General features: G+C 45.4%; 1 protein-coding gene across 1 annotated transcript; it reads right to left on the bottom strand.

The window, feature by feature from the left end:
* Positions 1-25,534: 25,534 nt before the first annotated feature.
* LOC144821654 (uncharacterized) lies at positions 25,535-48,971 on the bottom strand. Its single transcript, XM_078678886.1, has 3 exons — positions 48,117-48,971; positions 47,549-47,842; positions 25,535-25,815 (listed from the first exon to the last, which is right to left on the bottom strand). Exons 1-3 carry the CDS (start codon positions 48,535-48,537, stop codon positions 25,535-25,537), a joined length of 996 nt encoding a protein of 331 aa, XP_078535012.1. The 5' UTR covers positions 48,538-48,971.
* Between the last annotated feature and the right edge of the window lie 23,118 nt (positions 48,972-72,089).

Below are 72,089 nucleotides of genomic sequence, written 5' to 3' on the forward strand. Positions count from 1 at the left end.
GACCCACATTATTCGCACACTGATCTAAGGTGGATCTCCGGAACAATAAACCGTCAACCTGGCAGCCAATGACAGGATCTGGAAAAAACCTGCATCCACCAAGATCTGCAAAGGGCCCCTTCCCTCATGTTTATGGAACGTTAATGGCCTCACCAGCAACATTCCAGGCAGGGACTTTCTCCATTACATAAAAGCCTTCAACATCATTCTAAAGCAGGAACCCTGCCTGGCAGAACCACATTATCTGCAGGGATACATTTGTTTCTTTAGGACAGCAGTTAAGGGGGCTTAACATGGCCATTTACACAGCAGCCTGGCAATTTATGTTTCAATAGCTTGCACAGCTTCAGCATGAGTACCACACTCTGCCTTGCCAGCTATCAATGCAGTCAAGATCATCACCTCTTTCCAGTACACAGCAACTGAGATAATAGTCATAAATGTCTACATCCACCTGGAATGCAAAGCTAAAGTAGCGCGACAGCTGATAAACCAGCTTGTGGTATACATAAATGAGGAAGAGACTGAAAATATTGTCCTCACAGGGAATCCGAACCTACATTTGCTGGCCTCATCTGATGACACTGTGACAGCTCAGTCTTCACTCTGGAACATACCGGCACAAGGGAAAAATTCTTATGGCCACTTGAGCAGCATGGGCATATGACTATTGGACAATCTAGAGCACCTCAATCTAAGGGCTATCAATGGCAGGTTCCTGGAAGATACCGGCAAGCTCCTCCTATTTCTCTTCCACAGCACAACAATAGACTGTACCTTTGTTTCCCTTTAACTGTTTCAATGAGACATCTCTTTTCGCCTCGGAGACAAAGGCAGCAGCGACCACAGTCCTCAAGAGATATCTCTACTAACAACTGTGCCCACATTCAGCCATTTGATGGAGACACCCAACTTCATCTTTACGGTCAATTATAAGAGGATCAAATTTGCCCAGTGTACCATAGGGCATTTGTCACAGTCTGCAATGGCGCTGCTACAAGCACAAGGAGGCACCACAAAAAGTGCAATTAGAAGGTGGGAGTCCTTCAGCAGCAGTCTGGCAGAAATATGATGGGGTGTATCCTAAAGGTGCTATAAATAGCACCCTAAAGTACCTTCAAACAACCCTGAGGACAACACTGAAGAAGCTTAATTGGGCCATCAACAGATCACGAGAAGACGAGGTTTGGGTAAAGCTGTTCGCAGATATTAAGCACAATGACATTGCACGAATCTGGGGGATGATCAATAAGCTAACATGTCCATCACATAAGGGAGTAACCTCTCACATATACGAAGACACCTTGGCAAAGTATCTAGGAACCACTTCTACCATCATTATACTGCACAAGCTACAGCCCTGGAAACCAGTAAGCTACCAACAAACACTCTATTTGAAATCTCTTTTAAGAAAGGCAACCCTCCAGCACCTTCCCTTCAACCATCAGTTGGACTATGGCACTGCCCTCGGTCACCGCAAACAAACGCAATTAGAAGGCAAATCAGGAAAGGCAGGAGAGAAGGGGTCCTGGGCCCCAATGGCATCCCCCTGGCAATCTTCAAACACAATGCAGAAATCTGGGCAGAAGCGCTAGGGCCATTCTTGTTCAAAATCAGACTTTGTGGCACAATCCCGGTCTCTTGGAGAAACTTGTTAATATCCCCAGTATACAAAAGCTGGGACAAGACTTTTGCAAAAAACTAGTTTAGTTGCCCTTATTGACAACGAGGCAAAATATTTTGCCGGGACACTGCTAGAGGAACATTTGGCAACTGAGGGCAGTAATACCACTCAATCAAACTGGGTTTTCAAAAACCTTTGGCACGACAACCAACATCTTGGCCATGTCACTTCTTATTGACATGGCGAAAGCCTCAAAACAGTCTCTTCACCTCAATTTTATTAACTTCAGGGCACCTTTCGACCATGTGGAGTGGGGCAGGCGCTGGAATAAGCTGGTACACTGGGGGATTCACCAGACCCTGCTGCTACTGGTTATAATCCTCCACACAGAAACATGGGTGCATGTGAAACTGAGTGAAGGAACACCTCTGAAGATGAATACCAACAAACAAAGGGCTGAAGCAGGGGTGCGTCCTGGCTCCCACTTTATTCAACCATTTTTTGACTGATCTGAGTCAGGCACTCATGCCCCGAGGGTAGGGGTTTGGTGCTGTCGCGTTTCCTCCATGTGGATGATATTGTTTTGGTCAGTCACATTCAGGTGGGGTTACAGCAACACAGGAATACTCTCATTAAAATGGATTAAACATCAACTTTGACAAGACGCACTATGATGATCAGCAACAACAGGAAAATCCCACTGACCTATTTCTGGGGCAAGACACAAATTCAGACAGCAACAGTACAAATATCTAGGGGTGATTGTTGATAAAGAGGGTCAATTTTTGCGCCAGAAGGAGACAATCAAAAGGAAAGCTCTGGCATTGACAGTGTCGCTAAAGAATTTAAAATCGAACTGAAGGGGCCTACCCTGTCCCCCTCCTCCAGGTAGTGCAAGCCAAACCTTTACCAACCGTAACATACAGCAGCGAACTCCAGCGAGGCAGGACGCCAAAATACTGAACAGCACCCTAGTGAAAGCATGCAGAATTATCTTCAGCCTGCCAAAATACACCTCACCAGCACAGATCAGGCTGGAGTTCGAACTGTAAATGCAATTACTGACCAGGAAATTAGCTTTCATAATCTGCTGGGGAAAAATCAGGAAGGCTGTTCCTGGCACGAATTGCTCATAATGGCGGGAGCTGCAACAGAGAAACTTGTCGTCCACCAGAATTTATCTTCAAGAATCCCTGAGTGAGCCCAAGCTGACCCAGCTATGGGAAGCATCTACCAGCCACTCCCCATTTAGAAAATTAGTATGTACTTGGCGTCACAGCTGCTTAATCGTCACCACCATTGCTAATAGCCCGTACTCAACCCAAAGGCGCGCTTTTCATGAGCATCTGTTAAAGACACATTTTCCTTTCTGTAGGGCGAGGGAGATTAAGGGCCCTATGTATGAACGCATTTTCCCATAGACACAGAATGTGCAAAACCCTTTGATACATCTGGCCATAAGTGATTTGCCCAGAATCCTGACAAGAGCCCCGGCACGTATCTTTCTCAAAATAACCACTGGCTTTAGTAGATATGGCCCTGCAATGCTCTCTCCCCTTAGCGCAACACAGCATGGTAACTATGCTTGCTGCGCTGAGTTACGCTGCTTTTTTTTATAAATCTGCCCTGGGAGTCTATGTAGGCTGCTGTTTAACATCTCGAAGTATTTTCATGCCTCCAAAACTGGCTGTAAACCTCCAGCTCGTACTTGCAGCTCATGAGGCACCCACATCACCCCCCACCTGAGAGACCTGCACTGGCTCCCCGTCAACAAGAGGATCACCTTCAAACTCCTCATCCACGCACACAAGGCCCTCCACAATGCCGGACCAGCATACCTCAACGACCGACTCAGCTTCTACTCCCCCACCCGCAGCCTCCGCTCGGCCAGCCTCGCCCTCGCCACAGTTCCTCGCATCTGGAAAACCACCGCCGGCGGCAGATCCTTCTCCTACCTCGCCGCCAAGACCTGGAACACTCTCCCTACCAACCTACGACTGACCCAGGACCCGCTGGCCTTCAGAAGACATCTCAAGACCTGGCTCTTCGATAAGTAGCAGACCCCCCCTAGCGCCTTGAGACACTCACGGGTATGTAGCGCGCTATACAAATGCTGGTGTATTGTATTGTATATTGAGAAACTCGACATCTGCACATATTTGGCTCCCGGTGGAATACTCAACGGCTACATGCGTGTTTAAAGCCCCATTTCGAACATGGATCTTAAATGACAAGCATCTAATCGCAGTGTCAGCAGCGTCCTCCAGAATCCCTCACGGATGACTGCTACTGTGAAATCTGGTCAAGGCAGAGATGCCGATTCCCCCATCCTATTCCTCAAGCCTCTGACGCAACCAATAGATATTTCACTCTGTAACTTACTGTGTTTACAGGCTATGTTGACCAATAGCAGCAAGTGTATGCGTGCAATCAGCAGCAGTTAAAGGCGGTAATTAGTGAGCAGCAGAGCTGGAATGAACTCTTGATATGGGGACAGGACGGCTCATTGAGGTATGCAGATTGGAATCTAGGTCGATGGACTGCGACAGATTACGATGACTAATATTCACACGTAACTTTTACAGCAATTACAAATGGCAGCACTGTAATATTGCTAATGATAAGATCAATAATAAAACAACAACAGCAATAATAACAAAAACAACAACAAAAATAATAATTAAAACCATGTGGTAGAGTTTTGCAAAAAAAAAAAGCTGTGTGTAACGTAATATTACCGCTGTTCTGTTACCCAAGGTGTACCTAAGACTAACACAGCATACAAAAACTCTTTGTAGATGAGAAGCCGGGTGTATTTCAAATGCTGTAGATAAATTGGCACTTCCTGAGCTATTTCCTTGAGATGATTATTCTCATTCATAACCTCATGCAGGATGATATGGACATAAACATTCTTTCCTGAGACACTTTTTTATTTATATTTTTATTAATACCTGAATAGTGGCTTGACTAAACCATACAAACTTTATAAACGCAAGGTTATCAATAAACACATTACTTAAAATTAATCTATACATTTGAAAGACACACAAGAGCTTTGTTAAACATAATCCATACTTTACAGATCTCTTTAATTACAGTTTTGTTTTTCGAATTCAATCAGAATTTAAAGAGTGCTATTCAAATGATACACTTCTAGTGGAGCCATAAACCCAGGTATTGAAGACATAGAGATGCTCATAACAAAGTACAACGTCATGAATGTGCACCATTGACTTGACTGAGCTTCACTAGTGAAATCTACAAGTTCGTCTTTCACGGTCGGTACCCACCCATGGCACTGTACGTTTTAATATCAGTGGTCCTGGTGAACATGTAGGTATCACCAATAACGATTCAGATTAACTGGAATACTGGGAAGTCGACTGAAAAGCAGCATTACTCCGTCTCCTAGTCTTCCTCGTCACAATCCTTAAATGTTGAGGTTTGCCTTGACTGACAGACATGTGCTACTTTGCCTAACCTTTAAAAAAAAAATCTGAATATTGCATCCAACCTCCAGTTAACACTACTCCTCTGATGACTGAGATAAAATGGTGCCACAACTCCAATACTTCTTGAAATACCAACCTGAAAAAAGTTCTGTGTTCCTTAAATCTCCAAGAATGGGGCGAAGGGGCTGAATCTAAGGACTGAGACTGGAAGTAGGACTTGGAGTAGGGAGAATTACTGGTAAGTAACTGTGTTGTTACCTGCTCGTCTATCTTCCTCGTCCCAGTCCTTACAAGATGAGGAAGTAGCCAAGCCAAGAGGGACACAAAGGTAACATTAAAATGAACTACATCAAATTGAAGATAATGATGTAATAGCAAGGGTTTATAAAAATAAACTCTTGAATCCAAAGAACAATAAGGACTTTACACCTCTTATAACTTTATTTCCGAAATCATAAGAACACCCTTCCACAAACTTGTAGTTGATCATGATAAATAAATATATGTGGAGAGGATAAATTAGCCGCTTTATAAGCATCTCTAAGAGAGGCACCTTTAAAAATTGTCCATGAGGCCAAAACTTCTTGTGTTCATTTTACTAAGAAGTTATGCAATGCAGCACAGCAGCCAAAGGGGAAAGGCAAAGAACAAGACTGCTCGCTATCTGCTAGCATATATTGCTCTCTCCCCTAGCGTTGATGCACTTTAGGTTATCTCTCGCTATCGCACACACCCGTGCACCATAGTGCAAGGGAATCTGCATGATGTTTAGCATACACTTTGTACTGGAAGGATACCCTACCAATACAAAAAAATAGAAAAACAAGCACTGGCAATGCCAAAAGGTCTGGCTTTAAAGGAATGCTGCACGGTAATGTGAAGCATTATAAGTAACTAGCATGGGAATGGATATGTATTTGTGTGGAAGGAAAAAACTGTAGAATAATATTGGTTAAAGTTAAAAGGTCAGGAGACAGTTGTTCTTTAAAGTTAGACCTAAACATCCCTCTAGATCAGTGATACTCAAAGTACGGCCCCGGGGGTCGCTTGCAGCCCTTTTGACCTTTACATACGGCCCCCTGGTGAACAGCAGCACAAGCTGCTGTTTAGTTGCTGAGCACTAATGTCCAGAAGAAAAATGTTAAATAAATGGGCAAACGTTTATTAACCTGAAAAGAAATACTTGCCTGTTTATTTAAAAAATCTTTACACCGCCTTACAAAATCTCTGACCCACACAGACCCCCCTACCGCCACCTTGCTGGCATCAGTGCGGCCCTTGGTCACACCACAAATCATAATTTGTGGCCCCTGGGCAAATGTCTGAGAATACCCATGCTATAGGTTAATGACTGTCCTACTCCCATATGTGCTGCTGCCAGAGAAAAACATAATACATTATTTAGTTATCTAAGACACTTTAATAGCATTACCATGTCATATGTGCACCCCTGAAAGTTAAAGCTCAGTCAACTTGATAAATAAACAAAATTATCACAATTGTGTGGAAGACAAGCACATTTTTATGGCGCACGCAAAGTCTGCTTAATAAAAACATGTGCCCCTAGCTCCCAAGATGTGGGCGGAGCCAAAACTCTTCTCTAGTGATCCTCACATAATTATATGTTGACAGCTGTGCTGTCAAGGCAGACCATAACTATGCTTTGACACACTGACAACGTTTCCTATTTTGTGTGTGTGCTGTTAAATGCAACACACATCCACAGTGTGATAGGTGTGGAAGAATTTAAACATTGGTCCAACGTATGTTTTAGGCACAAATCCCTATCTACCAATATTAGTGGATAGGGTTACACCACTTAGGTACTTCTAAAAATCCTTATTGATGCTCATTGCCTTCTTATTGTAGAGACTGCTTACCCTAGCAGGAAGCCATATCTAAGAAAATAAAAAATCTCTGACGGATCACATGAGGCCACCTGAAGACCCCTGTAGGAACACCAAGAAACACAATGTATGTAATGATGGTTATACACTTTAAGAGTATGGGGGTATCTGGATTTTTGTCTACATAAGGCTACCTATTAGAACATCACTGAGCCTGAAGTCTCACAATCTCAAGCTATAAACTGTCAATGTTGAAGGGAGCAACCTGGAATAATAAGAGTTTTCAGGCTGAAGGGTTTGATTGGAAAAGAACAGGCAGGGAGGGAGGGAGGAAGGGAGAGAGACTTGACAATCTCTGTAGCTTGGGAAACCAGCATCTTCGGGTGCCTCCGGGAAACAACTAAGAGAACACGTGTGTCCTTCCCCATTACCTTACAAAAGGCCCTGATCAGGAAAAAGAGAGCACCTGGGCCAGAACAGAGAGAATGCATCTATCTGGAGAAGTGTGGCTCACTGGTTAGAGGCGGCAGACCCTGATGCAGAGGTCTGGCCCGGGACCAGGGTTCAATTCCCGACGCGGCAGGGTCTCGGACTCAATGTCCGCGGACTCAATAATTCTCGCATTGGTGCCTACTCTAATCATGGGTCCCACTCTGGGCAATAGCTTGCTTAATCTCCACAACGGCCCCAGTAGCGCTGGGATGCCTGGGTTCACCTTGGGGGTGCCCAGTAGGGGGCATCTCACAGGGAAAGCCATGAAGGGTTCCACAGCTGTATATAGTGCCAGGATGCCCTGAGATAGGGCGGCAGTGCGCTGTACAAGTATACCCACATTTACATTCTCAAGCCCGGGGAGAGGGAGGAAGAGAGTAAAGAAGAGGGAGAAAAGCATTCCACTCAGAGGTGAACAGATCCACAAGAGGGAGCCCATATCTTCTTGTAATTTTCTGTAACACATGAGGACAAGGGGTAAGAGAGATGGAGAATGGAAATGTGCATCTCAAATTATCTGTGTCTATATTCTCTGTTCCTAGAATGTATGCTGCTGACTGAGAGAGAAGGTGACCTTTTGCCCAAATTCCAATCGGCAGGTGTTGCTGGACATGCAACCCTGGCTCCTCCCCTTTGACTTGCATAAGCATGGACCACTTGGTTGTCAATTCTGCTCTATGACTGCCAGATCATGGAGAAATGGAAATAAAGTCAAGAGGGTATGATAATCTCTATTAATTGCTTCCAGTTGGTGGACTGAGAAGATTCTGATCAAGTTAATCGGCCCTGAGGTGTCATGTCAAAGCACGTCAAAGCAAATCTGGCAACAAGAAGGCCTCATGGTTCAACGATGATCTTAAGAAGTCCAAGAAACTCTGCCGCTCCCTTGAAAAGGCCTGGAAAAAAGACCCAACCACTAGCACCAAGGACGCCTTCAAAAACGCCACCCGCATACACCACCAACTAATCCGAAAGGCCAAGAAGACAGCATTCAAGGATCGACTAGACAACAACGCCCACAACAGCAAGGAACTTTTCAACATCGTCAAGGAATTCACCAATCCCTCGGCCAACTCCAACGACATCACCCCCTCCCAAGCCCTCTGCGACTCCCTGGCTTTATTCTTCCACAACAAAATTGCAGACATCCACAACAGCTTCAACAACCAACCCGAAGACCAACCCACCCAACCATATGCTGAACATTCACCCCCCTTGAACACCCTTAACGACTGGAACCCAATCTCCACGGAGGACACCATCCGCCTGATGAACTCCATCCACTCAGGATCCCCCACAGACCCATGTCCTCACCACATCTTCAACAAAGCAGACTCCATCATAGCACCACACCTCCGAGACGTCATCAACTGCTCCTTCAACTCCGCCACCTTCCCGGAAAGCTGGAAACACGCTGAACTCACCGCCCTTCTGAAAAAACCCACAGCGGACCCCACCGAACTCAAAAATTACCGCCCCATCTCGCTCCTTCCTTTCCCGGCCAAAGTCATCGAGAAAGCTGTCAACAACCAGCTCGCCGCTTTCCTCGAAGCCAACAAATCCCTCGACTCCTCACAGTCTGGCTTCTGAGCTAAACACAGCACTGAGACCGCCCTCATCGCAGCAACAGACGACATTCGAACTCTACTGGACAATGGAGACACAATCGCCCTCATCCTTCTCGACCTCTCTGCAGCCTTCGACACAGTCTGCCACAACACCCTTTTACAACGCCTCAAAAACATCGGAATCCAAGGAAAAGCACTAGAATGGATCACCTCCTTCCTCACCGGAAGAACCCAGAGAGTCCGCCTTCCACCATTCAAGTCCGAGGCCACTGAAGTCATCTGTGGCGTACCACAAGGATCCTCACTCAGTCCCACCCTCTTCAACGTATACATGAGCCCCCTCGCGGCCATCGCCGGCCAACACAACCACAAAATCATCTCCTACGCGGATGACACTCAACTGATCCTTTCACTCACCAATGACCCTAGCACCGCCAAAACTAACCTACACGAAGGAATGAAAGAAGTTGCCGAATGGATGAAACACAGCCGTCTGAAACTGAACTCAGATAAAACAGAAGTCCTCATATTAGGTACATCCCCCTCTGCATGGGACGACTCCTGGTGGCCGGAAGCCCTTGGAAAAGCACCCATCCCGACGGACCACGCACGGAACCTGGGCGTCATCCTGGACTCCTCACTCTCAATGACCAGACAAGTCAACGCCGTCTCATCATCCTGCTTCAACATCCTTCGCATGCTCAAAAAAACATTTCGCTGGATCCCCACCGAAACCAGAAAAACAGTCACCCACGCTCTGGTCACGAGCCGTCTGGACTACGGAAACACCCTCTACGCAGGTACTACCGCTAAACTCCAGAAAAAACTCCAACGAATCCAAAACGCCTCAGCCAGGATCATATTAGACATCCCGCGTAACGAACACATCTCTGGTCACCTGAAAAACCTCCACTGGCTACCCGTCAATAAGAGGATCACTTTCCGACTTCTGACCCACGCACACAAGGCACTCTACGAAATCGGACCAGAATGCCTCAACTCACGACTGTCCTTCTACACCCCGCCCCGCCAACTACGATCCTCCAACCAAGCCCTCGCCACTGTACCTCGCATCAACAAGACCACCATGGGAGGTAGATCCTTCTCATACCTGGCGGCTAAAACATGGAACTCACTTCCCACTTACCTTCGCCTTACCCAGAACCACCTAGCATTCAGAAAGCAACTTAAAACGTGGATATTTGACAAGTAATCCTCCTCCCCTCCCTAAGCGCCTTGAGACCCTCTGGGTATGTAGTGCGCTATATAAATTTTATGACTTATGACTTATGACTTATGTCTCCTCATGTTGCTCCCCACTCCACTCTGCTGGCATCTCATGTTAATATCTTTAGAGTTGGTGGGGAGAAAAAAACTTCACTGTCTAAATGATGTGTAGTCAGCCACCACTGAAGAGCTTACTAAAATCTGGAGTTACTGGAAGCATGATCTCAGAGTCCATTGACCACTGGTCTCGGTGACATAACACATTATGAAGGAATGTCTGTATATGAAGATCAGTCCAATCTGCTGGGGGAAAACTAGCTGCCATGTTTCCCTGAACTCTCAGCAAATCCCAGGTTGTTACGTCTAACTGTTCCAGCAGGGATAAATACCTGCCCTAAGTCGTTGTGGAACAGAGCAGATATGATTTGAAGGGTTTGGCATGGTATTATCTCAGGGTAAGTGAGGTTCATTAGAAATCTGTGAGAATTTAGGACTTGGAACATCACCTGGACATTCAGTACTTCCGCAAAGAAAGAAGAACAAATAAACCAGTTCTCCAGGTATGGGAACTCTTGAAACTCACTGCAATATCTCCCAAAGGCACCAATACCTTTGCTCTTGGTACTGACAATATTTCAAAGGAAACACTTAAAATTGAAAGTGTTGATCTAGGACACAAAATCCCAGATGCATTTGGAAATCTCTGTGAATTGGAATGTGAAGGTATGTGTCCATATGAGATAGAGACATTAGGAAATCTCTGTGAGAGATGAGTGAGAGAATTTAATGAAACTGTTACTGTTTTGAAAAGAATGGGCTAAATAAATTGGGTCACTTCTCTGAGGTCTACAATGAGAAGATACGTTCCTGAAAGCTTTTTAACAATTTAGAGGCTGGAATTGAATCACAATCCCTTTTCTGCTTTCAGGACATAAATTACATCTATTTTGTCCAGTAACTCTAGAATTCCCAAAAGCTAGAATTCCCAAAAGCGCAACCCCACCAAGACAGGTTATTTGCCAAGAAACAACAAGCAAGAAATGGTACAAACATGGTTCATTGACATTACTCTTGACAGATTTGAACCTCAAATTTCACTGAATGCCAAGTCACTTTGATTCCCCCTGGACACCAACTTCACCCTCAAGGAATACATTGTCTGAAAATTAAAGATGGCCTTGTAGGAGCTCTTTCTTCTAAAGAAAATGATACTGTTTCTCCTAGAAGGGGACTTCAGAACAGCTGTTCACGCCATCGTTCTCTCACATCTGAGTGGTGGAACGCTGTCCTCCAAGGCTTTCCAGACTTCACACTGGCCCCTTTAAGGGCGTCCTACAAGCCACAATATTACTTATTCATGCCCTGAAGAAATATGATTTTCTCATGCAGTAAGAGTACTGTTCTGTTTCCCAAACACAGCTAACTTTTGAATCATTTGTTGACTGTATTCTGGCCTCTGACACTGTCCAGCGCTTCCCTGTCCTTTGGCTAGGTTCATGTTATACAACTACTACAAACATAATGCTCACATACCTGAAAAATGGCCAGACCTCAATAAAAGACATCAAGGAATTGAAGAGGAAAAAATATACTGGATCTTTCAGTAATTGGATTAGATAACCTTTTTTGATTACGCTTCCGACCCACTAATCAGATACTGACTCCTTCTATAAATTGAAGATTTTCAAATGTCAACTTCCCGCTCACTGGTCTCAAGCCATACCATAAAAGAGCTGATTTTTAGAAATTGTAGGAGGACAATTAGGTCAACCAAACCCTCTACATTCTCCAATAGTCCTTATCGGTGTCATCAAGTTATGACCCTCAGTAGAGCATTTGATTGTTTCTTCTAGGTGAGGGCCAAAAAAGCTAGAATGTTTTACTCTCTAAAATCTTATCCATATTTAGTGCATAAGCAATCAAAGGATATATCTGATAAGAAAAGCACCTGCTGTTTAACCATTAAAAGTCGAGCCTTTACATCTCCCTCCTGTCAAATTCTTTGGAAAGTGCCTGAAAGTCCCTGAGTAACGATAACACTGTGTAGTTGGCATGCATGTTTTCTTGCTTAGCATAATTGGAAGCTGGTTAAGCTCTCTTTACTGTTGTATCCACCTTTTTATTTACAGAGTGAGAAGAGGAAGCACCCTCGAGCAAGATATCTCACTTAGATAAAAGACCTGCTATTAAAGAATCCACTAATCCACAGGGATTATGTGTGAAAGAAATCTACGGAATAAAGAACACTCATCGTCTTTTCACTCTTCACATATTACTTTGCGGACTGCTAGACCTCCAGGCAGTTGCCTCTGGTACTACAGAAATTATATTCATCTTTAGGGAGACTACAGACAGCAAAAGATTATTTTATAGTTGCTGTAGAAACTTATCAAATTCTGCCTCCTAAATATAGTGCCTTCCATGTTCGTCACTTTCTTCAGTCTCAGGATGACAACTTTAGCCATCATAATAGGAGGAGGTCCCTCTCTGGCTTCTAAAGCAGGAACAACTGATTGTTCTATGAGTTGTAAAGAATCAACTTAAGGGCATACTGGAAATTGGCATGAGGACTTGCTGCAGAATCAAAAGCCTCAGGACAGTGCCTATTTTTCTAGTATGCCTCCCCTCTGTAACAGATGGCATACACCCAAAAATTAAATTGATCTGGAAGATGCTTCCATCCATTACAGATATCTATAATAATAAGGTAGCATAATCTCTCAAGTCTTGTGTGACCTCTTACCATATTTAAGCCAGGCCTAAGTTTGAGGTTCTTTGATTTCCAACTTCGTCCCGTATTCGGCCGCCATTTTGTGGCCTGCCGCCATTTTGTGTTGCCTTCACTCCCTGCCCTTGCTTACGAAACCGATGTTAGGGTCTGGCCGAGTCCACTAATCCATGTCTGGACTGATTGATCCCTGTCTCGACTGATTGTTTGGCTTTCTCTATTCTTTCCTTATTCTATCTTATCCGACTAGCCTTCGCTATTCTCTCCTTGTATTCTCTTGTTACACAACTATCCTTTGAGGCACACAAATACGTCCTACCACCTGCAAATTAGATTATGGCACTAGCATTGATTAACTTGTGGGGAGGGGTAACACACAGAGTCTGAAAGAAGGGCTTATTTGGGACATTCGATAGCTTGTTTTCCAACTTCTCCTATTGGTTAGCTTTGTATGTGTTGAGAATACATGTCGTAAATATGTGTATTATAAAAGATTGTGCGCCACGGAATTGAAGTGGTAGTCTCCGGAGAACCTACTCTGTACTTCTGGGTCAACTGTGCTTAGCTGCAGCTAATAAACCTGATTTTCTATGCCCAACAGAGTGTCTCGTGTCTCTGTCCGACAAGGCAGGTGAACTCGAAGATTAAGGCGTGCCCTGCGCTGCCGGCCCATAAGGCCCGGTTCTTCAAGTTGTCAATCGCGTCAGGGGTTATCACAGCCGGAATAACCAGAAAATGCCTCTTCTCCATCACACAGTGAAGTGAAGGTGTTGCCTTATAGAGTGCACTAGCACACTGCCAAGATCTGCCTGAGTCCTTCAATAATATAGGGGCTTATTAGGATGGCCTGCCCGCCATCCCCGCAGTGTTGGGACCGGTCGCCAGACATGCGGCGGTTCCACACGGTGAATCAGGATGCGACTGCCAAGTGCACCCCACCACCCCCCAACACAAGGGGGGCCCGCAACTGGCCCCCGTAGCAAAACTCTGCATGCATTTCCATGGCAGCATCGCCGCCATGGAAAGGCCGGTTTCTGCATGTATCCTAATCGGGTGGATGGTGCCTGCTACAAGGGGATGTTAAGTTGGATGCCTTGGAAAATAAAGTGAGATACTTACCAACTGCAGAGTGCAGTCTCAAATCGGGGCAATCCTGTTGTGTGAATATAATCGCGGCGCCTCCAGGCCGCGAAAGATGACGCACCACCGATAATAAAAGGACCCGAGGAGTGAAAATTTCACCTGGACACTTTCACAGAAGGTATATGGAACACAGGCATCCAAAGTGCCAGCTAGAATCCCAATGGAGGGCTATAAATACTTTCCCATAGTGCGTGCCTGCAAACATACCCACTGGAGGGTTGTGAAATAAAATATAAAGAACTACATCTCCCAGAGCACTCAGTGTAAAAATGACGTTTATCCATCAAGGAGGCGCACCAGAAGCCAAGCCAATTAAATAAAAGCTCGAGCGGGAGAATGTAGGTGTTTGAATCGTAGCTGCTGACACGGACTTCCGAAGAGAATCACAAAAGATTCGAAATGTATCAGGCCGGGGTTGTTACATGGGGATTTTAATTTGGAAGCCTTTGAAAATATAGTGAGATACTTCCCAACTACGGAGTGCGGTCTCAAATCAGGGCATTCCTGTGAATATATATAGGTGCAAAAAGGACACGGACGTCTTGGGGCACTGCAGGGGCGCCCCATGAACACTCCTTCATCAACTAAGAAGCAGGGCAGGCAGACGGCGGTGATGAGCCTTCACACCCACTGAGGTTTTATTTTGCAATATTTTTGCTGACAGCGCCCCACCCAAATCAAGGACTTCAGATCCCAGAAACGCCGCTGAACATCACACGCCCAGTAGGCGGGGACTATAACATATGGGATCAGCTTCAGCAGCGAATAACTTTTTGGCCACTGACGAAGAGAGCACTGACTCTTGAAATGCATTTGGCAGCTTACCTGTTGGAGAACACCACTGCTGAAAGCCTGCTGGCAAGTTGTTTGAAACAAACGAGTTCTTAATTGAGTCCGTGTGTGGCTGCTCCCTTTAAGGGTACCTGCGCTTATTTTTGGATTTGTCACGGCTGCCCGGCCGTGGGGATGCAGCCCGCTGCTACTGCAGAGCCAACCATCCACTGAGGTGCAAAAAGGACACGGACGTCTTGGGGCACTGCAGGGGCGCCCCATGAACACTCCTTCATCAACTAAGAAGCAGGGCAGGCAGACGGCGGTGATGAGCCTTCACACCCACTGAGGTTTTATTTTGCAATATTTTGCTGGCAGCGCCCCACCCAAATCAAGGACTTCAGATCCCAGAAACGCCGCTGAACATCACACGCCCAGTAGGCGGGGACTATAACATATGGGATTAGCTTCAGCAGCGAATAACTTTTTGGCCACTGACGAAGAGAGCACTGACTCTTGAAATGCATTTGGCAGCTTACCTGTTGGAGAACACCACTGCTGAAAGCCTGCTGGCAAGTTGTTTGAAATAAACGAGTTCTTAATTGAGTCCGTGTGTGGCTGCTCCCTTTAAGGGTACCTGCGCTTATTTTTGGATTTGTCACGGCTGCCCGGCCGTGGGGATGCAGCCCGCTGCTACTGCAGAGCCAACCATCCACTGAGGTGCAAAAAGGACACGGACGTCTTGGGGCACTGCAGGGGCGCCCCATGAACACTCCTTCATCAACTAAGAAGCAGGGCAGGCAGACGGCGGTGATGAGCCTTCACACCCACTGAGGTTTTATTTTGCAATATTTTTGCTGACAGCGCCCCACCCAAATCAAGGACTTCAGATCCCAGAAACGCCGCTGAACATCACACGCCCAGTAGGCGGGGACTATAACATATGGGATCAGCTTCAGCAGCGAATAACTTTTTGGCCACTGACGAAGAGAGCACTGACTCTTGAAATGCATTTGGCAGCTTACCTGTTGGAGAACACCACTGCTGAAAGCCTGCTGGCAAGTTGTTTGAAATAAACGAGTTCTTAATTGAGTCCGTGTGTGGCTGCTCCCTTTAAGGGTACCTGCACTTATTTTTGGATTTGTCACGGCTGCCCAGCCGTGGGGATGCAGCCCGCTGCTACTGCAGAGCCAACCATCCACTGAGGTGCAAAAAGGACACGGACGTCTTGGGGCACTACAGGGGCGCCCCATGAACACTCCTTCATCAACTAAGAAGCAGGGCAGGCAGACGGCGGTGATGAGCCTTCAAACCCACTGAGGTTTTATTTTGCAATATTTTTGCTGACAGCGCCCCACCCAAATCAAGGACTTCAGATCCCAGAAACGCCGCTGAACATCACACGCCCAGTAGGCGGGGACTATAACATATGGGATCAGCTTCAGCAGCGAATAACTTTTTGGCCACTGACGAAGAGAGCACTGACTCTTGAAATGCATTTGGCAGCTTACCTGTTGGAGAACACCACTGCTGAAAGCCTGCTGGCAAGTTGTTTGAAATAAACGAGTTATTAATTGAGTCCGTGTGTGGCTGCTCCCTTTAAGGGTACCTGCGCTTATTTTTGGATATATATATATATATATTCACTGAAAAAACCATAGGTTATAGACCATATATAGTTAGGAATTTGCATTTACAAAACCTTGAAAATTCACTGAAAAAACCATAGGTTAGAGACCATATATAGTTAGCTGGACATTTTATTGACATAAAACCAATGAAATTCCATATATAGTTAGTTGCACTAACTATATATCGCGCACCCGCAATCCACTGCTGATGATGTCACATATTACATCATTCATGACATGGTCAGTGACATCACTGATGACATCACTGATGACATCTCAAATGACATCACTGATGACATCACTGATGACATCTCAAATGACATCACTGATGACATCTTCTAGTGTCTGTGTGTTTTTGTAAAGAATGAGTGGATGTATGGAAGACTGAGTGTGTGTGTGGCTGGCTGGGAGGTGTGTGACTCTGTGCATATCAATGTGTACTTGTATCAGTGATTGTATAAGAGAGTAAGTATGTGTTAGTATATGTGTGAAAAGTATGGTGTTCTGTGTTTAACTGTATAGATGAGGAAATCGAAGTGTGATTGATTCTTCACAGGACTGACTAGGTGTATGAGTGCATATGATAGTGTTGTAATAATGAGTGACTGTATGTATGAGTGATTGTATGGGTGAATGAGTGAATGTGTGTGTAGACGTAGGAATCAGTGAGTGCGTATGTGGTAACTGGTATTGGTGTGTCATGATGTCATCAGTGATGTCATTTGAGATGTCATCAGTGATGTCATTTGAGATGTCATCAGTGATGTCATCAGTGATGTCACTGAAGTATGGTGTTCTGTGTTTAACTGTATAGATGAGGAAATGGAAGTGTGATTGATTCTTTACAGGACTGACTAGGTGTGTGAGTAACTCCATGGATGAGTGGCAGTGTGTGAGTGTCTGCATAGGTGTATGAGTGCATATGATAGTGTTGTAATAATGAGTGACTGTATGTATGAGTGATTGTATGGGTGAATGAGTGAATGTGTGTGTAGACGTAGGAATCAGTGAGTGCGTATGTAGTAACTGGTATTGGTGTGTCATGATGTCATCAGTGATGTCATTTGAGATGTCATCAGTGATGTCATCAGTGATGTCATTTGAGATGTCATCAGTGATGTCATCAGTGATGTCACTGACCATGTCATGAATGATGTAATATGTGACATCATCAGCAGTGGATTGCGGTGCGCGATATATAGTTAGTGCAACTAACTATATATGGAATTTCATTGGTTTTATGTCAATAAAATGTCCAGCTAACTATATATGGTCTCTAACCTATGTTTTTTTCAGTGAATTTTCAAGGTTTTGTAAATGCAAATTCCTAACTATATATGGTCTATAACCTATGGTTTTTTCAGTGAATTTCATTGGTTTTTTAAAAGCTAATATCTATAGCTGTAAAATATATTCTTTATTACGTGACGTATCACGTAGCCATGTGAGACGCCTCATGACGCGTCGCATAACCGTGACGTATCGGCTCTGCAGCGCAAACAAAACCCGTAACGTAAGCGTGCCGGAGCACGCTTACAGATATATATATTTTTTTTAACCTTAATTAGACAAAATCCACACGTGCACATATCTTGAGGCCTTGCAAAGGCACATCAAACAAACAGTCCCTACAATTTTGCCAAGTTTGCTGGAAATCTATTCCCTTAATTTTTTTTTTACTGTTTCTCTTGGTTTTCCCCTTGTTACGCTTACCAGGACGCTACCCGGTACGCGAACCGGACACTCCAAAAACACAAGATGGCAGACTCCCGTTACGCTGCCAGTTAGCTGCCCGGTTCGCGTACCGGGAAGCGCCTCTACCGCGAAAAATCGCGGGGGACTTTAATATCCCCCTCATCAATCCTAGGGGGTCAGGAGGGGTTTACCTTGCCCCCTTTCCTTCATTTCCCCCTTCTTTTTTCACCACATCTTGTCTCTCGAACCTACCAAGAGACAAGATGGCGGCCGCTGTTTACAATGTTGACAGCTACGCTGCCGGTTAGCTGCCCGGTTAGCTGCCCGGTGAGCTGCCCGGTGAGCTGCCCGGTTCGCGTACCGGGACGCGCCTCTACGGCGTAAAATCGCAAAAAACATTTATTTTTTATTTTTTGCCCCGCGGGGCACTTTAATATCCCCCTCATCAATCCTAGGGGGTCAGGAGTGGTCTACCTTGCCCCCTTTCCTTCATTTCCCCCTTAATTTTTCACCACATCTTGTCTCTCGATCGTACCGAGAGACAAGATGGCGGCCGCTCCGGACTGTTTAGAATGTTGACAGACAGCGGAGAGCCAATCAGCTTCGCTTCGCGAAGTTCCGTTACGCGTCAGGTACGCGAACCGGGGCGCTAACCGGAGCGCTGTCACAGATATATATATTTTTTTAAACGTTAATTTCTCAAAATCCACTGGAGCACATATATTGAGACATAGCAAAGGCACGTCGGGCAAACCATATCTACAATTTTGCCAAGTTTCATGTAAATCTATTCAGCCGTTCGAGCTAAAAGTGAGTCCAACCGCCCTATGGAAAAATGAATGGGAAAAACGCGTTTTGGGACCCCCCTTTTTTTCTAGGCCCCCCCTTGACGAAACACCCCCAAATTTTCAGGGGCAGCTCAGAAACAAACGGTGCCATTTTCCTGAAAATTTCAGCCAATTCCGTCCACAAACGCCAAAGTTATTAGACATAGAATTTTCAGAAATCCCATAGAGAAAAAATCCTAATTATATATACCCACTGGCTATCGCCAGTAGGTAATATACATATATAAACATATATAATCTGCATATCTATATAAATATAAATGCATGCATACATATACATATATGCATACATATGCATGTTATTTACATGAAAGTTTTAAAAACACTAATAAAAGCAAAGCTAAAAAGCCACCTCATTACAAACAGAATGGCTTTAACTTAAACGAGGGCGAGATCTATTGCATATTCAATGCTTGTTTACTTTGGTTCTATCAAGAAGGCATTCAGATGTGTCACACATTTGCCATAAATTCTGAATGTTAGCACTCTAGTTGCTCATTAGATCACTGTAGTAAAGCTAGTGCTCACCAGGGAAGTCTGCTGCTAATCATGGTTTGCATCCATTTTCCCGCATTTTTTATCCCGCAGACTTTCAGTCCGCATACCATTATCCCGCAAGGTCATTGACCTCGCATACCATTATCCCGCATTTTTTCAAAACGCATGTGCATTTATCGCGCATGCCTTTACAAAGAATTGCGTTTTAAAGGCATGTATGGTAAATGCATTTGCGTTGTGAAAACCACGATGACGAGAGAGGTAAGTGGGTTTGTGTTAATTTTTTCGTGGGTTAGTGATTGTGTAGTGTAGTGTTGTGTAGTGTAGTGTTGTGTTAGTGTAGTGTAGAGTTGTGGTGGTTGTTTAGTGTAGGGTCATGCTGGGGGTAGTGTTTTAGGGTTTAGGGTTGTGTTGTAGTGTTTGCGTAGTGTAGGGTCATGCTGGGGGTAGTGTTTTAGGGTTTAGGGTAGTGTTGTAGTGTTTGCGTAGTGTAGGGTCATGCTGGGGGTAGTGTTTTAGGGTTTAGGGTTGTGTTGTAGTGTTTGCGTAGTGTAGGGTCATGCTGGGGCTAGTGTTTTAGGGTTTAGGGTAATGTTGTAGTGTTTGCGTAGTGTAGGGTCATGCTGGGCGTAGTGTTTTAGGGTTTAGGATAGTGTTGTAGTGTTTGCGTAGTGTAGGGTCATGCTGGGGGTAGTGTTTAAGGGTTTTGGGTAGTGTTGTAGTGTTTGCGTAGTGTAGGGTCATGCTGGGGTGTAGTATTTTAGGGTTTAGGGTAGTGTTGTAGTGTTTGCGTGGTGTAGGGTCATGCTGGGGGTAGTGTTTTAGGGTTTTGGGTAGTGTTGTAGTGTTTGCGTAGTGTAGGGTCATGCTGGGGGTAGTGTTTTAGGGTTTTGGGTAGTGTTGTAGTGTTTGCGTAGTGTAGGGTCATGCTGGGGTGTAGTGTTTTAGGGTTTTGGGTAGTGTTGTAGTGTTTGCGTAGTGTAGGGTCATGCTGGGGTGTAGTGTTTTAGGGTTTTGGGTAGTGTTGTAGTGTTTGCGTAGTGTAGGGTCATGCTGGGGGTAGTGTTTTAGGGTTTTGGGTAGTGTTGTAGTGTTTGCGTAGTGTAGGGTCATGCTGGGGGTAGTGTTTTAGGGTTTTGGGTGGTGTTGTAGTGTTTGCGTAGTGTAGGGTCATGCTGGGGGGTAGTGTTTTAGGGTTTTGGGTAGTGTTGTAGTGTTTGCGTAGTGTAGGGTCATGCTGGGGGTAGTGTTTTAGGGTTTTGGGTAGTGTTGTAGTGTTTGCGTAGTGTAGGGTCATGCTGGGGGTAGTGTTTTAGGGTTTAGGGTAGTGTTGTAGTGTTTGCGTAGTGTAGGGTCATGCTGGGGGCAGTGTTTTAGGGTTTAGGGTAGTGTTGTAGTGTTTGCGTAGTGTAGGGTCATGCTGGGGTAGTGTTTTAGGGTTTAGGGTAGTGTTGTAGTGTTTGCGTAGTGTAGGGTCATGCTGGGGGTAGTATTTTAGGATTTAGGGTAGTGTTGTAGTGTTTGCGTAGTGTAGGGTCATGCTGGGGGTAGTGTTTTAGGGTTTAGGGTAGTGTTGTTGTGTTTGCGTAGTGTAGGGTCATGCTGGGGTGTAGTGTTTTAGGGTTTTGGGTAGTGTTGTAGTGTTTGCGTAGTGTAGGGTCATGCTGGGGGTAGTGTTTTAGGGTTTAGGGTAGTGTTGTAGTGTTTGCGTAGTGTAGGGTCATGCTGGGGTGTAGTGTTTTAGGGTTTTGGGTAGTGTTGTAGTGTTTGCGTAGTGTAGGGTCATGCTGGGGGTAGTGTTTTAGGGTTTAGGGTAGTGTTGTAGTGTTTGCGTAGTGTAGGGTCATGCTGGGGGTAGTGTTTTAGGGTTTAGGGTTGTGTTGTAGTGTTTGCGTAGTGTAGGGTCATGCTGGGGGTAGTGTTTTAGGGTTTAGGGTTGTGTTGTAGTGTTTGTGTAGTGTAGGGTCATGCTGGGGGTAGTGTTTTAGGGTTTAGGGTAGTGTTGTAGTGTTTGCGTAGTGTAGGGTCATGCTGGGGTGTAGTGTTTTAGGGTTTTGGGTAGTGTTGTAGTGTTTGCGGAGTGTAGGGTCATGCTGGGGGTAGTGTTTTAGGGTTTAGGGTAGTGTTGTAGTGTTTGTGTAGTGTAGGGTCATGCTGGGGGTAGTGTTTTAGGGTTTAGGGTAGTGTTGTACTGTTTGTGTAGTGTAGGGTCATGCTGGGGGTAGTGTTTTAGGGTTTAGGGTAGTTTAGTTGTTTAGTGTATGCTAAAGGCATATTTGTTCTAAAAGTTTTCGTTATTTTAATTTGCGGCCTAATAGTACATGCAGGATTTTTTTTGCGGACTGATGGTATGCGGGATTTCGTCATATATTCGCTAATCATACTTTCTATGGCAAAATGAACCCCCTCATTTTATTCCTTTTTAAATTAAATGTTTTAAGAGTTACCACTTTATTCCAATCAAGATGGCTTCAGGTGTGCCATACCTTTGTAATAAGCAGGACTGTTAGCACTCTAGTTGTTCTTTAGAACACTCTGGGACATTCTGTCATTGGGCTATAGTTGGGCTACATCTGGCTGATATTTGGGCTACATTTGTTTTTTTTGTCTCTGGTGGCCATCTTTGGGCTACATTGGGCTACATTGGGCTACATTGGGCTACATTGGGCTACATTTGGGCTCCAACATATATATAGCCCAATGTAGCCCAATATATATTTTTCAAAGTTAATTTTCGTAAAAACCACTGGAGCCTATATCTTGAGACATAGCAAAGGCACATTGGGCTACCAGTCCCTACAATTTTGCCAAGTTTGGTGTAAATCCATTCAGCCGTTCAGGCTAAAAGTGAGGCCAACCGCCCTATGGAAAATTGCATGGGAAAAACACGTTTTGGGACCCCCCATTTTCTCGGCCCCCCCTTGACGAAACCCCCCCAAATTTTCAGGGGCTGCTCAGAAACAAAATGTTCCATTTTCCTGAAAATTTCAGCCAATTCTGTCCTCAAACGCCAAAGTTATTCGACATAGAATTTTCAAAAATCCCATAGGAAAAAAATCCTAACTATATATACCGCCAGTAGGTAATATATATATATTACCTACTGAATAGGGAAATCGCAACATTCTATTTGGAATAACTTTGGCGCCGGTTGAGGAATCAGCCTGAATTTTTCAGCAACTTTGCCTCGCGGTGCTCCGCTCCTACCCTGAAAGTTTGGGGGGCATACATCAAGCGGGGGCCGAGATAAAAGGGGGGTCCCAAAACGTGTTTTCCCCATGTTAATTTCCATAGGGTGGTCTGTCGCACTTTTAGCCCGAACCGCTGAATGGATTTCCATCAAACTTGGCAAAATTGTAGGGACTGGTAGTCCGATGTGCCTTTGCTATGTCTCAAGATATGTGCTCCAGAGGATTTTGAGTAATTTAGGTTCCAAAAAATTTATATATCTAGAGCCGCGCCCCGGTACGCGTACCGGGGAGCGCTCCAGCCACGCGACTTGCGCACGGCAAGCTGATTGGTTCTCGGGTGTCTGTAAACATTCGAAACAGTCCCCAGCGGCCGCCATCTTGTGTCTCGGTATGATTGAGACACAAGAGGTGGCAAAAATCAAAGGGGGAAGTGAGCAAAAGGGGGCAGGGTACACCCCCCCTGACCCCCTAGGTTTGATGTGGGGGCGATTTTCGCGGGGGGGAGCGCCCGGTACGCGCACCGGGGAGCGTACCATGGAGATAAAAATTGACAGACTTTAAAAAAAAAAATAGCATTTTTTTATAAATTGGAGGTAGTTCTGAAAAGAACTTTTTTTTGTTTTTGTTGTTATTATTTTTTAAGACTTTTTAAAATGATTTTATATTTTTTGGGGATTTTTTTTCAGGGGAAAAACAAAAACAGGGATTCCAAAACTGCTCAACAGGAGCAAAAAAAATTGAAAATTTAGGGACTGGCAGGGCAGCGGTGTTCCTGTTTCTTTATGGCAATGAGTTCAACACTCTGCTCCCCATAGCAGAGCAGTTCGTCACACTGCGTGCACAGAAATTTGATGCCTGCAAACACCGGCTGTATGTTAGGGACCATTCTTCCCGAAGGTGTTGCTCCCCCAGTGGAGGTGCTACCGCCATCTGTGGGTAAATTCCAGCTCCCTGACACTCTCCCTGGCAAAGTTGTTTGGGTGTCTTCTTTTGACATGCCTGATTAAATTGGCATTTCCGAAGCTATATTTTTTTAGAGGATTGCCTCTGGATAAAGTACTGCCACATATTTTGCAGGTTACTTTTGCAGCATTTACTTTTTTTTGTCCTTCAGGGATGTCATAGAATTTCCAGATGAAATGGTTCTTTTTCTTCTGGTGAGGAGGGTCCTCATGCAAAAATCCGTCGGAATCACTGCTGGATGACTCCCTTGTAGCCATTGCTGTAGATCAGGAAAGTAGGAGATGAAGACAGTACACAGAACAGATCTTGCTCTCTCCAAGTACAAAGCAATAGTGAGAGAAATGGGTGGGTTTTTCACAATTTGGAAAAAAAAAAGTTCTGAACCAATGAAAAGTGTTATTTTAAAGTCACATGGCTTGACGCGCTTACGCTACGCGCCCAGGGGCGCGTCCCGGGGCGTGTATCGTAAGCGCATCGGGGCGCTTACGTTGCGCGATCGTATGCGCTTCCGGTTGCGCTTACACGGTGCGTCATAAGACGCATCTCGCGGCTACGCGATACGTGTCTTATGACGCAAGGCGTGGCGGCTGCGCGATATGTCACGATGTTGTTTTCGTTCGCGGCAATAGCGCTATCGGGACGCTCACCTGTACGCGCCCCGGGGCGCGCCATAACATTGCGCTTACCCGTGCGTTCACCGGTACGCGCCCCGGGTGAAAAAAAAACCAAAAAAACAAATGACATAATTATACAATATAAAATTTGCTTTAAAATTTATTATTTTTTATAACTATACTGCAATGAAAAAACCATAGGTTTCACACCAGTTATAGTTAGAAATTAGCATTTAAAAAACCTATGAAAATTCACTGAAAAAAACATAGGTTTCACACCAGTTATAGTTAGGAATTAGCATTTAAAAAACCTATTAAATTCACTGAAAAAACCATAGGTTTCACACCAGTTATAGTTAGCTGGAAGTTTTACTCGCATAAAACCATTGAAATTCCCACGTTATAGTTAGTTGGACTCACTATAACTTGCGCGTGCAATGCACTGCTGATGACGTCACATATTACATCACTCATGACATGGTCAGTGACATCACTCATGGTGTAACCTATGGTTTTTTCAGTGAATATATATATATATATATATATATATATATTTATGTGTAAATTTTCACATGTACAATTATAAAACTACATTAAAATCAATAGTTTATTATGTGTTTTGAAGTAAAAATATATATAAATATATATATATATATTACATTTTATATCATTTTTTTAATTACATTTATTTGTTATATTTGTTCAAATGTATATTAAAGGTAATTCATTTTTTTAAAGTACATTTTATTATTTAATGTATTTATTATTACTTGTTATACATATTAAAATCGATATTTTCTACAACTATATTTTTTACATCAATTTCTTTTATCAATATTTTTGTACTGACCATTATAAATATAGGAAGTCGATATTTTTGACATCGCTATTTATAACTTGATATTCGTGTATGGGGATATTTTGGGGGTCAATATTCCATCAGTGAACCAGGGTCCATGCATGCTGTAAAGGATACTCCTGGTGGCCTAAATACTCCACCTACTAGATTACAGTTAAGTAGGATTCACAGAGCAGCACACCTTTTTGTGATATGAAGATTCTCAGATTCTCGCTCTGAGCTCCTCTCATGTCCAATGAACAAAGCCAAGCAACTGGCGGTTTCTTTGGTCACAGTTTAAATAGATTGCGTCTAAAGATAGCCAAAGGTTCAAGTGATTCCCAAAATCTTGCTCAAAATCCCGCAAAATTTCAGTCTCACATTACATTATTGGAGGGCACTCAGTGACAACAGGATGTTCTTCTTGAGGGCGTAGGCGATGACAGATACATTAGAGGTGAGGGAGCAGCAAGTGGATTCTTAGCATGAGGACCATCAGAGGCATCGTTAGGAGGGAGGATGAGGGTATTTTCAGTATGGGGAACATTAAAGGCCAATAAGTAGGGTCCAGAGGTGCTTTGGCCAAAATCTGGTGATATTTCTCTTGCCACACGGCACAAGCCTTGATAGTAGGCATTTGAAGGCTTGTCTACCAAAATGTTCATATCATACATGATTGTTACTAAATGAGAGAACATAAGTGCATTATGGGCAAAGTCTAACAGATTGAATTGAAAGGTGGGGAGGCATTTCTTGGTGTGTAGTAGACACCTGCTCAGAGCGGGGCTGTGGAAGGAGAGGTAATGGTATTAGTAAATAAATAGAGGAAATTCAAGCTGTAACAAAGCCACACCATCCCCACGTCCCTGGCGTCTGTTTGTCTGCAGGATATTATGATTTGGTGGAAGGAGCCACAGAGCCAAGTCTCTTTTATGTTTAGGAAGGGAAAACCATGGCGTGAGATGAAGTCATGTGAGTTAATGTGCTTTTTGGCTGCAAATCTTGCCTTTATGCTTTTGCAGAGGGGAGTGGTGAGACCTAATCCTCAATGGAGATATTGGAGAGAGAAGGAGGACTGTGATGTGTACATTGGTGGCTAGTGGGTAACTGGAGGAATCAGTTGTTAGAAAAAAGAGGAGTGGAGAGAGTTATGCCAGGGGAGGATGGCTGACAGTAGAGTTCATTTCAACTCTATGAGGCCACAGATTGCATTGGATAGCCTGGGTCTTCATTGTTCCATTATGGTAGATGTTGGTGGTTGTAGGAGAAGTGTTGGACAGGGAGAAGATCCTCTCAGAATCACTGATCTTACATGGATAAGAAGTGCTGGAGTAAAATAATTTCCAATACTGAGGAGTCTGATATAAAGAACTGAAGGTCTGTATTAATCATGGCCCTCGCAACCAGAATTCAGTGATGGCCCAGGTGCACCAGCTCACTCGCCTTCCTCTTCCCCTAGGTGGACATGTATCGTTCAACTTTCAGGGATGGGGTCATTGTAAAGTTTGAAAAGATATGTAGCATTCAGTTAGATCAGGGAATCTGGAAGTCTTTGATCAGCAGTAATAGAAAGAAGTCTTATTTGCCAGTTGAGAAGTCTCACTGATATGAAGCAAAAACTTCTGTGAGACTTCCCAATCTTGGTGGCCATCTTGTAAACACTGCATGTTAAGAACCACACCCAATCCTCCTTAGCCTTAGACTTGCTAGGCATTTGAAGACTGATTGATAGAAGAGCCGCCTATGCAGCTTCCATAATGGTTATCATCCATCTGCCTAGTGAAATACTCATCCGACCTTCCCTTGGAGAGCCCCCCAGTCAGCTTTCAGAGCCCGCCAACAAATTCATGTCCTGTTATAATTCTGATAAATTAAATGTGATTATTTTATTGAAGGTTTTCCACTTTTGAGTACAGCAGACCAGTGAAACCTAAGTCCAAAGAGAGGTTTGCAGATATGTCACGTGGTCAGAATAGGCTTGATAAGAAACACCACCATTACATGCCCAGGTTTCTTAAGTTGCCTTCTCTTTCACACACAATGACTTTTGACATACATTTGCGTGCATGACAATGGAGGATAACATTCTTTGAATCGGAATTCTTTACATTTGCATTTCTTGGGTAAATTATCATGACACCTTGAGCATTCTGTACAAGGGATAAAGTTAATTGCTCAAATGTTTGTGAGTATGTTATTGAATAAACAATAGTGACCTGACAGGGGTTACGATGTGAGCTCACAGATGATGTTATTATAAATACACAACCGCTTCCTTGTTTGGGCAGAGGAGCACTCAGCTGACGCTGCGGGGTCACTACATGCCAGAATTCCAGCTCAGCTGATTCCTGCATACCAACACGAGTTATGTCCAGATCTACACCAAGACGGGCAGCCTGACAACACTTAGCCACAGGTAATGGGGAGGTAATCCACCCTGGCAGGGATTTGGCAGCTCTCCCACCCTAGGCAAATCTAGGGGGCATAATTACAATGAAATGGCGCAGGGTGCACCACAAGCAATTTTATTGTGCCAAGCCTCGTCATTTCAAAAACGTACACCCACAGTAACACTGATGACATGCCTCTTTGACTCAGAGTACAGAGTGAAAAAGGGCCATATTTACAAAGCCGTGTAAAGCCATGCAAAGTCTGGAGAAGTTGTAGAATGGTTTAACCCGTTCTGTGTGATCTGGAATGTATGGTTTGAAGTTCCTTCAATTTGTTTGGTGGTTGTAAAAGTGCACATTTCTCTAAGAAGTGTGTTGTGAGGCTTTTGCTTTCACTTGACAACTCGTATCCCAGAAACAGTACATTGGAGTGGGCAATTTGAGCTTTTTTTAAATTAAATTTGTAGCCCATTTGATCAGATCTCAGAGCCATGCAATCTACTCTTGTTAAGACTGCAGATAGTTCATCATCCTTCATATAAATATCATCGACATAGGACAATGCCTGATTGTCAAATTCTTGTAGAAGTTTTGTAACCCGGACTGAAAACAAGTGGGTGTGTTATTGCCAACATACACAGCGGTACTGAGATGACTGAGGAGTATGCGTCTCACATGAGGAATCAAAGCTACTATCTACAATTGCTTATTGAAGCCCCACATACAGAATTGGGACTACAAGAGAATACACATCAGAATTAACTGGGGTCCCGCTTTTTGCCTTTTTGAACTCCTGGAGGCCATATACTCTTCAGGGCACTGCAAGCCCCAGCACCATCAGTGGCACGAGGCCCCCAACGCCGACAAGCGACCAGGTCATCGCGCTAAGAGGCGCTGATAATTGGGCCGCGGGCCCACAGTGCGGGACACGCGCAGGCTTGCCCCGGCCGTGCCCGGGTCACGCCCGGGCCAAGGGCGGGCCCATCTGCACCCATCAGAGGCAGACAGGGGCAGGGCCGTCCCCCTTGGCTGTGCCACAGCACAAAAGCAAAACAGTGCAAATGGGTAAGAACGTCTCAATTATATTTTCCTTGTGGAACCGGTAAACTGGATTAGTCGTTACCTTTCAACTGCACTTGGGATAACTAGCAGCAAGCTATAGACTTGGAATTTATTGACTCTAGCTCGATCTTATTGGGATTTACAGCCTGTACATGAAATTCATGTTTTATCTTGTATTGGTTTAAAAGGACGTTGTAACTCATACTGATTAGTTCATTCTTCCTTAATGGTAATAATGCTTACCTAGGAGCTATACATATGTAGCAAAAAGCGCCTTGAAAGATAATTGATTTTCTCTCATAGGGCGGGCGCTAACAACTGAGATCTGGACTTTGCTATTTCGCCCAATGTTTTTCTCTTTTTCCCTTCTGTGAACTGGTTATATAGCTGTGTACTCCAATATATATTTAATCTGTAACTGTTGCAGAGGCAGCAAAAGGCTGATACCTTTTTCAAACCCTAGGAAACATTCTAACAGAACGTTTGAGCGGCTTGTGTTAGTATAGTATAATAGGGAAAAGAAAGACAATCAAGACAGCCGCTGGTAGGAAAAACATAGCTAAGACTAGCAAACCAGCCATATCTGCAGCAGATAATTGCACACTGGAAGCGATTGATGTTTTAATTGAAGAGGTGGAATCCATGTTAGCAAATGAGAATGACGCTGCACCTAAGGGCACTAAAAAAATGTCCACATACTTCAGTAAACATGGCAAAACAACCACTAAAAAGCAAAGTGTAATGCCAATTATACCCCCAGTAACTATACATCATACCCCCGTGACCCCTATTGTTAGACAAGTTGATCCCTCTGAGATAGCCTCTCCAAGGCAAAATAGTATAGAGAACAATGGTAGTCCACTTAACACTTCACACAGAACATTAATACAGCCAGAGCCTAACGTAGTTTGTACAAATAGGTTTACTCCCTTATTGGCCCTATCTGACAAAGTAGTGGAAGATCAACACCAGTATTGCCCCAAACCGATAGAGCTGACAACTGTATCTTCTAATGTAAAACTAGCTACCTCAACCACACATATGATTATTGAGGATCTAAGGGCAGAAAAAGAGTCCTTGAGAACGATGATTGAGGGACTCACCCCACCAGTTAAATCACTATTCCAACATAGTTTGTCTCCCACACCTCCGGCAACACGAGAGTCATGTGCTATAGCAGGGTGAATGCGAGTGGTATCATAAGGCATGAGTAACAACCTTCAGCCACATAATTTAAACACCATCCAGGGGACAATTTGCCGCCACCGGCATCCTTAAATAATCTCAGCAACTGCTGCCCTTCCTAATCAAAAACCCTCTGACCTAAATGGTAATTCTGCTAATCATCGTTTTACATGAACAGGTGCATCTGACACGTTTAATCATCAGAGGACATGCAATCTGTTTCAAAATCTGCTACCCCCTCATAATAGTAGGAGAACTATCCAGTATACATTCCCTGCACTCGATTGTCGTCTTCAAATAAAATCATTATGGCAAATGTTCCAAAAGTAGGCGCAAGGCAAGGACTAGAGGGGGAAGATTCCATGATCAAAAAAGTGATCCATTGGATTCGCTACGTCAGGGTTGTCACTCGATAATCCGAGAGGATATTATCAGGGTGCGCAGGTGTACATTACCAAGGAAAAAAGTAGACGGTATGGAGTTGGCATTAACAGGGCCAGAATTGGTAGACAACTTGCTCACTCTAGAATTCCGCACCTGCTCTCCAGACTCCTCATCGATCCAATTTAGCCGCTCTATCCCCCACTGGTCTGCCCAGTCACTACTAGTACAAGATAGAAGATCTAGCAGTTCTAGCCTAGATAAAAATTATTGACCCTTGGAGGAAACTCACCAATGCATTAGATCTCAGCCCCCTCTAATAACTCAGAGTGATACTAGAAGTAATAAAGAACTCCAACAAACAGTGCCCAAATTATATGCTAGTGGCTTTCAAACCGCTATAGAGACAAGGAGTGCTGTTAGTGATCTAAACGACTTATACAAGCCGGAGGGGACTCCAAGATGTGAAGGTGTGTATTCGACCATAGATTCAAATACCCAAACAATTAAAACTAACGCGATAGGGCAAGAAAGTATAACTATAGTATGTTGGAACATAGCGGGCCTAAAACAAAAGCTCGAAGATCCTGATTAGCATAGCTACATAGACAGATTTATATCTGTCTCTTCCAAGAGACATGCCTATTGACACCTCCATATAAATTGGGTTCTAAAATATTTTATAAGAATGCAATTCCCCGCAGAGAGGGCGACCATCGGGAGCCTAGTAATATGGATTAAAATTACATTGGGGACACAATCAACAAACCTTAGTATGGATTCCCCAGACCTGTTGTCAATATATTTAAAAGATAATAATGAAAAACTGTATTTTTTTAACATCTATAATAGACCAACAAGGCAAGCATTACATTTTGAGATTATCAATACACTAGTCAATTCCATGGATCTTGTAGACCCTAGCAACACTGTAATTGTATGTGGGGATTTTAACTGTGCCTACGAGCCACTAATTGGATTAGAAAGTGCCACAGAAGAAGAAGATACAGCCTTAGGCCTGCCTCAACTAGTGGCTGGGCCTTCTGAACCTTGCACTAACACAGCACTGCAGATAGCACAGCTAACAATAGAATACCTTCTAAGGGCATGTAACTGAAGGGTACTCAATAATGGGGACAAAGCTGCCTAGCTCAATACTTTCAACCGCGGCAGCACTCAGTCGAGAATCAACTATATAATGCATAGCATCCATAGCTGGAGCAGAATAGTGAGCTTTAAAATAGAAATGAGGGAAGACAGTGATCACCGACCATTATGCTTGGAAGTAATAGGCCATCTAGCAAGGGATGACCAATCAAATACCGGTACACATGACGTGCATCGCTTATTAGGGAACAACCGAAGATCTATTGGGTGGCTGAAGATCACCGGTAGCATAGAAATTATGTCTAACATCTATAATATGTTTGCAGAAATAGTGGGAACATGCTTAGAGTCAAGCGATCTGCCCATAACATCTATGCATGTTGCCCTGGTCTCAAAACTAGAGCCCCTTCTCACCAAAAACAATGGGAAGAATTTGAAACCCAATTCTAGGACAGGACTAAAGGTAAACCCATGGTACACAACTGAATGTAGAAGATCTAAGTCAGATTTACTTGAATCAATAAAGCAGGGAAGTGTATATTCAGTAAGGAGTGCCAGGGATGCAAACCTGGAAGCACTGGCCACTGCCAAGCGGAACTGGGAGGAGCTGACTGGATCTTCTGGAGGCAGCAAAAACAAATAACCAGGCAGAGTTTTGGAAAATTATAGCATTGGGGAAGGACCAAGTACGAAGAACAGAGCACTATCTGAACTTGGTGACTTGGACCAACCACTTTACTGATTTGTACTCAAGTTCATGGCCCATTGCAGCCCTGAGCAGAGATAAACGGCCTATTTACACAGAGGGAGACAGTGGGGCGATCATCTTCTCAATGCAAGAAACAAAGTACGCTATAGACTCCATTAAACCGGGAAAAGCTCCGGGACTAGATAGACTTCCTGGTGACACATTTAAACATGACAAAAAGGTATGGGTCCCATATGTTAATGCTCTTAGCAACGCAATATTAGCCGGTGCCCCAATGTCGGGAACGTGGAAAGGGACTGAAATTGTCCCTATCCACAACAAGGGCAGTAAACATAAACCTGAGAACTACAGGCCAATTAGCCTGATAGACATACTCCAAAAAATGTATACCAGGCAGTTACTGAACTGGCTTACTGACTGGATAGAGACTGATAGCATACTGTTCCCATATCAGGCAGGATTTAGATATTGTACTACCACAACAGATCAAGTTTTCAGACTTCTGTGTATTATCTGGAAATATGTTAAAATCAGGAAGAGGCACATTTGTCTGGCATTCGTTGATCTGATGGCAGCTTTTGACCTTGTACCCAGAAGCTTATTTTGGGAGCACTTGGAAAACAGGGTGCCCCCCCTAATATGGTCATGCAGCTAAAAAGGTTACATAATGAGAACTTCACTAGAGTTCGCTGGGGTATGAAAGGGGAACTCACAAAGCCAATCCCAATAGAGAGAGGAGTGAGACAGGGTTGCGTACTAGCTCCCACCCTGTTCTCACTCTATATTAACGATGTGATGTATTACCTACATCCACCAAAGCTAAGTGGGAATTTGGTGCCGGCAATACTCTTCGCAGACAACACTATTCTGATATCACAGACCATAAAGGGGTTACAAAATATGTTGAACGGTTTTAATAGATATTGCATAGAAAAGGGTCTAGAAATAAATGCAAATAAAACTAAGTACATGACCATAAACCCCCGAAAGGGCCTTAAAAAGAGCCTTTTGCTGAGTAATCAGCAAATAGAATACGCCACCAATTTTACTTACTGGGGCATATTATTAGACCCCAAATTTGCCTGGAATCAGCAAATTAGCCACTCAGCTTTAAGGTTAGCCCAAGGGTCGGGCCAATCCTCAAGAAGTACAGCTCAACCACAAGTAAATCTGTGACACCAGCACTCAAGACATACAAATGTAAGATCTAGGCAGCGGCTTTGTATGGATCAGAGCTATTGGGTATAAGTGATATCAAACAGCTGACAATCAGGGAAAACAAGTTTGCGAGGAGAATATTGGGACTACCCCAATTAGCACCACTCGTCCCACTGTTCCACAACCTTAATCTGAAGCGCATAGGACACCTCACAACCCTACACACACTGCTCCACTGGATACGGCTATGGACAACCCTGGAATTACTAGTATATAGAGAAGGTGCCCGCAAATTACTGGATATTGATACATGTCTTACCCTTCCATGGTTAAGATTGTTCGGAAATGCAGATAGTTAGGTCTTGAATCATATTGTACTAACCCGCACAGTTTAACGTCAAGCTATAAAGGCAACCTGAAGGGTATTTACTGGCAATATACATTGAATGCACTTCTTCGCGATTCAAGATTAGGAAGGTTAACAACTGAATTTCTTTCTATTAAGCCAATCCCGAATCACGAGGATTTCCTTGATCAGGTACAGCCGTTTCTAGCAAGAATTTTGTACCTAAAGCTAAGATAAAACATACTACAGATCAAGAGCCATACTGCAATTTAGGGGGGGCAAGGAACATCGCTCCTGTACTCTATGCGCTAGACGCACTTTAGGGCCTATAAATAACACCGAAAATATTGCACATATTCTATTTTTCTGCCCGGCGTATGATAGGGCAAGGAGTAAATTAATCCGACCACTATGTAATTCGCTGAGAGTTAGAAAACACCAAGAGGCGCTGAGGGTATTGACAACAAGTACCCTATCACACGTTATATTTGAGTTATCAAGATATTTATTTATAGTGGGTTTAATAAGGAAGAGAATGGGGTTAAAACTGTGATGTACTAAATAATAAGATATATGTGATCACAGAATTTACCTTGGACTGTATACATGATTAGACATCAATTCCTTGTATACTTCAAAAAAGTTTCTATTGAATGAAATAGTTTTATTGTGATCGTTTGATCCTTTTACTGAAATCATGTAGCATTTGGCTGGATTAGCTTATTTTATGAATGATGTATTATAATGAAATCTTTTATGGCCTTTGCCCAAATAAATAATTTATACGATACGACTGGCACGCCACGTCTACACCTCTCATGAATAATGACTGACTCTAAATGTTAAGCCCTGATGAAGTCTGCTGTAAAGTAACAGGAACAGCCAGATACGAAACAAGCGTTGGCAAAGGGCTTTTATGACCACAAGAAATTAAATCACGATCTCAACTCTGATTTCTATATCCCTAGAGAAGTTTGTTGTTAAACATCTATATGTTTTAACCAGATCTGTGTACAATCTACTCAATTCTGGCACTCCAAGATTATCTACATCTGCTTTGTTTAGCTGCATGCAATAGGAACACTGCCCTACACCAAGGCATAGCTCACACACATTTGCACAAATGTTTGCACTTTTTTTTATTCACTATACCACAGACCCTGGGTCTTATTTTTATAGGCTCAAACTAACACCAGCAAAGACAACTATGCTTACTGACACAAGGCTGATATATTCAGAATATTTTCTTTTCCAGCTGTCTACACAAGGGTTTGACTTTTGGAGGGGCACAGTTGATTTGAAATCAATTTGGGGAATAGTTGATTAGCAAGTTCATAGAAATAAGGCATTATTCAGAACATATCAGATCACACAACAACTGATTTTCCTGAAAAACACAGCGCTGCAAACATCATGTCTTGGCCTAGCTAAGATAAAAGATTTAAATACACCAAACATTCGCACATTAGCATGTTTTGCAAACTGGCAATGGTTCACAAATAACACGGAGGAAACATTAGATACTATGTTTCGCAATGGTTCATACAATTCTTCAGGATTTAATCGGGGGGATGATTACGGTGGCTATTAAACACTAACAGAATTCATGCACGTTTCCTGGGTGACACAAATGGTTTTGGATCAGCAGGCCCGACCTACGTTATGCACAGACACAACACTTGGGTTGTAATAACTTACAGTGTTGAGAAGTTGTACCTTGATTGGCTAAAAACCTCAACATTGTCCCAAGTGAAACAACACTTGTCCCTTCTTTCTGATGACATGGGACTACATGTATTTTTATTAGGTCCTTGAAAACCATGTCGAAAGTGCTTCATGTACAATATACAACGAAGTGGGAAAGGGTTCGCAGCAGGAGGCTGCTGATAGACTGCGCAAAATTAACAGGGCACATTTAGAAAGGGCTCTTGCAGTAGTAGATAATGGTATGACTACATTGTCACTAAGATATACTCTCTGGGTAACAATGTGCCTTCTGCAATAGATATCATACAGAATGACATGTCCTCTTTAAAACATGGGCAGTCACAGCTTAAATCAATTTTAGTATTAAGCTGTACTCTGCAGACACTCTGTTCCGGTCGCATAGGACAAGCTTGTTCTTACCTTACTAATCTGACAAAATAGCAGACAATAATGGCAAGAAAGGACTCAAAATACAGTATGCTACACATAGAGAAGTAAGAGAAATGATCATTTACTGTTGCAGAAATACCTTCTGCGGATTGGATAATCCACAGGTTTATTTCTCTGCCAATATCGATATTCCACTTTCAATACTGTTTACAATACCCTCAAGTAGGCAGATATGAAGTGCTAGGGGAAGGATATGTGCACGAGTCATGGAATTTACCTTTTAGATATTGCTGTAGGAATGGTGAGACTGAGGTATTTCTTAGCATCTCTGACTACAAGAATACTTTAGAACATTCCTTGATGTGCAGGGTGGTATCGCTTCATGGCGCATGCAATGCATCTACGGCAAGTTTGTCCTACTATCTGAAGGGTTCCCTAGCTGCTATGATACGTCCGGCTTTCAGAGTGCTCTCAAATGGGTGTTATTTGATTTTGAACGATCAAGGCTGCTGCGGATGGAATCAGGAATCACCTATCTGGTGACGGTTATTGCAATTGTGACTTTTTTGTACGCAAGTACTGATTCCACCTGCCCATACAGTTAGGGAGGTGACGCTTTGGCCTTTGATAAAGTTTTCAAACATGCACTTTGATGCTTTGAGCAGACTGAAAGCCTTACTGTTCCAGAAGGATGTCGCCTTAACATCTGCAAAGGAGATGCTTGATCTTCAAGTTGCCATGTCTTCTTCTGGGCCACACTCTCTACTCTGCACTAATTTCCTGCTGCATGTTGGGGAACTTGTGCACCGCATTTTTCACATGTTAAGTACCACGGGAGTGGCGCACTTTTTTCAGAAAATAGACCCTGGCTTGGTTATCACTTTCCAAACAGTCTTCTTAGTTATTCCATCGTTCATACACTCTGTGCTGGGAAGCAATTTTAAAGGTCTTCCACTGATTCTGTTCCTGATTGTCGAAACTGTGCTTTTATTTTTTCTTCTCCACAATGGATGTCCCATTAGGAGGCCAAATGGAACTAGCTCTTCCACATGTGCTCCTTCGTCATGAACACATGATAAAGTGTTTTGGCACACCCTTAGTTCAGGAGCTAAACGAACGCTGGTTCTTGTCCTTTCGGCCTGTGTGGCTACACTGTGTGCAGTCCGTATTTAGCTGTCTTCTGTGCACTTTTGAGTGTGCACTGGGTATATGCCTAGGAACGCAACTGGTTCGGTCTTTGGAGATTAACATACTGGTGAGTCAATTAAAGGCTCACTTATAATGTTGTCCCTGGGGCTTTCCATTGCTTCTAAATGCATTCTACAAGCTCTTCTGGGATGCTTCTGCTTCAGTGCATCAAACAGTGCAGAATCTGTAAGCACAGTAGCATCCCTCCCAACCCGGGAGCATGTAAACGATCACCCCACACACTGAGCTCTGTAGTACATGTCTTTATTCATCAGAGAGTAACAGTAAACAGAACGTACTACGTCATGAATTTTCTTAACCAACCCCATCACTTACGTCACTGTTCTACGGAGTACGTCGGGATCCAGAAGGGCCCTGTTGTCTCTAACACACACAACACTACAACCTCCCCCATGTTAAATAAAATGTACATAAAATACATATATACATAATAACTCCTCAATGAGTCGTTGAGGTGCTTTAATCAATCTTCCAGATATCCTTGAGTGACATTGAGGAGACATAGCAGTGGCATCCACGGCAGGCATTGGTGACACAGACACAGGCGAAGTCTTTGGGCTCTCTTGACTCTCAGATGGAAGGGTGCCACTCTGAACGTTTGGAGTTAATGAACCTCGAGGCAGGTGTTTAAAATAAGTAGAATCTCTTGTGATGGACTTTCCAGGATGATGAGCAGTCACCATGTGAATGAATGAATGAATGAAAGCCTTATTCGATTACTATAAACAAGCATCATAAAAGCACATTACAATAATATGTTAATATACACACTTTGTACAAAAGAAATCACATTATACAATAAAAATTATTGCTTTCCATTTTTTTTTTAAATCTTTCCTTGTCATGTTATTATAGGTTTCCTACATTCAACCACGTTTTTCAGAAAGTTTACCAAGCACCATATGACAGTCACCATGTGTCCTTTACTAGTCACAACATTCAGTGGGTCAGCATCAGATGGAGCATCAGACTTGTATTTCCATTTCTGCCTGACAATAACTTATCTCCTCTTTTGAACACAAAACTCTGAACACAGAAGTGTCTATCCACATAGGTCTTTATTTTGCATTTGTGAGACAAATCAGTAGTGTGAAGTTTATCAGTCAATAGATCTTACAATTGTCCATTGTGGAAATTTGGTAACCATGGCTCTCCCAAACATTAAAGTGACAGGGCTTTCACCTGAAGTAGACTGGGGAGTTGACCTGTAAGCACAAAGAGTAGAATGCATAACTGATTTGAGTTCAAGCCTTTCCAGTGCAGGGTCTTCTTGAGGGTGCTTATAAATCATTCACTGATACTTTCCACCTGGGGCCAGAGATGCGTGCGTTTCCGCTGGTTGACATTTAGGTGAGTGAGAAAATCTTTAAATTCTCAACTATTGAAAGGCAGGCCATTGTCAGATTTCAAAATTGAAGGAACACCCATGTTGAAATACTTTTTAATCTCTCAATGACTTAGTCATGCATAGTTGATGACAGATTTTCAAAAAGGAACAAACGGGAGTATTCATCAACAATTACTAGTGAATGATGTCCATTGTCAAGGGGTACAAATAAATCAATTGCAATCTTCTCCCATGTATGCTTTGGAAGATCAAACATTGTTAATGGATGCAGAGTTGTTTTGGATAACAAGCAGTTGCACAAATGGCATGCCTTCAATTCCTTTTCAACTCTTTCATCAAGACTAGGGAACCACACTCTGTCCCATAGGGCTCGTTTAGTAGCAACTCCCTAATGTCCCTCGTGTGCCAGTTCAATGACTTGTCTCAGACTCTCAGATATGGCAATTCTTTACTGAAAGTTCTTTCTGCATGATTTTCAATTTCTGGTATTCAAGGGCATCTTGAAAAGTTTGAGTATGTTTTCTCTAAAATGTATGTGTAATAATGTCTTTGAGTATTAGCAAATCTCTCACAGAGCTTGTGGCAGCAATGATTTGTTCCACTGATATGGCAGCAGGGGAACTGGATTTCAGGATGAAGTTAACATAAGCATCAGCAGGGTTTTGATCATTTCTTGGACGATGTACAATCGTATAATCATACTCCTGCAGTTGCAAGCCCCTCTTTTCAATATGGGGGGTCATCTTAGCTCTAGGTTTGCCGAAAATGGTGAGTAAAGCTTGGTGGTTGATGACAACCGTGAAGTTCTTTCCATAAAGGAATACATGGAAATGCTTGCAAACCCACACCACAGCAAGGCTTTCTTTTTCAGGTTGTGCATAGGCATGATCCATCTGTGACAAACTCCTGCTAGCTTAATCCACACTGTGTATTGGTGCATTTGGATGTCCAGTGTGCTGGGCAAGGATGGCACCTAATCCCACTGGGCTAGCATCAACAACAATCTCCATCTGCAATTTCATATCAAAGTATGCCATTTCGGTGGCATTCTCAATCGCATTCCTGATTTTATTGAAGCTTTATTCACATTCAGGTGACCATCAAATTGTATCATTTTGTTTCATAAAGTTTCTCAACGGGGCACTCACAGTGGCAAAATCATGTATCAAGTGTTTTGATATATGCGATCAAGTGTCCATGTGGACTTGTTTATGTTGGGAGAACGGCAAGGAAAGTGAAAGTTCGAATGACCGAGCACAAAAGTATGATACGTACAATGAACATGAAATCTTGTTTGGCTGCACATTGGAAGGATTATGGTCACACAATACCTCAGTTAAGATTCACTGTATTAGAGAGAATGGTGGGCCTACCACATGTTGATGTAATGAGACTTTTGGCACAAAGAGAAACTTATTGGATAAAGTCCCTTAGGACACTGATTCCCTATGGACTTAATGATAAGCTAGAAATTATTTGCTTTTTGTAGGTGGAATATAATGTACTCAGTCACATATGGCATTGTATTATATACTGTACGGGTTCATAATTTTTTGTACATCATTTTTTGTATATATTGTCACAATTTTATGTATGTGGTGTCAGATCTCATGCTCATAAAACATCCGCATTGAATACACATTATATATTTTTTTGGATCACACACGAATGTAGCACATTTATTATATATAGTGATAACAGGTTTACTACATATCGTTTTATAGGTAGGAGTTTTGAGCAACTTAAATATAATTAGAGTCACTAAAACATTAATGATTACTATAGAGGTTTCGATATGGTTTTCAATCTAGGTCTAGCATATAATCGGCTTGATAAAACAGGCGCCATTTTGGGTAGGGTTAGAGGATTTGAGTCCGTTTTTATGTCAATACTACACGTGACGTCAGACGCCAAATACAGGTACATCGAGCGAGTTCGAAGTTACGAGGAGAGCGTTCCAAAGAGGAGTTTCTCGACTAGATTATGATACAATAGGTAAGAATCAGATGCGCTTTTGAGGTGGAAGACTTTTTATAAGTACTTCTAATAAGTGGAACTAAGATTGCGAACTGCAAGTTTACGTGGCGCCATTGTGTATTTCAGATAAGGGAGAGAGACAGTGGAAGTTGAGCCGTGGATATTAAGATCGGATATTACACCATATACAAGTGAGTGGTTATAAGTGATCACCTGGACTAGTCAAGTTACAAGAGAAAGTGGAACCTTGAGAGTTACAAACGATATCGTTTTTTTGCAGAAGTTTTAAGAAGGTTGTCAAGAGTGCTTGTATATAACGCTTACCCGTTTGAATTGAAGCCAGTGAAGGTAGGAGTGTGAATAAGGTAGAGGCATGATTGGTGACACTTTGGTATTTACACGGCTTTTGGTGAATTTATTTTGACACGGCCAGTGTATGTTTCAGTTCAGATTTGGGTACTTTCTGTCATACACTTTTGGGAACACATAGTCACACTGGAATTTTTGTGAGCATGATAATCAAAGACACGCAACATGTGTGAACCTAGCTGGTAATTCTCTGGTTTCTTTTAGATTATTTGTAGGTTTCAGTGATGCAGAAATGATTAGATTTATTATAATGTGTTTAGAACTTAAATGTATCGTATACTTAATGACAGATATTCCTGTTATTTGTAGAGCATTTCCCTGATGAAGGTGCATGCCGAAATGCATTGGGATATGTCTTCATGGGTTGACTTTTGGAGTTGTGTATGAAGTTTTCTCACGAACGAAAGTGTTGAAAAAAGAAGAACAAAAGCCTTTCTGAAGAAGGAAAACCAAGAATCGATTTTTGTTTAGTCTTGTTGTCATCATTTCATAACGATCATGTAATGTGATGATCAATATGCATTAGTTTATTTTGGAGGATTTTTTTCGTAATATTTTCTTTGAAAGAAGAGTTGAAATGTATGAACATATTTGAGAACATTAATGTAATAAGTTAGCACCACGCAATAGTGGGCTAGTGGATAGTACATCCCATAACACAGGTTTCTGTGGGTGACACATGTATACTAATTCGACTGGGGCTACTCAAGATATGAATTTGCACCAGATATAATTGTAAATAATATTGTTTAAAAAGTGATTCAAGGGAGGTGTGCAAGTTATTATTTTGTATTGAAAATCATGTATATGCCATGAACAGTAACTGGCCATACCAAGGAATGATCACAGCATGGTTACATCTTGTTGGGGAAAAGTGGATGACACAGCTTGTACTTTATTTGGATCTGGAGTCATTCAGCCATCAGAAAAGATATGACCGAATAACTTGAGTTTTCTTTGATGAAACTCACAATTTTCTGCATTTTAAGTGAGACCTGCAACAGCAAGTATACCACATACTAGTGCAAGAGCTCTACCGTGTTTCTTTCATGTGGTCCCAAAAGCCACTATGTTATCAGTGTTATTGAAATCATTGGTGACTGGCTGTCTTATATGAAGAATTACATTCTGAAACAGTTCTGCAGCTGATGATACTCCGAAACATATGGCCTGATTTAAATCTTGGCAGATGGATTACTCCGTCAAAAAGATGACAAAGGAACCCGTCCAGCAAAATCTAAATCAGGCCCTTAGTCTTTTATATCTAAACAACCCAACATGGGTCGAGAAGGTAGTAATGTACCTATAATTATCTTTTAGTTCAAGTTAGTGATCATCTGTGCTCAAATCAAGGCTGGAAAAGACTTTGGCTCCATTCAGCAGTGTAATCATATCAGTAATGTGCAGACCTGGATGCCGTTCTTTTTGATCGCCTTGTTAGATTTGGCCCATATCAACGCAGATGTGCACGACTCCTCCACTATACTTCTTTGGCACTACCATTGTTGGTGATACCCATAGCATCAGACCAGTGGATCACTCCATGATATCATGCTTTAATAGTGTCTCAAGTTCTTCCTCCACAGCCTTTTAGTAAATGAAACTCTATTTGACAATGTCGTTGAGCAACAGGACCGATGTCCTCATTTATGTGAAGTTGCACTTTCATTATCTTAAGTCTTCCTATTCTATGAAACAAGGATGGAAACGGATTCACTATCTCATGACAGGCATTGATGTTGTAGTTTACAGAGAAAAGCCTTATGTCAGCAGCAGTGCTGAAACTGAGTAAACATGCACTCGAAGAAGTGCTGTGCAGGGCATGAATTGGTGCCTGTACTTTTGTCTTTTTATGCTTCACAGTTGCTATAAATGAACCTTGACTTTGTAGTGGAGTCGAAGCAGCCCATGTATACACTTTATTTTTTTACGGGGTAAAACATGCACAGAAGACAGTTCAGTGTATTTTTCCGCTGGCATAATGTTTATCAGTGTGCCACTGTTTATGATAAAAGGTTTGTAGCACCCGTTCACCTTCACTGTGATTTTGGGACAGTGTCCAAATTGATTTTGCATTTTCCTTTGTAGATTTGTCTTTGACCAGATTTCTTTGTTGATAATCCTAAATGCGCATGTTGTCCAATGTTAGACATTGACATCATACTCCCATCTTCCTCACTGTCGGTTGACAATGATGGTGAAAAAGTTTTCGATGAGGAATTTGATTACAATCAACATCATTCAGTTTCTCCTTTCCTCCATTGATGTTGGCTCTTGGCCTTGTGAGCGAGGGTGGAACGTCTCTGACATCCATTCTCTTTTCTGAATGTGATGGACATGATCTTTCCTTCACTTTGCAAACCATTTCAAAATAGGTTCTCTTGCCCGCAGTCTTTGCATATCTGTCCAATGGCGGGACATTTACCTTCATGTGGAAAGGAAAATCCACATCGAAAACACAATTTCTTTTTCTTTGGAGACATAACTTTGTGGCCTTCTACCTTGTGCTTCGGCTTACTTTTCACACTCATAGCTCATTCATATTGGACCGTGCCGGCCTCCTTGTTAGCGGCTTGTCTGTCTGCTCTTTCTTACACTCTAGTAGCCAGTACTCAATCCAAGCTGAGAGTCTCTTTCAGCATTCGTCGTCTGAAGGAATCGGAGAGACACCCATCTATTAGGCTGAGATGCATGGCCTCATCATTGTTGAACTTGTTGAACTTGCAATGCTTGATGAACGAATCAAGTCTTTCTACGATACAAACTCATCCATTGTTTCACCAGCTTTCTGCCTTTCTTGGTTGAAAATGTATCTTTCATAGTCAACATATTGCCTTGGATTGAACTTCGTGTTTAGCGCCTCTTTGATTTGACGGTATGTCACTTCATTACAATGTGGTACTTTATTTATCACTTCTTTTAATCCTTCACACGCCAAATTCTTTAGATATTTAATGATTTTTTTGACATTTGCTTCCTCCAGTGCATCAATGAAATCATCAAAGAATTCGATCCAGGCAGTCGATGGTCGCAAATATTCAGCTTTTGGAGGTATCGAAGTGAGTCAGTGGTTTTAAGAAGGTAGCAGCGCCATATTTGGTGCTCTTTTCAACAGCCATTGAAAGAAAGCTTCTCTATTAGGACCGCCGCCCATGGCCTTTCAGTTGGTCCAACCGGATTCACTAGCCTCTTAAGCACAACCCTGTGCTTCTGCTTGGTTTGCGGCATCTGGTTCTGAAGTCGGATGTACTCTTTACCCTAGTTCTAGTAAGCTTAATCATATTTTCTATATATCTGGTTATCAAACCTCTAATGTTTCTATGTGTTTCTCTGCTTTTACTCGCAGGGTTCTCTTGAACCTGGCTGTCACCTGTTGTTGCACTTTACGTACCTGGTTGTCACTGCCTTTAGCATTTCGTTGGGTCAGAATAGTTTTGGCTATCAGTACTTCCTTGCACTCAGCGATGACTGGCTTTGATGCTTCTCTGTACCCGGTTGTGGCTGCCTTTAGCGTTCATACTATATGAATGATAGCTCTGTTTTAGGCTGTGGCTCAGCATCTCTTGTCTCAACTTAACCATCACATTTCGAGACGAAAACTAAGAAAACATTGTGTAAGGCCTTCACTTTCTTCACAGACCTTGCATTGGCGTAAGTGGAGCTTTGTCTCCACTTATGCCAACCATTGATCTTTGACTGAGGCACATATGGTATGCGCGAGCAAACTCTCCTGGAGAGCACTCTTAGTTCTTGGGGTTTTGGGATTTACGTAATCCCCTATCTCATTGCCAGTTGTTACATCCTTCCCAACCCAGGAGCATGTAAATGATCATGCCACACAGGGAGCTCGGTATTACATGTCTTTATTCTTCAGACTGTAACCATTAACTTAATGTACTACGTCATGAATTTTCTTAACTACACCCAATCACTTACATCACTATTCTACGGAGTCCATCGGGAACCAGAGGGATCCCGCTATCTCTAGCACATACAACACTACAAGCTCCAAAATTGATGTTCAGAGATTCCAAGATCATGAGAGCCGCACTATGCAAAGTGTTCTTAACTACTTTACTAAGGCCCAGATGTAGGTAATTTCATTTTACCACTTCTTAAATACTGAATTTTACCGATTCGGTATTTAAGAAGTGGTAAAATAGAGGGGGGGGGGGGATGTAGGTATTACAGAATCGGTAAATACCGAATCGTTAAGATTCGGTATTTACCGATTCTGTAAATTCCGATTCGGTAATGCCCATTGATTCCTATGGGCATTGAAGCCCATAGGAATCAATGGGCATGACCGAATCTGTATTTACCGATTCGGTAAATACCGATTCCAGCAAGGGTGCAGGGGGTGTCACTTTGACACCCTCTAGCACCCCAAATACAGGCATGTGTGCCATGTGGCACACAGACATGCCCTAAGGGCATGTCTGTCTGTCACATGGCATAGGTGTGCATGCACACATGTGCATGCACACCTGGATTCGGTATTTTACCACCCAATTGGATTGGGTGCTAAAATACCGAATCTGAAAGACCTTTGGGACTCAGAAGAGTCCCACCTACATCTAGAAGTTACTAAGGGCCCGATGTAGGTCGGTCGGTAACGGCCGAAAATCGGTATTTTCGGCCGTTACCGATCGGAATACAGACAACGGGATGTAGGAGGCCGAAATCCTGCGAAATCGGCGATTTTACCGATTCGGAAAATCACCTAGTCGGTCGGATTCCGAATCGGAAAAATGTAGGAATCGGAAAAAATCTCCGATTAGGTAATCTACCGAATCGGAGATTTATTCCGATTACTACTTTTTCCCGATTCGGAATCCGACCGACTCGGTGACTTTCCGAATCGGTAAAATCGCCGAATTGGTATATATTCCGAATCGGTGAAAATCCGATTCCATGCGAAAACCCTAAGATTGAGATGTAGGTAAGCACAGAAATACCGATTTTGCTCTAAAATCGGTATTTCTGACTCGGAAATTACCATGGATTTGAATCAGGTGGTAACCAGGTGCAACCTATAAAAAAAGACCCAAAATGCAGTTCTACTTGCAACATGGCAGCTTTCTATGTCATAGCTAGACGGCTACGGCTACAGCAGGAAGGTGAGAGGGAATGGCTGAGACAGGAGCAGGTGTACAGGCAGAGGGTGACCCTGTGCATGCTGACAGATCCAGAGATCCTACAGAGGTACAGGCTGGAGGCAGACACCATCAGAGACCTCATCAGGGACCTCCAACCCCTGTTGCAGCACCCCACCCCAAGGGCACATGCAATCCCTGTGCAGGTGCAGGTGCTATGCTGCCTACATCTTCTGGCGTCTGGCAGCTATCAAAGTGTAGTTGCTGTGGCAGGAGGGGTGACCCAGAGCAGCCTGTCAAGGTTCTTCCACAAGTTCCTTGATGCCATGATCCAGAGGATGGCCCACTACATCTCCTTCCCTTCCACCCATGCAGAACTGGCACAGACAAAAGCTGAATTCTATCAGATGGCAAGATTCCCCCACATCATTGGCTGCATAGATGGCACACACATACCGATTTGCCCCCCTGCTGACACCGAATACGTATACCGCAATCGGAAGTCACGGCACACCATAAATGTGCAAGTGATATGCAATGCCAAGTGTGTGATCACTGACCTGGTTGCAAAGTTTCCGGGGAGTACCCATGACTCCTATATCTTCCAGAGTAGCGGGATTTATGCACGGCTGATGGCAGGGGAATTTGGCGAAGGATACCTCCTAGGTAAGACACAGTGTCAGACCCCCATTACCAAAATTGCAGTGTGTAATACATGTATGCATGTGAGTAATGTTACCCCTTCTCCTTCCAGGCGACAGTGCATATGCCCTACGCTCGTTCATTCTCACACCTTACCTCAACCCCTCAACACCCAGCCAAAGGAGGTACAACCGTGCACACAAAAGCACGAGGAACGTAGTGGAAAGGACCTTTGGCATCTGGAAGAGCAGGTTCAGATGTCTGCACAAGAGCGGAGGTGCAAGACAATACACCCCCATCACCTGCTGCAAGATTATTGCTGTGTGTGCAATGTTGCACAACCTTGCAGTCAGGAAAGGCACTGAGGTAGAGTTATCCGACTACGAGGACCCTGATGATGACAATGCTGTCCCACTACCACTACCTGCTGGAGTCTCTGCACCATCTGACGGCAGATACAGGCGTCAGGAGATCACAGACAACTATTTCTGAGTGAGTACAGATGCACAAACAGGTCAATGTATGTGTTCAGAAATTAAATTTAATAATGTTGCATCAACGTTACTGCACTGATGTGCAACAAAAGAAAAGTTAAACAACAAGGGGTAGGAATGTCCAATGTCCGGGTTGCCTCACCCGCAGTGGCAGTCCTATTTTTTGCTGCGCTTAGCAGGCCCACTGGGATGAACCTCACCCCCTTCAGAATGCCCTGCAGCCTCAGCTGAGCGTCTGGTGCTCCGGCGCGGCTCTGACGCAGTGCTGGCCGGGCTGCTGCGGCTGCTGCTGTCCCCAGCCTCGCCCAGGACGGGATTCACTGCGGTGTTGGAGATGAGTAGTGTCTCCATGGCTGTTGTTATACGGCCCATGCCCCTAGTGACCTCGGACATGGACTGTGTGAGGCTGGCCTCCATGTTTGCCCCACGTTGGCATGACTGGGCAGTCGCAGCCGCAAGGCGGGTGAGTGACCTGTTCGTGACTCTTGCATCCCTGCGACGACTCAGCTCATGGTCATCCAACCTGGTGCAGAGCTGGGTGATGGCAGTGGTCATTCGGCCAATTGATGTTGCTATGTCCTTGTTGCTGTCAACGAAGGTCTTGAAGCCCTGTGTCATCTCACCCATCTGCAGGTTGTGCAGGCGCAACTGGCGATGGCAGGCCAGGATGGATTTCGCCTGCATCCTCTGAATTGTGACCATGCTGGTCTCCAGCCCTGCGAAGACGCTGCCTCCCGGTGCTGGTATTGGGCTGCTGGTAGCACGTGGCCTACGTGGAATCCTGCTGCCCTGCTGTGTGTGCTCTGGTGTCGCTGGTGTCACGGGGTCTTGTGCAGGAGCCTGACCCGCTGCCCCCTCCATGATGACTAATGGAGCTACTATTCTCCTCCGGGCCGGGGAAGTGGCAGGTGCAGGGTGGCTCTGTGGTGGTGTGTTGTCCGGGGAGAATACCAATGAGGGCGACTGAGACTGAGACAGTCGGGGGGAGTGTGGAGTTGTGAGGGAATGTCCTGTGTCCTCCTCATTTGCCAGGGCACAGCTGTTGTCCTCCTCCTCCTGTGCTGCTGCACTGGTGCTTGCCACTGCCGCACTGGCTGTTGGTGCTGGAGCTGATGCTGCTCCCCCGCCTGATGGTGCCCCTAGGTACAAAGAAGCATTTGTCAAGTGGGTGCTAATGTGTTCCAGTCACAACTATTAAAGCATTGCACATCTCATTACAAACACGTTGATGCTGTATTACAGTTATTTATCTCATGCTTCTGCTGTGGCATTATTGGTAACTTTTGCTGAGTACATTTAGCACGATGCATTGCTCATGTCTGTTGCTAGCTGTACTGGCCTGGGGTTTGGCTGTGCATTGGGTCTGTAGGGGAGGTGTCTGGTATGGTGTGTCAAGTTGCGCATGCTTCTTACCTGTAGCTGTAGCTCGGGATGAGCTATCCAGGTCCCCAATGCCCACGACACTGGCCCTCTCGATGGTCGTCGCCACTAGTTCCTCCAGCTGAGTGAGGGGTGGCGCACGGTTTGTTCCTCCTCCAGTGAGTCCAGCCTGCTTGTGCAGGTCGGCCAGTTTGCGCTTGGTCACGCCACGGATGTCATAAAACCTCTTCTTGAGGTCGTCTAGGCTCCTGTGGGTGACACCAACTGCATTGACTTTCTCCCCGATGTCGAGCCACAGCCTCCTCTTGGTGCTCTCCGGGACAGTCAGGGACTGCCTGCCATATAGCTGGGTGTGCACCCTCACCACCTCCTCCACCAAAGTTTGTAGCTCCATGGTGCTGAATTTAGGATTGCGCTTCCGCCCTGCCTTCTGGCTCTCTGTGCTGGTGTCCATGTCTCTCAGGGATCCTGCTCACAATGCTGCTCTCTCTGTGTCTGCTCAACTCATGCAGCTTTCCAGAATGTTCTGATGAGTTGCACCTGCCTGGGTTGCCACACCCTGTGGGGGAGGGTGCTTACAGCTCATTGGCTGATGTCTTCAGTGTCACTCAACCAGCTCGGCAAAACGGCATTCTCCGAATCGGTATTTTCCGAATCGGTATTTTCCGAATGTGTTCGGTAAATACCGATTCGGAATGTATAATGCCTTCCTATTGGCCTTTCGGCCCATGGGGCGTATTTATTATTCCGAATCGGCGTTTACCGATTCGGTTGGTTCCGCATTTTTTTTTTTCCGATTCGGACTTGTCCGACCCGGCCTATACCGATTCGGTAGTTGGCGAATCGGTACGTATCGACTCTCGATACCGAATGCTACCGATTCGGTATTTTTCCGATGATTATTTCCTACATATCATTTTCCGATTTTGAAATACCGATTCGGTACGGATCGGTATTTTAAAATCGGTAAATGCGTTTTACCTACATCGGGCCCTAAATCTGTAAAATACCGATTCGGTATTTCACCGAATCGGTAAATTTACCGATTCTGTAAAATTGGCCCCCTACATCCCAATAACCCATTTACCGGTCGGTAAAGGCCGAAATCGGCCGTTACCGGCCGGTAAATGGCCACCTACATCTGGCCCTAAATCTGCAATTGGCTAAAAGTGTTAAATATGATACAGCTATTGTAGAGGAGGGGACAGCAGCGGAAGCTGCAAAATATGTATTATAAGGAATACAATACCCTCAATTCCCCATGAATACTACATGAACATGATAACTATGTTCTAAATTACCTCTTTGACAATATAAAGGTAATAGGCTGGGCAGATGGGTTACTGTCCATAAGCGATATCATTGTACCTGCTGTAATCACCCCTTGCCCTTCATATACTGTTCAGGTACATGGTCGATATGACAGATATAGGGAAATTTTATAAAGCTTTCGTTTATGTAGTTTAAATTATGGTTTGACACATTCATCACACTAATATGTGAGAAAACCATAGCCAAAGCCATTAGGTAATTGTGTACAACACACAGTTTTCATTTCAGTTCATTGGTATTTATAGATGCAACCCAAGAAGATATGGGAGCATTGGTGAAACTTTGTGGAGAGTCGTGATTCAGCATTCTTAAAGCACTGCAGGCATACATACCATTTCAATGGTCATGCCTGGAATCCATATTTACACACACAACTCAAATATGTTCAGTCTCCTGTAACCACCTCCTATACTCTATGTACCTGGCAAATGCATAATTTTGCAATGTTACTCACCAAAGCACAGATAGTTCTTTTATCAATTTCTAATGTAGCCAAAATTTCAGGGTCCATATATATTTGTGTGACCGTATTATTTTTCCTGCTCCAATGCAAAATATTAAGCTGTGTCCAGCAATTGACAGCTGAAAGACAGGCTCTAAGGGAAGCAGAGCAGATGGTTTTCACAATTTATTGCTAAAAACAATGTAAGCTTTATCAGTTTGAATGAAAAATACCAGCTCACAACTAAGCGGTTTAGCCGATGAGCTTTCATGATCATCAAATAATGTATGGTTTGGTTCTGAGCCTTGCTATACATTACAGGTTTCCAACTGTTCACCTGGTGTAAATGGTGGATTGATGCCCTGTTAGATCTGAAATAAGAGTAGAGGAGGTTTAATTCTGGCCCTTACTTATGCATGATGACCCAATCAACAGTGGCAATGACTTAGAGATCCAGAAATGTAACTCCATTAACACTTTTAGTAGTGTCAGTGGGGCTACATTTCTGGGGTATTCAGGGCATACCCTAGGGTGATTTACGTGCATTAAAAAATAAAGTTTGAGCTTGGCAAACAGTTTATTTTGGCGGGTCGAAATGTCAGTTTAAAACTGCACACAGGCTGCAATGGCAGGACTCAGACATGTTTAAATGGCTACTTAAGTGGGTGTCTCAATAAGTGGTGCAGGCCCACTAGTAGCATTTAATATACAGGGCGCCCTGGGCACATGTAATACCACTTTGTATGTAAGCCAATTCTACCATATTTAAAAGAGAGAGAGAGAGAGAGAGAGAGAGAGCACAGCACTTTAGCCCTGGATGGTAGTGGTAAAGTACGTAGAATCCTAAAGCCAGCAAAAATGAAGTCAGCATACCAGGAGGTTGGTAGGTAGAAAGTTGGAGGAAAGCCATGAAAAGGATTCCAGGTCCAACATGTGTCCTCCCCAGCTGAAAGCAGGAAGAACTACCCACCCTCATGGGAGTTCTCATCACTAAAGTGGAAAAACCTGGAGAGACCATTGGCTTTAGTATGATCAGTTCCAGGGTGGTGCTCCACAGTAAAGTCCTTTCCCTGTAGAAAGATGGACCACCTCAGCTGTGTGGGATTCTCACCACTTGTTAGAAATTGGGTTTCTGGGTGGCAGAGGTATTCACGCAGTCCAAGCAGAAACCACAATCCTAGTCAGGGAAAGTCAGATATTCACCATAAATCAACCTGTGCTTACCCTCTGGTACCTTGGCACAGAGCAGGCAGGCTTAATTTAAAAGGCAATGTGTAAAGTATTTGTGGAACACTTCAAACAGTAACACAGTGAAATAACAACAAAAAGACCAGTTTAGAAAAAAAAAATCTAAATAAAATAAGACCAAAATGACAAAAATACAATAAGTTGGAGTAAAACGCCTATGGGGGTTATCTGGTCTCGCTGGACCCGACAAAGTCAAGAGTTCAGGCCAAACACAATAGAGCACAAGCTGGATACAGGAGCCATGCAAGGCCCCAAGAAAAAGGTACCCTGATCCTGGTCACAGCAGTAAAATGTGGGGTGTAGCTGAGTAATGCGTCAGTGTTGATCCTGCAGTCAAGGTGGTGATCTACACAACGATGGCGATACGCCAGTTCTGAAGACGAAGTGCCGGTTCCGAGTTGTGTTAGTTCCGAAGCTAATGCAACAGATTTCTCCATCCAGTCGAGGTGAAGCGTCTCTCACTACTGTGGCGGTGATGTTGCGGTTCCATGCATCGGTTCCGATGGTGATGCGCTGGTTCCAAGTACGATGTACAGGTTATATTCCCGCAGCAGCATTGATGCCTTCTGCTCATGCAGCAGAGGATGTGTTGGTTCCACTGGAGCAAGCACCTAGATCCACTTCCAATGGACCAGACACAGGAGCATGACTTTGATACCATTGAGTCTTAAAACAGGAGGCAAGCGGGCATGCCCTTGGAGAAGACTCTGGGTTCAAACAAGTTAGTTCAATTTGTGTCCCCTCCTCGCCATCAATGTACACCTCAGGCTCCCTGGACACTCCTGAGCACACAATCATTTTATTTTAATTAAGCTTACTTGAAGCTTACTTGCCTTATTTTCCTTAAGCTTACTTGAAGCTTAATCCTCTTGTTGTTTTTCCTGCTACCGCTGCTGCCCCTGCGGCCTGCCTCCCGCTCACACCCCGCTCCCGTGTCCCGCCCCCCTCCTCTACTTAATGGTGACCGCTGAGGGGGAGCGCGAGTAAGTCCCTGACTTCCTGTCTGGGCTCACTCTCTCCCCCACAGCCCTCCTCCTGGTGAGGGTACGTCCCTGCAGCCTACAGCAGTCCGCCCTCCAGCCCCATTTCGACCTCTGTTCCCCGCCCACCTTTTGTCCCCTCCTCGCCCTTAGTGTACTCCTCATGCTCCCTGGATGCTTCTGAGCACATTTGAGCATTTTATTTTAATTAAGCTTACTTGAAGCATAATCCTCTTGCCGGTTTTCCCGCTGTCACTGCTGCCCCTGCGGCCCGCTCCCGCTCACAACCCACATCCCGCCCCCCACCCTACTTAATGGTGACCGATGTGCGATCGCGCTACTGGCGCGCCGATGGCGCGCCGCTGCCGTGCCTAAGGCAAGCCCGTCTGCGCCCGTCCACGACCCAAAGGAGGCCAGCTCCAAGAACCCTGAATCGCTGGCCATCCATCGCTACTGCACTGCCACCCTCCAAGCACTCAACCCCTGAAGACTCCGAGACTGCCAATAGGCCTCACCAGTTCTCCTGCCTTACCAACCTCCCCTGGCCTCCAACACCACCGACGCCAGCAATGGCAACTCCCTAAGATGCATCATCCTCAACATTCGCTCCATACACATACACGCCATAGAAATCTGGATCCTGTTCGACTCTCTCTCGCCCCACATCGCCTTCTTCACTGAGACCTGGACCAACGCCTCCTCCACCCCGACATCAACACCACCATCCCGGATGGATACAAGATACAGAGGAACACCGCTCCAACCACTTGGGAGGGGGCCTCGCCATCGCCCACAAGAGCACCCTCCACCTCACCACCTCCAGCGAAACCGAACCCTCCGCTGAACACCTGCACTTCCAGATCCAGACCAGTCCAACGCCACACTCAGAGGAACTCACATCTACAGACCCCCCTCCCCCGGACACTCTTCGCCACCACCATCACCGACTTCATCGCGCCCCACGCCATCGCCTCAATGAACTACATACTCATTGAAGACCTAAACTGCCATCTCGACAACCCCAGTGACCCCAACTTCACCATCCTTTGTGACAACCTCGCAAACATCGGACTCAAACACCTCGTCACCACACCGATCCACAGAGCAGAACATACCCTCGACCCCATCTTCTCGGCAGGGAACAGCGTTCACTTCAGCCACACAACGCAACCACCATAGACCAACCACCACTGTGTACACTTCACCCTAGACAAACCTAAGGTACCCAATCCTGCCGCACGCCCACCACAAAGGAACTGGAGCATGGCAACCGACGAACAATTCAACTCCACCCTCACCTCAGACAACCACAACTGGGCATGCGACGCAAACATCGCTGTCAGATCCTCGTTTGCTTCCCTGATTCGATATGATGCACAAAGGGCTCCACCTCCCGATGTCCCCAACTCTGGATGAACACAGAGTAATGAGGCAATCAGGTGACGGAAAAAATAGAAGGGATGCACCGGAACCGCTGGAAGGGGGATACCTAAAAAGAAGAACACAGTGTAAATACACAGTTTAAACAGTCTACACTCAAAAGGTCTCGCTAAGACTATACTAATACCTGTGGTCTAACTGCCGAAGCCAAGAACCAATTCTACTTGTCAATAGAGATACTTCTCTCCAAGACCACTAGACGATAAATCTATAACAAAAGAAGACACACCACATTAATCTCAAGAGCGCAACATCAATTCACTCAAACTTTCAGTGAATGCCCATACATACCATGAATAGACGTTCAGTGCAACCAAAAAGGATTCACTCCAAACAAACAAAGGAAATATCCCCACGATAGGAATGAATGAAACTTAGAAGTATCAGGATCTGAGTAGTTCCAGAATAAACCCAGCGTTTGCGTAACAAAAACAAGAAACTCAGAGTTAATAAATGATTCAAAAGAGCAAGTACTCCCAGCGCTCGACAATAGCGCGAGTACACTCCAGGTCTTTCAATCCGTCAAGTAAATCCAAAGTGTGTGACAAACAAAGTCTCGTTTCCACAATGCAGCGCCAAAAAGAAAAGGCAGATGGCGCCTACCTTAGCTCGCCTCAGCTCAGTCGTCCACTCCTCCACGATAACGTCCGCGGGAGAACGACGAGGAAACCCAAGTCCGCTACCAATACTGGACACAACTCCAGGGAGCCGGTTCAACTCTCGAACGCTTCCTTCAGTGTGAGAGGAACCTGGAAAGGGTCCGAGGTAAAGCGCATACAGCGCGGCTCTGAAAACGAGAGTCCTAGCGCTGTAGGCGGATCAGCAAGTTTATGCGTGATGTCACTTTCCTGCAGCAACAACGCAGACCCGCAAATGAGCTGACCCAGGAACAGGAACAAACAGAAGTCCAAACAAGGCTTCTAATTCAAACGGGAACAAATCCGGGGCGGCCAAATCGAAGACAAACAAGCCTGCTTGACTCCCAGAACAGACAGTATTACGCGCACAGGAGGTGCGCACTGGATGACCTATATAGTTTAAGCTCCTCCCCAAGATAAGGAGCATGTTGGGAGATGTAGTCCGGAGTCCTCAGTAGGCGCAAAAGATCACCTCCTGACAGTATGTCCCCCTCCCAAGCGCCTCCTAGACCCGGGCTTATCCGGGTGAGCTGCGTGGAACTCCCGCACCGCCCTGGGAGCATGGACGTTCGCGGAAGGCTCCCAAGAGTCATCCTCCGCCGAATAGCCCTTCCAGGCAATGAGATACCAAAACTTCCCACGTCGGTATTTGGAGTCCAAAACTCTTCGCACCTCGTACTCCAACTGACCATCACAGACCAACGGAGGCACAGCCGCTCTCCTGGATCTCCCCGCAGGCCTCAACAAGCTACAGTGGAAAACCGGATGGATACACAGAGAAGCAGGCAGCTTCAGCCTATAGGCGACAGACCCAACAGGACGAATCACCTCATAAGGGCCAATGAACCTAGGATGAAAAATGCTGTGGAAACGAAAACGGATGTTCCTGGTGGACAACCACACTCGATCACCCACAGCATAAGTGGGACCCACCTGACGACGGCGATCAGCCCAGGACTTATACTGAATCTTAGCTTGGACAAGATTCCTTTTGATCTTATGATGCAACTCTATCAGGGTTTTCAGACGAGATGCTACTGCAGGTTGTTCCGTCACATCACAAGGTATAGTCAAGGGCAGGACTTGAGCATGGAATCCATGATTGGCCCTGAAAGGTGACTCCTTGATAGAGCTGTGCCAGGCGTTGTTATACGACAGTTCTGCCAACCATAACAGCGAAACCCAGGATTCACTGGCCTCCTTCGCATAGCACCGCAGATAAGTCTTCAGAGTTTGATTCAGCCTCTCCGTCTGACCATCCGTCTGCGGATGAAAGCTGGTCGATGTTGCTGCTTTTATCTTAAGCGCTCTGCACCACGTCTTCCAGAAACGAGCAATGAACTGCGGTCCCCTATCCGAGATGATAACCCTTGGGAGTCCATGCAGTCTAATCACATGGGTTAACAACAGTTGGGCAGTCTGACCCGCGGTGGGGAGGTTCTTGCATGGTATGAAATGGCCCATCTTAGTGAGGCTGTCTACCACAACCATGATGGCATCACAACCCTGATGCTTTGGTAGACCTACAACGAAGTCCATGCTTATGGTGTGCCACGGCTGTGATGGGGTTGGCATGGTTACCAACTCGCCTTTAGCTTTGGTTTGCTCGTTCTTTGCTCTTGCACATATATCACATTGTTTGATCCATAGACCCACATCCTTGTCCATGAGTTCCCACCAGAACTGTCTTTGTATCAAACTGAGCGTCTTGGTACATCCTGAATGACCGGCCAAAACAGAGTCATGACACCAGTTGAACGCCTGGAGGCGAAGTTCCAAGGATGGCAAATACAACCGGTTTTGATAGAAAGGGATTCCATGCTTAAGGGTTCGGTGAGGAGCCTGACTTGCCCACTTCTTCCACCACTCCTCATCCTGATGCTTTTGAACCTTGTGCAGAAAATTCTCAATTGTGACGACACACAACACTTTCTCAGGTGAAATGATGGATTCAGGACTGCTTTGTCTGGTTTCATGGATGTCTTCCTGTCTTGACAAGGAATCCGCTTTCCGATTATCAGACCCTGGTCTAAACTTGACTACAAAATCGAACTCAGCAAAAAACAGCATCCATCTCATTTGCCGTTGGGAGAGGTGCCTGGCGGTTTTCATATATTGCAAGTTCCGATGGTCGGTGTACACAGTGATCGGATGTTTTGCTCCCCAGAGATAATGTCTCCACTCCTGAAACGCCTTCTTGATGGCCAATAGTTCTTTCTCCGCCACCGTGTAATTGAGCTCAGCGGAACTCAATTTCTTCGATAAGAAGGCTATGAGATGCAATTGTCCAGTGTGACGGTCTCGTTGAGACAGAACAGCCCCCACTGCTATGTCCGAAGCATCCGCCTCTACGATGTAAGGCACTTCACTTTGAGGATGTTGCAGTATAGGCGCTGAGGTAAAGGCTCTTTTGAGATACATGAAGGCGTTCATGGCCTCCACAGTCCAACAAAAAGGGTTCCCTTTCCTCAACAACCGAGTTAAGGGGGAAACAAGCTGGGAAAAATGGGCAATTAATCTCCTGTAGTAATTGGAGAACCCCAGGAAACACTGCACATCTCTCACATTCTTTGGAGTAGGCCATTCCTGCACTGCCAACACCTTCCTGTCAGACATGCTCAACCCTGATGGACTTAGAATCACACCCAGGAATTCAACCTCATGCACATGAAACTCACACTTAGTTAATTTGCAAAACAAACCATGTTCCAACAACCTCTGTAGTATAAGAGACACATGCCTAACATGCACTTCCGAGTAAATCAGAATGTCGTCTATGTAAACGACCACAAATTTATCTATATAATCCTTCAGGATGTCATTCACAAAGAACTGAAATGCCGCAGGGGCGTTACATAGCCCAAACGGCATTACGAGATACTCGAACAGCCCGTAACGTGTTTTAAAAGCCGTCTTCCACTCATCCCCCTCTCTCATCCTTACAAGGTGGTAGGCCCCTCTCAAATCAAGTCGGGTGTAAATAACTGCCTCCCTCACTTGATCCAGCAAAACGGGGATGAGTGGAAGAGGGTATCTGTTCCTGACAGTATTCTTGTTCAATACCCTGAAATCGATACAGGTCCTCAAGTCCACATTGGCTTTCTTAATGAAAAATAAAGGGGAAGCCGCCGGTGACCGGGACGGTCGAATGAACCCTCTCCTTACATAATGCTCTAGATATTCTTGTAGATGTTGTGTTTCAGGTTCGGATAGAGCATATACCCGACAGGAAGTCAACACCGCCCTCGATATGAGGTCTATTTGACAGTCATAACTGCGGTGGGGTGGAAGAGACTCAGCCTTACTCTCACTAAACACCTCTCTGAACTGGGCATACGCAGGTGGAATCTCTATGTCTTTCTCAGCCGCAGTCGCTATCTGATAACTATGTGACAGAGCCAAAGCACGAGTAACTGACGACTGATTGCAAGTGTTCTTACATATCTCGGAATCAAATTTCACACTCTTCTCAGTCCAATCAACCGTGGGGTTATGATACCACAACCAAGGCATACCCAAGATAATTTCATACTGTGGTGCCTCTATGATATTCAATGTGATTCTTTCAATATGATTTGAATGTTCCCCCTGTCTAACCAACTCCAATTCCTCTGTCATCTCCGTGATAGGACCAGATTTCAGGGGCTTCCCATCCACGGCCAACACCATTTCTGGTGTCTCTGGGTATGCGCTTCAGCTCTAATTTTTGGACTAACCCACTGTCGATAAAATTCCCCGTGGCACCAGAGTCCACCATAACCCCAACTTGATGCGTTTGCAACCGGTCCGTGAGTAGCATGGGAAGAACTCTGTGCGTTACAGCAGTGGCTTCGTGTCTCCCGCCAAAGAAGGCAATTGCAACCCTGGAGAAGAGGTTCCTATAGAGGGGGGTCCTAACTTGTACTCCAATGTCTCCTTAATGTCCTGAATTGGGACAGGAACAGTAGGAACCGCCACCTTCTTGGTAAAACCGAACTTGCCAATTCTTTTGGGTTTCGTGGGACATTCCTTCACATAATGGCCTTTCTTCCCACAGTACATACATAGACCCATGATTCTACGATTCTCTCTCTCTGTTCTAGACAAGGGAGCCCTTATAGCCCCCACCTCCATGGGCTCTGAGTGCGATTCTGAGGAAGAAGCAGCACCTTTGTTTCCCTTCTCGTTTTTTTCCGTAGGAGCGTAAGTCCTTTCCCCCGCCTTTCTGCTAACCTATGATCCAGACGGAGTGTGGATTCATCAGGTCAGTACAAGTAGTAGGCTGTGGATCGATCTGGGCAAGGACATCTTTCATCTCATCTCCCAACCCCATGTAATATAGAGACATCCTCTTGCCTTCAGGCCACGCTGTCTCTGCTATCAAACGATTGAATTTAGTTAAATAAGTAATTAAATCCTGCTTCCCCTGTCTAAGTTGTAACAATTCACGATCAGCAGACAACGTTGTGGCTCTCCTGTCGAAAACCCTTTCGAACTCACGTCGAAATGAGTCCCAATCCGTAAGGAGAGAGTCGTCGTATTTGACCAACGGAACCGCCCAATTGGCAGCATCGCCAGTCATATATGATATCGCAAAAGCGACCCTGGAATGATTAGTTGGGAAAGAGGCCGGCTTACACGAAAAGTGAAGCATGATTTGTGTTAAAAAAGTCTAGACCTTCAAGGGATCCCCTGAAAACCTCTCAGGACTAGCCAGTGGAATTGGGGGTGGTACGTTCACTTGTATCTGCGATGTTGTGGGCGAGGCATCGAATGGGTTACGGGACTGTCGGTCTACTCTTTCTCAAAGAGCCGCTGTTTCTGCCTTAGAGGCAGCCAGTTCCTGTTGAACCAACACTAAAGCCTGCAAAACGTCATCTAAAGACGCCATTTGTGCGTCACATACAAAACCCGGGAAGCGATATATCGTGGGCGCGTAATTCTGTCAGATCCTCGTTTGCTTCCCGGATTCGATATGATGCACAAAGGGGTCCACCTCCCGATGTCCCCAACTCTGCATGAACACAGAGTAATGAGGCAATCAGGTGAGGGAAAAAATAGAAGGGATGCGCCGGAACCGCTGGAAGGGGGATACCTAAAAAGAAGAACACAGTGTAAATACACAGTTTAAACAGTCTACACTCAAAAGGTCTTGCTAAGACTATACTAATACCTGTGGTCTAACTGCCGAAGCCAAGAACCAATTCTACTTGTCAATAGAGATACTTCTCTCCAAGACCACTAGACGATAAATCTATAACAAAAGAAGACACACCACATTAATCTCAAGAGCGCAACATCAATTCACTCAAACTTTCAGTGAATGCCCATACATACCATGAATAGACGTTCAGTGCAATCAAAAAGGATTCACTCCAAACAAACAAAGGAAATATCCCCACGATAGGACTGAATGAAACTTAGAAGTATCAGGATCTGAGTAGTTCCAGAATAAACCCAGCGTTTGCGTAACAAAAACAAGAAACTCAGAGTCAATAAATGATTTAAAAGAGCAAGTACTCCTAGCGCTCGACAATAGCGTGAGTAGACTGTAGGTCTTTCAATCCCTCAAGTAAATCCAAAGTGTGTGACAAACAAAGTCTCGTTTCCACAATGCAGCGCCAAAAAGAAAAGGCAGATGGCGCCTACCTGAGGTTGCCTCAGCTCAGTCGTCCACTCCTCCCTGATAACGTCCGCGGGAGAACGACCAGGAAACCCAAGTCCGCTACCAATACTGGACACAACTCCAGGAAGCCGGTTCAACTCTCGAACACTTCCTTCAGCGTGAGAGGAACCTGGAAAGGGTCCGAGGTAAAGCGCATACAGCACGGCTCTGAAAACGAGAGTCCTAGCGCTGTAGGCGGATCAGCAAGTTTATGCGTGATGTCACTTTCCTGCAGCAACAACGCAGACCCGCAAATGAGCTGACCCAGGAACAGGAACAAACAGAAGTCCAAACAAGGCTTCTAATTCAAACGGGAACAAATCCAAGGCGGGCAAATCGAAGACAAACAAGCCTGCTTGCCTCCCAGAACAGACAGTATTACGCGCACAGGAGGTGCGCACTGGATGACCTATATAGTTTAAGCTCCTCCCCAAGATAAGGAGCATGTTGGGAGATGTAGTCCGGAGTCCTCAGTAGGCGCAAAAGATCACCTGCTGACAGTCGCAGCCAGAGAACTCCACACTTAAATCGCCAACTGCACAGATGAGCTTGCCCTGCTGCGCAACCTCAACAAACAGCGCCCCAGGAAAGCTGCCTGGTTCACCACCGATCTCCATGAAGCCAGGGGCACCTGCAGACTCCTGGAGAAGAACTGGAGAAACACCAAGACAACCGGAAACTACTCCACCTACAAGGATGCCATGATAAACTACCACAAGCAAATCAGAACCACCAAGAGGAATGTCATCCACAACAAAATCCAGGCCAACTCCACCAACTCCAAGGTACTCTTCAACGTCATTCAGGACTTAATCAACCCAGTGAAGCCACAGACATCACCCCATCCCAAGACCTCTGCGACAAGCTTGGAACCTACATCCACCTCAAGATCAAAAACCTCTACGACAACTTTGTCTGCCACCCTCCAAATGCCACAGCTGGCCACCCGCCCTCCAGAGACTCCAGCCAGCCCACCATCTCCAACTGGACTCCGATCATGACCAAAAACACCGCCTCAATCAGAAAAGGCATCCACTCAGGGCCCCCACCGACCCCTGCCACCCTCACATCTACCACACAGCCGCAGGCGCAGCCGCCATTGCACCCAAATTGCAGCGCACCATCAACACCACCGTCCAAACAGGCACCTTCCCAGATGACTGGAAGTGCGCAGAAGTCATGCCCCTGCTCAAGAAACCCACAGCTGACCCCACCGACCTCAAGAACTACAGACCCATCTCCCTCCTCCCCTTCGCAGCCAGAGTTGCAGAGAGAACAGTCAGCAGGGAACTGACTTGATTCATCGAAGAGAACGCCGTCCTTGACCCATCCCAATCTGGATTCCGAAGCAACCACAGCACTGAGACCACCCTGCTCTCCGCCACAGACGACATACGCACCCTCCTGGACCAAAGCCACTCTGCAGCCCTCATCCTACTTGACCTATCAGCAACTTTCAACACCGTCTCCCGCTGCACACTAGTCACCAGACTACATGACACCCACATACCAGGAACAGCCCTGGAGTGGGTCAGATTATTCCTCACTGGAAGAAGCCAAAGGGTCATACTACCACCCTTCCTCTCGGATCCCACAAAACTCACCTGCAGAGTCCCACAGGTGTCATCGCTGAGTCCGACCCTCTTCAGCATCTACATGGCCCCCCTCGCAGCCATCGTACAACAACACGGCTTCAACATCGTATCCTATGCCGATGACACCCAGTTCATCCTCTCCCTCACCAAAGACCCCACCACGCCAAACTCAATTTCTAGAAAGGAATGCAAGATGTTGCAGCCTGGATGACCAACAGCTGCCTGAAGCTCAACGCTGAGAAGACAGAAGTTCTCATCCTTGGAACCACCCCCTCAGCGTGGGACAGCCCCTGGTGGCCGACCGCCCTCCGAAGCCCACCTACTCCTTCAGACCACGCCAAAAACCTTGGCATCGTACTCTACTCATCACTCACCATGAACCGACAGGTCAACACCATCACTTCCAGCATTGTTTCAACATCCTCTGCATCCTCAGCAAGACCTTCAAATGGATCCCCTCTGAGTCAAGGAAGAAAGTCACCCACTCACTCATCACCAGCAGACTGGACTATGGGAATGCGCTCTACACTGGTATCAACAAGTCCCTACTCCGCAACTTCCAGACAATACAGAATGCTGCAGCCAGACTCGTCCTCGGCATCCCCCGGGACAAACATATCTGCCAACACCTACGAAGACTCCATTGGCTCCCAGTGGAGAAAAGAGTCACCTTCAAAATTCTCACTCACACCTACAAATGCCTCCATACCAACGGACCCAAATACCTCAACAACAGAATCAACTTACACGTACCCAAAAGGAACCTTCGGTCTTCCAACCTTGCACTAGCCAAAACCCCGTACATCCACAGAGCCAGAGCAGGCGGACAATCCTTCTCTCACATTGCAGCCAGAACCTGGTACAAACTACCGGCAGACATCAGGCACGCCCCCTCACCGAACACCTTCAGGAAGGCCCTCAAGACCCGGCTCTTCGACTAACAGATCTGTGGAGCCTCCCACCCCCAAGCGCCTTGAGACCCTCTCAGGTGAGTAGCGCGCTTACAATTCCCCTCATTGATTGATTGAACCAATTCATCCTCAGCAGGACAGAGGGTAGCAGGCAGCAGGGCAGCACAGCACAAAAGCAGTTCCCCCAGAGAAGCAGGCTAGCAGAGTGGCAGTCCCTGTAGCAGCACAGCAGCAATTCCTCCTGGCAGAGTTTTTTACAGGTCCAGTAGTGTCTGATTTAGTTCGGTCAGAGGCCCAGTACTTATACCCAGTTGTGCCTTTGAAGTGGAGGTGGTAACGCCAAAGAGGGGCTCATCCCCACCTCTTGCTCTAGGCTCACTACAGGGGGGTATGCAGCACTTATTGTCGAGATAGGACACTGCCTTTTCAGGTATAAGTGTCAAATCCTCCCCCCTCAACCTGCCCAGAATGACCCATCAGGATGTGGATGGCTACTCAGTCACACCTATCCTTCCTTTGTGTGTGGCTGTCTAGAGGTAATGCACAAAGTTCAACTACCACCCACCCCAGACGTGTATTTAAGACAGGTTGCAGGCTCACAGACCTAAGAGCAGAGAAATTCCATCTTTCTAAAAGTGACATTTCTAAAATAGTAATGATAAATTCAACTTTGCCAGCAACCATTCCAATGATATGAAACATGGCAGAGCTACTCTTTCTCAATCACGGATTAGAGCTTATAAGGGTAACAAGGAATTCCAAAAGTTAACCTACGATAGGGGTAGTCCTCACAGAGGGGAAACACAAATTTGGGTGTTTTTCACTACCAGGACATGCAAACTTAACAGTACATGTCTTGGGGTGGGCGTAACTCAGGGAGTTCCGCGAAGTTGTCTAAAAACTCCATGAAATTCAGCTGAGTTCCGCGTGCATCGGAATGCCACCCGGTTCTAGTTCTTACACACTGTAGGACCCTGTAGTTCCTTAATACACCATGCTTCCTTATGTAGAATGAAGCAATGACGTTTTCAGCTGAGTCAACAGCAAATAATCATTTGTATTTAGATATACATGGTAACAAGGTGAAGCAGAAGTTTGTTGGTTTCTGAAAATGGTAATTCCAGATTTGGTAATACTAAAGTGGAAGTCACCAAACATGCCTACAACACAACGGTCCAGAGAAGGAAAAGAAAGGGCATCAGAGCAACAATCAAATTATATTAGAATGGAGGAGTATAAACTACAGTATGTTAGTGTCATTTCCACAGCACAGACATGGCTTTTGCATTATGTCCACACTTCAGTGGAAAAACATGTTTATTAGGAATTCTTGTGCTAGTACATAATCGGGGAGTATGACAAGAATGAAATGAGGAACATGTGTACATGCAAACTCATACGGCGTGACATTTAGACAAAATAAGCTCCACTTTATGAAGAAAACAGAGAAACAGCGACAAAACAATGAAATCTGAAAAAGTAACATGACTGAACCCTCCCTTTCATACATGGAATGAGGGGTCTCCACCGTTCAGTTTGGGAAGGACAGTTTAAACTCCAGTTCTGAGAAAGAAATGTCCAGAATATGTTTGTTGCGAAGCAGTGAGGGAACGGTCTGGGCTCTCTACTTGTCTCTGTCCTGGAGCGCTGAGATCCGATGAAATAAGAAGCTTTCTTTGAAAAGTGACCCTGTAAATACAGAAGGGTCCAGATGGGGGTCATCCAGATGTGCGAGGGCATCTCTGCTGGGCACACAGTACTCTTAGCAGCCTCAGGCCCCCAGAGCTGTGTGCTGCTCTCAGAGCAGTGCACACCCACTGTTACGTACCTACATGATCTGTCCGGTTTGAGAGCTGTGCACATACAAGATTTGTGTTATCTGAGCTCTGCTAACACTTGTGCACCTTGAAGCTCTTTGATCCTCCAAGATATGTGCAGTGTGAACTGTGCATCATAAGACATGTGTGTCGTGTCCCTGAGGGAATGAGGACAGACACATGAATATACTTAGGAGCTTTATTATGCACGTCTTCTCCTATCCCTGTCCCTACTCTAACTGCCCTCATCCTGTACTTGCTCCTCCTCTTCCCTTCCACCCAGCTAGCTCCGCCCCCCAACTACTAGACTGTCAACTACATTACATCTCCCCTTTTCTTAATAAAACAAAACAAACAGTGTTTCAATCCATCTCTTCAATGAGTCTCTTTGGTGGTTGGATATCGCGACGTGGCCGCAAAGACATGGCCCCGGTGGACTCACTAGGCAAGGGTCCATTCTGCTGACCTCTGCCTTCTGTATCACCATGGTCGGGTTCTTCAAGTGCGAGAGTGTCAGGCAGGCTCATCAAAGGTCCTTTCATGCTTCGAGGACACTTCTTGAAGTGAGAGACGTTCCTGGTGATTCGACGTTGGTCAGATTCCGCAGTTAGCATGGTGCCCTTCTGTTGGGTGACCAGCAGTGGCTCATCTCGGAATCGGCAATCAGTCTTTCTCTGTTGATCCTGTTTGACGAGGACGTAGTCTCCTTCATGCAAGGATGGAGATCTCGCTCTCCTTTTGACATCGGCATATGATTTCATTCTGTCCTTGTTATGTTTGTCAGTCACAGCCAACTCTTGGTGATTGTAAGTTGGCACCACAGCTTGCAAGGCCCCTTCCCATGTTGGGATGCGATTTCTCATTGGGCGCCCTAGCATGAGGGTCGCTGGGCATTGTCCGGTGGTTGAGTGTGGAGTTGTCCTGTAAGCTCTGAGGACTTCATTCAGGGCAGCTTGCAGCTCCCTCTTCTCAGCCGTGGCTTGCTGAAATGTCTTTTTGATCGTAGCCATAAATCTTTCAATGGTGCCATTTGCTTGTGGCCAGAGAGGGGTAACTTTCCTGTGCTTGAAGTCCATGTGTTTTGCAAATGCACTGAATTCGTGTCCATTGAATGGGGGCCCATTGTCCGTTTTAACCTCTTTGGGGACACCCCATGTTGCAAATACTTCATCTAGCACCTTGAGAGTGCAAGAGGCACTTGTAGACGATATTATTTGTGCGATGGGGAATCTTGAATATTCGTCAATTATGGCAACCACATATTTTCCAAACTGCAGCGGTCCGTAGAAGTCCATGGCAATTTCTTGCCACACTCCGCTGGGCAGGGTGGTCATTTGTAGTGGTGCCGGCGGATTGCTTTTGTTGGTCAACTGGCATAGATGGCAATCCTTCAGGGTAGACTCTACCATCTGGTCAAGAAAAGGAAACCAGACGCGTTCCCGAAGAGCTCGTATTGTTGATACTACTCCTCTATGACCTTCATGGGCCAAATTGACAACTCCTTGCCGTAGTTGACTAGGGATCACAAGTCGTTGACCTCGTAGAATGACTCCATCGGTGGTGACCGACAATTCATCACAGATGTGCCGGAATGCTTGTATCTCTTGCCGGACTGTGGGGTCTGTGTCTTCTTCTTGTGGGTCATGTCTCCACCGATTAGTTTGAATCCGGCGGAGTACTATCTGCAAGACGGCGTCTTGGGCGGTGACCTCCCGAATGACGTTCATGGGAATGGCAGGTGGCAGTGCTTGATCAGCCACAAAGTGGATATACTCCTCAGCAAACAATGGTTTGGATTCTGATGATGGCGGAGGGTGGCGGGACATGTAGTCAGCCGGGGTCTCCGCCTTCCCCGGTTTATGAACAATGGTGAAAGTGTACTCCTGAAGTCTGAGACCCCATCTCTCGATTCTCGGAGGCATCTTGGATCTTGGGTTGCCGTAGATGGTGACCAGCGCCTGATGATCAGTGATCAAGGTAAAGTGCTTACCATACACAAAAACATGAAAGTGTTCACATGCCCAGACCACTGCAAGACTTTCCTTCTCCGGCTGCGAATACTTCTTCTCGGGATCAGACAAGCTGCGACTGGCATAGGCAACGACCCGTCTCTGGTCAGAGTCATTCTCATATTGTGCCAAGATGGCCCTCAAGCCAACGGGGCTGGCGTCTACGGTGATCTCAGTCTTCCGTTGAGGGTTGAAGTATGAGAGGCTGTCGGCCGACTCTACAGCACGCTTGATGTCTTTGAACGCTTTCTCGCACTGAGGGGTCCAGTCAAACGGTTGACCAAGTTTGGTGAGGATCCGAAGGGGGTGACTGATGGTCGCATAGTCACGGATGTAGCGGGCACAGTAGCTGGCCATCCCCAAGAATGATCTCAAGTCGTTGACGTCCTGCGGGCTCTTAGTATTGTTCAGGGTCGCAATCTTGTCCGGATCAGGCTTCATGCCCTCATCAGAGAAAATATGGCCAAAGAATTTTAAAGTCGCCTGGTGGAACTCACATTTCTCCTTGTTCAACGTCAGATTCGCATCCAACAGGGCATGACAAACACGATCAAGAGCGATGTCGTGCTCACGAACATCGGACCCATAGACCAGGATGTCGTCGCTGTAGTTCAAGGTGTTGGGGATGTGTTGAATGATTTGCCGGATCGCCTCCTGAAAAATTTCTGCGGCGGATGAGACACCAAAGCTCAGCCTTTTGTACCTAAAAAAGTCCTAGGTGGGTTGCAAATGTTGTGATGTAGTGAGATTTGGTGTCTAATTCTAGCTGGTGATAGCCTTTGTTTAAGTCCAGCTTCGAGAATACCCTTGCACCATTCAGTGCAGCGATCATGTCGCTCAGATGCGGTCCAGGGTGTCGCTCCCTTTCAATCGCAGTCTTGGGTAGGCGCATGTCAACGCACAGTCTCACCTTGTTGGGAGTCCCTTTCTTAGGTACGATGACCACTGGCGACACCCATGGGGTCGGGCCATCCGTTCGCTCTATGATGTCCGCAGATAGGAGTTCTTGAAGTTCGTCCTCGCCGGTACTTTGAAGATGAAATGGAACACGTCGTGGGTGCTGAGCAACGGGTTTGATCTGTTCGTTAATGTGCAGATGGATCTGACACCCTTTCAGCTTACCCAGGCCCTGAAATAGCTTGGGGAACTTGCTGACGCAGTTCTGGCTGTCATTGACTTTGAACAAAATTGCCACCAGACGAAGACGCTCTGCAGTGGGGAGACTGAGTAGGCAGTCGGCTTCAGGTCCTTTGATGACATGTATGACCGCCGGTATGGTAATGTTGTCATGAGTGAGTGTCGTGTGGAATTTGCCCAGACAAGGGAGTGGTTTTTTGGACATCCACGTGAAGACACGGACTGGTGCAAAAGTCAATGGGGGCTTCGGGGCCATTTTCTCATATTCCGTAACTGGAATGTAGTTCAGCAAAGCTCCGCTGTCCATTACAAATTTGGTGTCATGATTCCCTACTTTAATGTCTAGGCGTGGGTACCTTTTGAGTTGATCAGGATCCGCAAGCATGTTTAAGTATTCTACGGTGTAAGCCGAGTCCCTGGATGATGATGGTCTCGAGTCCCGAGACGGGGATCTGCGTTCCCATCGTGATCTGCGTGATTCTCGGCTGGAATGTGATGAGCCTGGGGACCGCATGGACTCTCCTTGAACAGCTCGTATGTGATGTTTTCTTGTGTCTGAGCGAGACAATCTCGTTGTTTCACTTCGCCTCTCCTTGTGATAGTCTCCACACATTGCTTCGAAGTGGTTCGACCGCCCACATTTCCTGCATCGCTGACCCATGGCGGGACAGGTGTCTACATGGGGATAGTCATATCCACATCGGTAACATCGTTTAGTCCCTTCTGGCTTTCGGTCCCTTCGCCCGGGTTCTCTCCTCCTGAATTCCGGGCGTCGTTGGCGAGATGACGGTCTCGGTCTCCATTGCTTCTCTTGCGAGTACTTTCGTCTGCTACTGGGTTTTTCTTGAACGCGGTGCGCTTGCTCATGACTTACACTGTGTCCTGTTTCGATGGTGGCGGCGTGTTCTTCAGCTTGGTCATAGACGCGAGTCTTTTCTTCGATCTCTTCTAATTCATGGGGTTTCCTCAGCAGCCGCCTTCTGAGTGCTTCTGAGTGACAACCGGTTATGATTTGCGATTTGATGGCAGCGTCAGGCGAGAAGGTTTCGAATTCACAGTGTCTCGACAGCCGCCGTAACCGGGTGATGAATGCACTCATCGCTTCCTCTTTTCCTTGACGCGCTTGATGAAATGCATGGCGTTCATAGTCCACATTCCTTTTATGGAGGAATTTCTTGTTTAATGCCTCACGTACTTTGTCATAGGTTCCAGCATCTGCAGGCGGAAGGTCCTTGATTATTTTGCTTATTTCTCGGCCTGGTAGGTTGCGGAGGGCAATTAACTTTTCTTTGTCTACCGTCACTTTGGATCCCTCGATATAATCCTCGAAGTCTTCTAGCCATTCTTGCCACTTGGAGCCCATGCTCCCTCCCGTGGTCAGGGTCAGGGGTTCTGGGGCTCGCAGGTGTGATCCTCCCGCAATGATGGGCTTGGCTTCATTGCGCTGTGGTGAAGTGGTGGGGGTTACCATTGTGTCGCTGTTTGCTTCTCACTCTTTCTTTTGCATGTGCTTGTTTTCTTGTTACACTGCTTGCGTATGTCAATGTTCGTTCTTGTAGTTCACTCACATTTAATACTGTTTGTTGATTTGATTTTGTCAATGCTTGTTTTTTTTCTCCTTCGCCAATGCTTGTTTACTTGCTTCTGTCAATGCTTCTTGATATTGCTGTGTGCCTGACTTCAAAATGGCCGCTCCAAAATGACCAAGGGGTCTGTCTTCAAAGTTGCCTGACTCCAAGATGGCCGCCGCCACTACATGCACACGAGGCTTTCTCTCTCTGCTCACACGGTCCCAGTTCACACAGGACTCACCGGCAGGCGACTTCAGGCGGCAGCACACATCAGGATTCACTTCTCCCCAGCCACTTCTACCACCAGGTGGGGTTGGGGTGGGCTCCCGCCTTACTTTGCAAGGTCCCGCGCTTCTTCGGCGACAGCGTGCCGAAACTCACGCATCGGGCGCGAGATTTTCGACGTCGAAGGGCACTCGAGCTCCGACTTCCACGCGCTCGGCGGTGCTTGCCAGCGCACCTTCGGGGGACAGCGTCCTCCACGCCGGGGCACTTCTTCTTCGCTCTTGGGTGCCAGGCAGGGTCGGAGTGGGCTCCCGACTTCTGCGCCTCCAGCGCTCACCCAATGCACACACTTCCAGCGTGAGTCGCGCTTCGGCGCGACCAGCTTCCTTTTCTTCGAGCGTTTCAGCGCTCGTTCCTTCGGCCCCTCTTGGCTCCCTCACGGTCTCTGGAGGGGCAGGGTCACCTGCTGCTGACCTCTATGCTCAGGCGGCCGCTCGGCTTCACTCGGCAGCGTTCTCCTCGACGCTGCCTGGGACAGGGTGCTCTCGTGGGGTTCTGTGGACAGTGGGCTTAGTCATCCCATCCTCGTCGCCAGTTGTCATGTCCCTGAGGGAATGAGGACAGACACATGAATATACTTAGGAGCTTTATTATGCACGTCTTCTCCTATCCCTGTCCCTACTCTAACTGCCCTCATCCTGCACTTGCTCCTCCTCTTCCCTTCCACCCAGCTAGCTCCGCCCCCCAACTACTAGACTGTCAACTACATTACAATGTGCACCTTTAAAATCTGAGCACTGCCAAATAGTGCACACCCTAGATCTCTGCGCCTTCAAATTAGACACCTCAAAGATATGTGCATGGCATGGCACTTGTCGATCAACGAACACACAAGCATGGAAGGGCACATGCTGCACTAGTCACACAAAGGATACATTTTAATTAACATTTTGTAACATCGACTGATTTGAGGCTGCGGCTGAATGCAATAGATAGGTTTAGAAAAACGGTGGACAGCATATCGGAAAGGGCTTTTTTCTCTCTTTTTTGCAACTGTAACTCTGGTTGAGTCAGAAAGCTGTAACAACTCTTCAGGGGTCAGGGTGGAGGGAAAGTGTGGGGGAAGGGTGCATGAGAGGCAGAGGGGGTGGAGTCTTTCTTTGTTTTGAAGATTATGCAGCCACATCTTCAATGTCTGACCCTGGAACGGGTTTACCGCAGCTAGACCAGACGGCAGACAGAAATGTAAGCAAGGGGACAATATTAAAACCATATCTTTTCTGTGAGTCAGAAGGAGGCCAGGAAAACTGCAACTCCTCTACTCCTGCCCTGCCTTGTCCTGGCCGGGCACACGAGGAGGAGCAAGAAGCGAGTGGAGCATGCAAGGGCGAAGGAAGCCAATACCCAATTGCAGCTCAGGGGCAGAGCCAGCGCATCTCCATGGCGACCACACGCCAGCCAACCCTTGAGGGATGCAGTATTATGTGAGCTGTGAGTGAGTGCCGTTAAACTCCGCTCTGCCAGTGGTTGGCATAGTTTCTTTTGTCGAACTCCGAACTCTAAGAGGAGCAGGGAGTGGCAAAACTCCACAAACTCTGCTGGCGGAGCAGAGTTTACCGCCCAGTACAATACATGTCCTCCCTTTTAATTATACTGCACCATGTCTATGGGCTCCCTGGGGCGGATCTTAGGGGTGACTGATATGCAATAAAAGGGGAGTTTAAGGCTTCACAAGGGGTTTCAAATGCCAAGTCAAGATTGCAGTGTAAACTTCACACACTGGCTCTGTAGTGGCTAACCGGCATGTTTAAAGTGGTTCTTGGTGGCACAATCAGTGCCGCGGGCTTACTAGTAGCATTTAATTTTACAGATCCTGGGCACAGGAAGTGCACTCTACTAGGGACTTGTAGATAAATTAAATATGCCAATTGGGGATAAGTCAATCAAATTATGTTTAGGGGAGAAGCGCATTCACATTACCACTGATTGGCAGTGGTAAAGTGATCAGAGTCTTAGGGTCAATAAAAAGAATACAGCAAAGTTGGAGGCAAGTAGGTAAAAAGTGTAGGCAAAGACCTCCCTTAGGGTGTCAGATCTAACACCCCTCATTTGCATTAGTCATCTGAGTTGTCTGTGGTCTGTCTGAATGCAGAAGTGAGCACCAAACGGGTATGCTCTCAACTTCTTCAGTGCCCAGGCCCCTGCAAAAGCTTCCCTTTCTTTTGGGAAGTACCCTCTGACTAATGAAGGCAACAGGTTAATCCAGGTCCTCTTCATTAAGCTTTCAGAGCATGGCCCCTATGCCATGCTCTGAGACATCTGTCTGCATGATGAACTCCTGGAAGAAATCAGGGGTCATGAGCATGGATGCCATGCATATAGCCTTCTTCAGGGTGTCAAAAACAATCAGGCATGCCTCCGTCCAGATCACATGTCTGGGCTGCTTCTTTGAAGTCAGCTCTGTCAATGGAGAAACAATGTTGCCGTACCGCTTGACAAATCTTCTGTAGAACCTGGGGAGGCCCAGGAAGGCCCTCTCTTCTGTCTGGCTATTGGGGGTTTCCGAAGCCAGAATGGTTTGAATGTTGACCTGAAGGGATGCACCTTGCCCCCTTCTACTTATTGACCCAAGTACACCAAATAATCATGCCCTATCTAATCTTTACTTACCTTGATAGTCAGGCCTGCACTCTGCAAGGCCTGAAGCACCTGTCTGAGGTGGCACAGGTGGTCCTCTCAGCCAGAACTGAGGACAACAATGTCATCTAGGTAGGCGGCACTGAAGTTCTCCAACCAAGCCAGGATCTAGTTGTCCAGCCTTTGGAAGCGGCTGGTTCATTCTTCAACTGAAATGATATCACTCAGAATTGGAAGTGGCCTTCAGGGGTAGAGAGCGTAGACCTCTGTTAAGGTGTTCTGCCAGTACTCAGATGATCAATCAAATGTAGTAAAGAATTTAGCAGCCCCTAACCAGTCCATGAGACCCCAGTAATCCATGCAGAACCTAAGTACAGGAA

This window comes from Lissotriton helveticus, chromosome 2_2, assembly GCF_964261635.1.
Source record: "Lissotriton helveticus chromosome 2_2, aLisHel1.1, whole genome shotgun sequence".
In the NCBI taxonomy this organism is placed as follows: domain Eukaryota; kingdom Metazoa; phylum Chordata; class Amphibia; order Caudata; family Salamandridae; genus Lissotriton; species Lissotriton helveticus.

Bases quoted from the DNA above. Each gene is read 5' to 3' on its own strand.
- LOC144821654 (XM_078678886.1), bottom strand. From the start codon at position 48,537: ATGGACACCAGCACAGAGAGCCAGAAGGCAGGGCGGAAGCGCAATCCT. The intron at 47,843-48,116 runs GTAAGAAGCATG...CTTTGTACCTAG, and splicing joins ATCCCGAGCTACAGCTACAG to GGGCACCATCAGGCGGGGGA. The intron at 25,816-47,548 runs GTCAGGCTCCTG...TCTCTCATTTAG, and splicing joins CATCATGGAGGGGGCAGCGG to TAACAATCATGTATGATATG.